Here is a 72,089-nt window from a genome sequence, read left to right as displayed (position 1 = left end):
CAGGAAGATGTAACAATTATAAATATATATACACTCAACATCAGAGAAGCCAACTATATAAAGCAAAAATTTATAGAACTGAAGGAAGAAATAGATAACAAAACAATAATAGTAGGATACTTGAATCCCGCTTTCAAGAATGTATCAGACCTGCAGACAGAAAATCAGTAAGGAAATAACAGATTTTAATAACATTGTAGACCAAATGGACCTAAAAGACATATACAACATTCCACACACCATCAGAATACACATTCTTCTCAAGTACACACAGAGTTTTCTCCAGGATAGATCACATGTTAGGTCACAAAAGAAGTCTGAACAAATTTTAAAAGTTTGAAATTATACCAAGTATCTTTTCTTACTACAATGGAATGAAACTAGAAATCAATAGCAGAAGAAACACTGGAAAATTCACAAATATGTGGAAATTAAACAACACATTCTTGGAACAACCATTGTGTCCAGAAAGAAGTAAAAAAGGAAACTAGAAAATACCTTGAGTCAAATGAAAACAAAAACACAATATACAAAAACTTATGGGATGCAGCAAAAACATGACTAAAAGTGAAGTTCATGGCAATGAACACCTACATTATAAAAGAAGAAAGATCTCTAATAAACAACTAACTTTACAACTCAAGGAACCAGAAAATAAAAGAACAAACTAAGCCCAAAGTTAGCAGAAGGAAAGAAATAACAAAGATTAGAACAAAAATAAATGAAATAGAGAATAGAAAAACAATAGAAAAAAAATCAGTGAAACTGAGTTGGTTTTTTGAAAAGATCAAGAAAATCGACAAAACTTTAGTTAGGCTAATGAGAAAAATAAGAAGGAAGATTCAATTAATAAAATCAGAAAGGAAAGACGAGACATTATAACATGCCACAGAAATAAAAAAGATTACAAGAGACTACCATGAACAAGTATATGCTAACAAATTGGATAACCTAGAACAAATGGATAAATTAGTAGAAACATACACATTACTTAGGTGGAATCATTGCACCTAAAAGAATAAACTACTTAGGAATAATCTTAACTAAGGAGTGAAAGACTTGTATACTGAAGACTACAAAACATTGATGAAAGAAATTAAAGATGACCAAAAAAACGGAAAGACATCTTGTGTTCATGGATTGGAAGACTTAATATTGTTAAAATGTCCATACTATCCAAAGCGATCTACAGATTCAATACAATCCCTATTAAAATCCTAGCGGCATTTTTTACAGAAATAGAAGAAACAACCTTAAAATTTGTGTGAAATCACAAAAGACCCTAAATGGCCAAAGTAATTTGAGCAAGAGGAGCAAAGCTGGAGACATCACACTTCCTGATTTCAAATTATATTGCAAAGCTACAGTAATCAAAACAGTATGGTACTGGTATAAAGACAGACATATAAATCGATGGAACAGAATATAGAATCCATAAATACATCCAGGTTTGTATGGTCAACCAATCTTCAACCAGAGTGCCAAAAATACACAATAGGAAAAGAAGAATCTCTTCAACAAATGGCGTTGGGGAAATTGGAAATCCACATGTAGAAGAATGAATTTGGTCCTTTATCTTACACTGTACACAAAAATCAACCTAAAATGGATTAAAGACTTAAACATAAGACGTGAAACTGTACGTCTTCTAGAAAGAAAATAGAGGAAAAGCTGTATGACATTGGTCTTGGCAATAATTTCACAGATATGACACCAAAAGTACAGGAAACAAAACAAAAATAGACAAGTGGGACTGCATCAAAGTTAAAATAGTCTGTGTAACAAAGGAAACAATCAACAGAGTAAAAGGTAACCTATGGAATAGGGGAAATTATTTTCAAACCATGCATCTGAAAAGGAGATAATCCCCCAACATACAAGGAACTCCTACAACTCAACAGCAAAAACACTAATAACCCAACTAAAAAATGGGCTAAGGACTTGAGTAGACATTTCTCCAAAGAAGACATAAAAATGGCCAACAGATATATGAAAAAATGCTCAACATCATCAGGGAAATGCAAATCAAAACCACAAAGAGATATCACCTCACATCTATTAGGAGGGCTATTACCAAAAAAACCCAAAAGACAAGTATTGACAAAGATGTGGAGAAATGAAAATCCTGGTACACTGTTGGTGGGATTGCAAATTGAGGCAGCTGCTATGGAAAACTGTATGGAAGCTCCTCAAAAACTTATGAAAAGAACTATCATATGATCCAGCAATCCCACTTCTGAATATTTACCCAAAATAATTTTAATCAGGATCGTGAAGTGCTATTGGCACTCCCTTGTTTATTGCAACTTTACTCATAATAACCAAGATGTGGAAACAAATGTCTACGGATAGATGAATGGATAAATAAAATGTAGCATATACATACAATGGAATATTATTCAGCCTTAAAAAAGAGGAAAATTCTGCAATATGAGACTACATGGAGGAACCTTGGGAACATTACGCTAACTGAAATAAGCCAGTCTCTGAAAGACAAGTACTATATCATTCCACTTACATGAGGTATCTACAATAGTCAAATTCATAGATTCAAAGAAGGGAGTGGTGATTGTGAGGAGTTGGGGCTAGGAGGAAATGGGAGTTATTAACCAGTGGGCATAAAGTTTTAGTTAAGGGAGGTGAACCAGTTCTAGAGATCACCTGTGCAACATTGTACCTACAGTCAACAAGGTATTGTCCACTTAATAATTTGTTAAGAGGGTAGATCTCATGTTAAGTGTTCTTACCAAAATAAAATAAAATTTATAAAAGAAAAGAGAATAAAACCCCTTATGAGTATAGATGCAAAATCCTCAACAAAATAATAGCAAACTAAATTCAGCAATATATTCAGAGAATTATTCACCGTGACTAAGTGGGATTTATTCCAGGAAAACAAAGGTGTTTCAACATAGAACATCAATGTAATACATCTTATTACAGAATAAAGGGGAAAACAAACACATGATCATCACAATTAACACAGAAAAATTGTTGACAAAATGCAACAACCTCTCATGAGAAAAGCATTCAACAAACTATGAATAGAAGGAAATTTCCTCAATATGATAAATGTTATCTATGGAAAACCCACAGCTAACATTATACTCAATGGTGAAAAACTGGAAGCTCTCTAGCAGAAATCTCTTATCAGAAATAAGACAAGGACACTTACTCTCACTACTTCTATCCAACATTGTACTGTAAGTTTTGGGCAGAGTAATCAGGTAAGTAAAAGAAATAAAGTCATACAAATTGGAAAAGCAGTATAATCATCTTTACCTGAAGATGATGATATTTTATATAAAAAATCCTAAAGGATACACAAAAAAGACTATTAGAGCTAATAAACACAGCAAAGTTGTAGAACATGAGATAAACACACGAAAAGTCAACTGTATTTTTACAAATAGCAATGAGCAATCTGAGAATAAAATGAGGAAAATCTCATTTGTAACAGCATCAAAAAGAGTAATATGCTTTGGATAAATTTAAGGAAGTGCAAGACTAATACACTGAAAACTACAAGATATTGCTGAAAGAAATTACAGAAAACCAAAAACACATGAAGAAATCCTGTATTCATGAACTGGAAGCCTTAATATTAAGATAACAATATTACACAATTGATCTACAGATTCAATGCAATAACTATAAAAATCCCAATGACCTTTTTTTGTAGAAGTGTAAAAGCATAAAATTCATATTTTTGCAAGGAATTGCAAAGGACCCTGATTATCCCAAACAATCTTGAAAAAGAAAAACAAAATTGGAGGACTCACATTTTTCTACTTTAAAGCTTACTACAAAACTACAGTAATCAAAACAATGTAATACTGGCATAAAAATAGGTATATAAATGTATGGAATAGAATTGAGAGTCCAAAAATGACCCTTTAAATCTAAGATCACCTAATTTTCAACAGTGGTGCCAACACCATTCAATGGGGGAAGAACAATCTCTTTGATAAATGGTGCTCGGATAAGTAGATCCACATTCAAAAGAATGAAGTTGGACCCTTACTTCACACAGTATACAAAACTTAACTCAAAATGGATAATAAACCTACATATAAGGGCTAAATCGTAAAACTCTTAGATGAAAGCCTAGGGATATAACTTGAAGATCTTGGATTGTGCAATGGATTCTTATATGAGACAAAAAGCACAAGCAAAAAAGAAAAAAATAGATAAAGTGAAATTAATCAAAACAATAAAAACTTTTGTGCACCAAAGAATGCTATCAAGAAAACAAAAAGATAACCTACAAAATGGGAGAAAGTATTTTCAAATCATAATATGATAAGGTTTAGTATCTGGAATACATGAACAATTTAAAAATTTAACATCAAAAATACAAACAACTTAATTAAAAAATGGGCAAAGTTTGAATAGCTATTTCTCCAAAAAAGACATACGAATGGTCAACAAACATGTGGAAAGATACCCTTATGTCATTATTCATTAAGGAGATTTAAATCAACATAACAATGAGTTACCCCTTCAGACCCATTAAGAAGGCTATAATCCAAAGATGGACAATAATAAGTGTTAGTGAGGACTCAGAGAAGTTAGCACTCTCATATCTTGTTTATAGGAATGTAAAATGGTACAGTCACTTTAAAAAACAAATTGTCAGTTCCTCAAAATGCTAAACATAGAGTTACCATGTGACCCAGCAATTCTCCTAAATACATAGTCAAAAGGACTGAAAACACATGTGCTCATAAAAATGTGCAAGAATATTCAGAGCATTATTTATAATAGCTAATAAGTGAAAACAATCCAAGTGTCCATCAACTGATGAATAGATAAGCAAAATGTGGTATAGCTGTACAATATAATACTATTTGGCCAAAAAAAAAAGGATCTGATACACGTTACAGCATTCTTGGACCTTGACAACAGTATACTATATGAAAAGCCAGACACAAAATGTCGCTTATTATACGATTCTGTTTATATGAGATGTCTAGAAAAGGAAAATTTATACAGACACAAAGTAAATTAGTTGTTGCCAGGGTTAGGGGCAGGAGATAAAAGAGAGTGACTGTTAATGGGTGAGGTAATGTCTCTTTCTTTGGTTTTGAAAATGTTCTGGAATCAGATGCTGGTAATGGTTGCAAAATTTTGTGAATATACTAAGTTGTACACTTTAACAGGTAGATATTACAGTATGTGAATTATGTCTCAGTATAAAGAAAACATAAATCTTATTTAGAGTAGTTTTTGATTTACAGAACATTAGGTAACAACCAAGGAAATCTGAAGAAGTAATACCACACTAAATTTAGTCATCATGTCTCTTCAGCCTCCTCTTTGCTGTGATAGTTTCTTTGACTTCTGTTGTTTTTGATGACGTTGATAGTTTTGAGGATTGCTATTATGTCCTTTGCAGAATGTCCCTCAACTGGAATTTGTCTGATGTTTTTCTCATGAGTAGACTGGATGTATGGGATTTGGGGAGGAAGACTATAGAGGTAAAGTGCTATTCTCATCACATCATACCAAGGGTATCATACTATCAATGTGATTTTTCTCTGGTTGATGTTATCTTGATTGTCTGACTGAGTTAGTGTTTGATTAGTGCCCTATTTTTCCACTATAAAGTTACTATTTCCCTCCTTTCCATACTGTGCCCTTTGGAAGGAAGTTATGATATGTAGACCATACTTCAGGTTTGAGGATTAAGCTCGACCTCCTCTAGAGTGGAATATCTACATAAATTATTTAGAGTTCTTTTGCAAGGAAGATAATATACAATTCTTTTGTCTATTGTTTCTCATCTGTTTCTTTGTTTAAAACCATTTATTCATATCAGTATGGAGTTGTGGATATTTTATTTTACACTTTTTAGATAATCCAATACTATTTTATTATTTTGTTGCTAAAATTGTTCCAGCTTCTGCCATTGGGAACTCTTTCTGCTGGTGTCTTTGTCCCTTTGACATACTGCCTTTATTGTGTTTTTTCATGTTGGCTTTGTTTTTTGTTTGCTAGCACGTTCTTACTCTCTGGCACTACAAGACACTCCAGGCATCATCTTGTATGCCCCAGTCTTAGAATCAGCCATTTCTCCAAGGATCCAGTGTTAAAATAGTAAATACACAGATATTCACTCGAAAAAAGCTGATTGATCCTTCACCCTCTTTTCACACTGGCCCCTTTCCATGACCTAATGACAAAAAGGTGAATTCCCTGCAGAGTAGGAGGCCCTGGCACCCAGAATCCTGCCCCAGTACAAGAGGCTTCATCCAGCATCTGTTCTGATTGGTCCACACCACTGCCGGACAAACTGTGAAATACTTTGGCTCCTATCCCTGCTTTGGAGCTAGTGATTATTTTAGTCTTTACTTTCTTTAACTTATGCTGTTTAGAAAAAGAAATTAGACTTTAGAAGTTGTGCTTCTAAGAGATGTGCTATTATCTTCCTCAAAAAAATTGTCTTTCTGTAGCCAAGACAGAGAGTAAATTGCATGTCATAGGGTTGCTTCTTCTGGATGGGACTATGTGAAGAAAGTTGATCTAAGTTACCCAAAGAAGAAAAATTCACCTCGTCAGAGGCATCCCTCAACAGAATATAACTTGAGAGGACTTCCTTCGCTTAGGTCTTTTGTCCCATTCTATACAATTGTGGGACAGACTGCAGGTACATTTCTTCGTACTTCAGCTGTGTACAGCCCAACAGAGTCTGTACTGTCATTTAATTACTTCCATTGATTGAAGTTTTGGCATGATGCTGTCAGTTTATCTGGTGTGGAGTAAATCTTGGGCTGCAGGCTGCCATTTTGCTGTCACACGGAGTGTTTAAGGATGCTGTCACTGAGGACGCTGACTGCTATATCACATACGCTGTTTCTGATGATAAGGTGATTTGCTCCTGTGCAGTGTCATAAATGAGTATGCTTCTTCTGAATAACTGGACACTAGGAGTTGTATAATGGATTCCATTTCCCTTTTCTGCTAGGCTTCTAGTAGGCTCTGAGTCAAATTTGTGGTTCTATTGTAGTCAGTGCACAGGGTTTCATAGGAGTAAATACTAGTGGGATCTTGTCTTCCTAGTATTATTTTCTTTCATTAATATCTAATTGTATCTCTCTCAAATAAGACAGAGTATGCTGATTAACATTCTGGCTAAAGTGTGGCCCAATCATCTGTCACATAAATATTACGTAGGTGATTATTAGCTTTATTAAGTAAGTAGATAGACTTCTACATAATTGTCTTTCATGCCTTCCTTTCTGCAGTTTCATTTCTGTTCTTGCACTATTTCTTTGCCATATTTAGCCCTCCGTCTGCTTAGATATCACACTTCCTTGCCAATGAATCAAGAGAGAAACCTGATATCAGGTGATTTATATATTTAAAATTTAATCGCTTTTTCTCTTTGTTTTCATTCAGCAGAGCTCAGCAAGATGGAAATTGCATTCTTTCCGGGAGGAAAACCTTTGTCTCATTATCACCAACTCAGCAGTGCCATCAATTTCCTCCGCTGTTTTGTGCTTGATTAAACTCTAAGAGCTCTCTCTTAGTTTCATTTCAAGCCACTTGAAATCTAGCTTATGTTTCAATGGACATGAATGACTTGAAAGCCTAGAATCTTAAGAGGAGCCCTATAAAATTTTTTCTCCAACTTTAGGCCAAATATTGCAGTGCATAGTAAGTATGTGCTATTTTTGCCTGTCTCGTGATCCCTCTTCCTCTGCTCATACTAACCATATTTCTGCTGAGGGACGCATTCCACGTGGTTTGGTTAGAGCTGTTACTGCTACCTAGACCTGGAAAATCAGCTAGCTCATGACTGTTCACAATAATCTGTTTAAGGATGGGCAAGGGACCCAAGCTGGACCTATCCAAGACTTCCCTGAAGCTTTCATGTTAAAGCTATTGAATGAAAAATTTTGTTCTAACCACTGAGAAAGCAATCTGGCATGAAGTGAATCTTTGGCTGTAGGCAGCTATTTTGCACGCACATGGAGATAGCTGTTCTATGGTAGAAAGAGATTTGCTACCCTGGTGACACTGTTTTGAGCCCTTGCTTTCAGCTATGCCTGAAATCGGTGCCATCCATCAGCTTTCCACTTATGTAAGGCCAACAGAATACCATTTTCGTTTATGTCGGATGGAACAGAGTTTCTGTCTTCTGCAATTGAAAGAGTCCTGACTAATCACAGTATATTTTACTAGGTGAGAATAAAAGTATTAACCAAGAGTCCTCTGAAGGGGCCAAGGAAAGCTGCTCAGAGGATGCAGCAGGTGAACTCAGTTTTTAAAAAATGAGTTTTCAAGAGAAGGAAGTAGGTTGAGCAGATCAAGCAGATCAAACAATGTGCTTAAAACATGGGACTGTGAAAGAGCACAGCACATCAGATTCTGGAATCCAGAAAGTGTGATAGGTAGGTGTAGATGGAATTACTGCAAATTGCATTCTCAGAAAGCAGAAGCTGAGGTGAAATTTTGCATTCAGGATATTATTAGGCATCGATATCTGCAGATAGGAGGAGTAAGAATTGGGACTGAGTAGAGGGGAACCTCAAGGCTTTAGGCAGTCCTATGGAAAGATTTGGGCTGAAAAGTCTAGGCTTTTATACTCCCACTGCAATTAGTCAATGGATGAGAGGCACTGTGGGAAGGGTCCATCTTTGGGCAAGAGTGTTCCTTGCTGCTGAGGCAGATCCTGAGGGAGCTGACAGCATCCCCAGCAACATGGTCCATAAACCCTTTCTTGAATGGGGATCTGGGTAATATATCTCTGTCTTTCAAAGGAACAAAGAGATGAGTTTAAAAAAATAGAGAATATCTTCATAAGCAACCTCAAATATTATGCTATGAATCTTGGCCTTTATCCTGGAGGTATTAGAAATCCATTCAAAGAATTCATCTAGGAAGTGCAAAGATTATATGTTCTTTTCAGAGAAGTGCTTTTGTAAATATGAAGAGAGAAAACCATTAGGGAACTCACAACAGTCTAGGAAGGAAAGGATGCAATGGTGAATTAATAGAATAGCAAAGGGAAGGAGTGGGGAAGAATTATTTCGGGAATAAGAGCAAAACATCCACAGGTTTTTGCAATCAATGCCTTTAGTAAGTAAAATGGATGGACTTGGTAAAATAATTGGATTTGAAGAAATGAAAGAGGCCAAGTGTGCATGAATAGAAAATTATATTGTTAATAGAGAAAGAAGATGTGATGGTTAGTTTTATGTCAACTAGACTAGGCCACAGTACTCAGAAATTTGCTCAGATATGTCTGGATGTTGCTATGGAGATATTTTTTAGATGACATCAACATTTAAATATCTCAGCAAAACAGATTACCCTCCATAACGTGTTTGGGCCTCATCCAATCATCCAGTCACTTAAAAGCCTTAAGAAAAAAACTGAGCTCCCCCAGGAAAAGGGAATTCTGCCAGTGGATGGCCTTCAGACTCGAACTACAACATTAACTTTTCCCTGGGTCTCCAGTCAGCCAGCCTACTCTGCAGAGTTTGGACTTGCCAGCCTCCACAATTGGGGAGCCAAATCCTTAAAATAAATATCAATTTATTTAATTTTTATTTAAATCTTCTTTTAATTGTTCAAAATAAAGTGAATATGTTTATCTATCTTTAAACCTATATAGACACATCCTATTGGTTCTGTTTTTCTGGAAAACCCTGACTAATAGAAAATAGATGCAGGTTTGGGTAGAAATTTATTTATTCAGTCATTTAGAATCTTCTATATGCCAGGCACTGTTCTCTGTACTTGAGATATAGCATTGAAAACAAATAAAAATTCTCATCCTTCTGAAGTTTATATTTTAGAAAAATAAGATGGGCAGTAAATAATAAACATAAATCATTAGTAAATTATAGGCTATGTTAGAGTGATTGGTGCTATGGAAAATATACGGCAAAGCAAGAGGAAAGTTACAACTTGCAATTTTAAATAGAGAGATTTAAACAGAAAGAATGAGCCATGTGGCTATCTATCTGGGGGCAAGAACCCCAGGCAGGAAGGAACAGTCCCTGAAAGAGCCCTAAGGCAGATGCTTGTCTGGAAGGATTGAGGAGAGAGAAGGTTAGAAATCATCTCCAGAAAAGTGTGAAAGTGAATGGACTAGATCAATGTTTCTCAAATGTTTTCTCTCATCTTTCATACTCCTGCACTTCCAAAATCAATTTTTGCTCGCTTGGGGCAATATCATCTCCCATTGAGAATGAATGGACTAGAGAAACATAGCATTATTGCCAGGCAGGCAGAGTTGATGAATGTTCTTGCTGTTATTAGGTTCATGGTCATGAATTTAAAGGATAACCAATCATGGTGGCTGTATATTTTTTCCACCCACATTCAGCTGTGTGGGTCCAGGCATGGAGTAGTCAGGGAATTCTATTTAACCTATGTTGTGGTTTTACTGAACAAGATCAACAAAGCTGAGAGAAGCAAAAGAATTAAAGCTATAGGCAACGACGTGGGATATAAGCTAGACGAGCAAGAAGAAAGAACATCAAGGGGATGAGAGACAATGGAAAGCTGTTTAAATCAGTAGATTGAAGGCATTGGGGAATCAACTGCGGATTTGCTTCTAGAAGGGCTTAGAGGGAAAAGTATAAGGTGGTGGTCTGAGAATAGAACACATGAAGTTGAATATAAAGACAGGTTCCAGAATGGGTAATATGAGTTTTGGGGTATGTGCATAGTGCTAAGTGGCAGAAGCAGGGACAGAGAGAGGTCAAGCCCCTCTACAAGTCCTCCCCCGACGTCAACCCAGGGAGGGGAGTGAGAGGAGACCTCATTACTTTGGGGTGAAGGTGGAAGTCTGGGTTCCCCACGTGGTCTCCTCTGACACCTAGGGGTTGAGACTTGTGAGCGCCCTGTGAGGATGATAGTCCTGCTCCCCACTCAGTCTTCTATGACACCATCCCAGTGGCAGAGGGAGTGTGGTTCGGAGAGCCTCTTTACAGCCTGGTGAGTGTGGAAGCCCACTTGGCCTTTGCTGATCAGCTTGGGGGTAAGACCACAGTTTTTTCAGTAGCGTAGGCTGGAGTAGAGGCATTACTTTCTAGAAGTTTTCTGTCTTACTAGGCTCCCCTTTTTCTGGTCTTTTTGACTAGTGATAGATGGCTTTGTTGGGGAGGGTCTTTGGTTTTTTTTTGGTTTATACCCATTGGCATCTTCTGATTGCCAGTCTGGGATATATGAATCAAAAGGAAAACCCAGGGACCTCATCACTATGTCATTCCTTGGGTCCCAAGTTTCCTTGACAGTCTATCTTCTCTTCACCTGTGTTTATTTCATATATAATGTCCAGGGTTTTTAGTTATACTTAGTGAGAGGATTAAAGTAAAGTATTTCTACTTCATTTTCCCAGAATTAGATGTCTGCTAGATTTTTTAAAACATAAGATGTATTATAAAATACAGGGGGGAAAAAAAGGAAGAAATGCATCCAAGAAATGTAATCATATGTAATGATAGTTTCTCATGACTATTTTAACTTTTTATTATAGGGGATTTCAAACATATATAAAAGTAGACAAAATAGTTTAGTGAATACCCATGTATGCAAAATCCGGCTTCAACAATCATCAACTCACGTCCAATCTTATTTCACCTATACTTCCACACTTTTCCCCACATCAGACTATTTTTGAGCAAATCTCAGACATCCACTCATTTTCATGAGATGTTAGTAATAATATTAAGGTAATCACTTTAATAAAGTTATAACTGCACAATTAAACCCTTAGCATAATGCTTCATTTATTTATTACTTGATATGATTAGAAATACAATCTTTATCACAGTGTATTTTTCAAAGATGCCTGCAGCAAGATCTCCCATCCCACATACTCCTATGATACTGTAACTTTGACACTCCCCTCATGAAGAAATATGCTTTATATTTCCTCCTCTTGAACCTGGGTGACACAGATGTCAAACTTTGAGACTTACAAGGATGGATCATATCAAACGATAGAGCTTAGATATGGTTCTCCTGGAGTCCTTTCTGATGGAATCCAGTCATCATGTTCTGAGAATACCAGGCTCCATGGAAAGGTTACATAGAGCTGTTCCTGTCGACAGCCCCAGCTGAGATCCCAGCAGACAGCCAGCATCAACCATCAGGCATGTGAGTGGATGAGCCTTCAGATGATTCTGGGCCCCAGCCACTCAATCACACCCAGCTTTTGAGTCTTCCCAATTGAGGTCCCAAATATTGTGAAACAGAGACAAGCTATTCCTCACTGAGCTCTGCTCAAATTGCAGTTTCATGTGCTAAATAAATGATTGCTGTTTTAAATTTGGGGATGGTTTGTTACACAGCAATAGATAACTGATACGCTACTCCAGGAATATTGTACATTTATTTTAGAGTTTATCTTTTATTTCTTTTCTTCAGATAATCCTAGAATATCATCTTGTTTGGTCAGTTAGGTATACTTTTATTTCTTCATTTATCACTAAAGAAAAACTAGAAGATATAAGTAAAAAGAGCTGCCTAACAATTTATGGCCCAGTCTACTTAGTCATACTTACTAAACTTCTAAGAGTAGTAGGTAACACTGGTGGAAAAGATCAAGATAAGTAGAACAGAGTTGCTGGGCGAGAAGGTAGCAGCAACAAAGCTGCCTGTGGGTGACCATTTGAGCAAATACCCTGTGGTTCAGAACTGAAGTGAGTAATAGAATCAGAAGGGCGAGCTCATCTCAGGGAGGGGAGAGAGAGAGCAGGTACACAGTTTCAGAAAAGGCAGTGCATAAGTAGCAGTGTATAAGAGCCCTAATCTGTGCTCCTCCTGGGCAATGAGTACCTGGGTTCTTGCCAGATAACAGTTCCAGGAGCTGAGGTATATCTCAGGAGTGCAGTGGAACAGGCTTGAGGTCCCGGTACATGAAGTAAAGGATTTGTAGATAATGAGGGTAGAGAGATAATATAGATAAAAGAGCTAGACAAAGGGGCAAGGACAAGACTGGAAGCAAAGGCGTCAGTAGATAGAACAACAGGGAGAACAGTTTGGGACAGCAGAAACAGGAAAACTCAGAATGATGACCAGGAGTCATGTGAGAAATCTTCTCACAGAGGAGCTATGGTGGTTATGGCCATTGAGAGAGTTCAGAGTTTTTAATGGCCAAGATGGGTAATACCAAGAGTTTCTTTAGAGCCTGAAAAGAGAAAAGTTAGGATAGAAGCAGCCTTCTGAGAATGAGGGGTGATCTGGAATAACGATCAATTCCTAGTGTCAAAATTTGGTTAAAGCTTACCCTCAGACATCAGCACTAGGGTAACGCTGTGTGCTAGAATAACTTGGCTGAAAATGAAACAGATGGCATTTTGGCCTCCTGTAGGGTATTTGGAAAAGACTGCCCATCAGTGTAACTGAAGAAGTACTTCCTACATCTTTTAACAGGTGTAAGTGGGTGCAACCATTTTTGAATTTTCTGGAATTCTGTGAAGCTCATAGGTGTTCAGGTCTATTAACTCGCAGTGGGATGGGGAAGAGGATAGAGCAGATCAACAACTCCAGGGTTCACATTCAGAGCAGTCTGCAACAGAGCTAAAATGGCAGCAAAGCCTACAAGTTAAAGTAGAATGGTTGAATTTAAGCCATAAATCTGTCATGTAGACTAACGATCTAGTTATACTAAAATATTCTTATGGCACAACAGTAATTGTTTTTATTCCAATGAAGAAATAATGTGGAATTAATTATATAGTAATCATTTAAGTGTAACAAATTATTTCCCTCAAAATGGACACTTTACTCACAAACAGACAATTGAGTTTTTCCAGACCCACACCACCGCTTCCCCTTGACACACACCATTCTCTAAGTGGTTGAGCCTTTCTACCCCTTTCTACCATATCTGTTGGTGGGTGTGGGCTGCCCCAAGAAGGATGTGAATCTGGTCATGTGATTCTCTTCAGGCAAGGTACACCCCAAAAGAGCTGACAGCTGGGTCAATAATTCCTTCCTTGAATGGGATTTGAGCAGTGCATCCATCTCCATATTCATCAAAACAGGTTATCAATAAAGGCTGGTTGAATGAGTGAAACTGGTAAAGCATCAAATAACTCTGTGACGATGCAGGCAAAAATATTTGGCTTTCTTCCAGCTTTTGTTAATTTTTCAAGAAAAATCATTGTACATTTGTAAAACATCCATTTTCCTCAGTTCAACTATTTTATCTTCCGTTAGTCAATTAACATCACTTATTTAGCATTTTGTTCATAAGTATGTTGAAAACTATAGAAAATACAAAGAGACATAGAGGTTATGGTTTCCTCATTCAAGCATATTAAAGTCTTATTTGCCGGATTATATCCAACCTACATACACATATCATAGAATGTTAGAGCTTGATGGTCGAAAATCTTAGAACAGAGGCATCACTAACTAGGAGTAGGACACCTTTATCTTACTACAAAGAGAATGGAATGTTCAGAAATATAAAGTCATTACTAAAATGCCAAGGCTAATAGTCATCTTGATTCAAAAATATATCATGATTGATTCATATCTCTTTATGAGTTGGGGATCAAAGAAGAAATTTAGGATTTACAATTTCATAAGGTATAGCAAAGCAGGAAACGGCTAATGAAACACGATGTAATATTCTTATATTAATTGTTAAACTGACTTTAGATGGTAAAACTGAGATTAGAATTCAGGTCTCTTCATTGTCCTCTCTCGTACGTTTCTATTTGTTTATTTCTTTATTCCCCTCCATTATATAGTGACTTTAAACTATTTATGCTGATTCTTTTTGTTCACTTGCTTCTGTGATTTCAATTAATATATGTTGCTGTATAAAAATCTTCAGTCAGTATGAGAACAGGATAACACCCCACTTATCCAGAAATTTCTTGATGAGAGAAGAAAAAGAGCATCAGGAGAACTGGACTCCTGCTTGCAGATCTTTCAGGAGCTGCATCATCCTGAACAGGACCCTTCGTGTTGTCAATATCCTCAACTGCTGGGCTAAGGGAATATTAAAACTTCTATGAAGTCCCACTTGCCTATTTTTGCTTTTGTCACCTGTGTTTTTAGGGTTGTATCCAAGAAATCATTTCTGAGGCCAATATCGAGAAGCTTTTCCCCTGTTTTCTTCTAGGAGTTTTACAGTTCAAGACTTGTTTAAGTCTTTAATCCATTTCGAGTTGTTTTTTTGTGTGTGGTATAAGATAAGGGTCCAATTTCATTCTTTTGCACATGGATATCCAGTTTTCCCAATGCCATTTGTTAAAGAGACTGTCCTTTCCCCATTATGTGTTCTTGTCACCCTTGTCAAAGATCAGTTGGCCATATATGCCTGGATTTATTTGGGGGCTCTCCATTCTATTTGGGCAGGGTTCTGCTCTGCTGTGTGCTGGGTTGCTAGGAGTTGGAATCAAATTTGACTGCACTACAAGAATTCTGTTCCATCAGTCTATATGTCTATCTTTTTGACAGTATCATACTATTTTAATTACTGCAGCTTTGTAACATATTCTGAAATCAGGAAGTGTTTCCAGTTTCTTTTGTATACCAATTACATTTCAATAAAGTTAAAAACAACTCCTATGAAGTATGATTCTTTTAAATTTAAGAAACATTGGAAGGGCTTTCTTTTGCAGAATGGTTTATTCTGTGTCCTTCTAAAGGACAGAGCTAGGATCAAAGTTATAAGAAGGCTGGTTTTATCTCGCTAAAGGAAGAATTTTCTAATCCATGGAATTTTCCAACAATAGGCCTGTCTGCCTTAAATATAATAGCTTCGCTCTCACTTTGAGGTTCAGTGGGCTGAACATTTGTCTGAGAAGTTTTCGAGAGTGTTCCTGTATTTACAGGAATGTTGGAATAGAGAACCTCAAAGTTTATTTATAAATCTAAGTTTGCACAATTCTATGGAAAATAAGTTGACTGTGCTCTGTAGAGTGACTTATACAATCTGCCTCTCAGCTAGTAAATCCTTTTTGACATATTGACTGAATGTTGGAGTTTGTCATCTTCTTCATTAGCTTTAACGGGCTACTCTCTCCTAGTAAGTCAATTTGGAGAATTTCAAAGCCTCTGAGGGACCCCCACAGTATAGGCAAGTGCTAGCAGGGGATAATCAATGATCCACGATCAGTTTTATTTCAACAAAGATGAGGCTCAGGGGGCCTCTATCTTTGCCCTTATTATTTTGTTTTCTCTCTTACCAAATGAAAAGTACTTTCACTACTGATTTCATAGGACTTTTGTCAGAGTGAGATAAATATTTTTATAAGTGAAAAATACTATATAAATATAACAATATTACACAACCTCATTATTAAATTATATCCAAGTGAGTGTCATCTCTGATACCAGAGTTTCAGTTTGACAAACATAAAAAAACGAATTAATGGGGGAGCTCTTTGAAGTCCATTAACAGCAGATTACTGGAGCCATCTATAATCAATAGTCTCCATTTGAGAAAGCCTTAGCAAAAATCATTTTAAAGGACAAGGAATGGAGTGAAATTTCATTAAGCACTCTTTAAAGAAAGTCATGTAATTAAAACTAGGTGTAAATTACTTGAATAAATCCCAGGTAGAATCGTAGAGGCAAAGATTGTGTCTTATTATACACAGCAGTCAGCTTCTTTAAACTCCTTCAGCCCAGTCATCTGTTTTATTTACATGCTAGCAAATTATTAAACTAGGGTTTTCACTTTTTGCCAGTTATTTCATGTAAGACTCTGCTCCAGTTAGCATGACTTGGATGGGGGCACGGGACTTACATTTATTTCTCCATTAAATATTCTGTATCTTATTTCATCTTAAGAAGATAAGGAGGAAAGAGCATAGGTAGCAACAAAGCAATATTTCAATGATTTCCTTTAGGAAAAGAAAAGTGAAAGACACACCAATTATATTTAGTGTTGATGTTGAGCATATTTTGATTTAAAATATACCATAAATCAAAGATAACTTTGTACTAGTTAACCAGATTTCTAAGCATTATTGTCACCCTGAATAAGAGAAAATGCTTGTGACGATAATAATTAGACCCTCACTCAAATAAGAAAATGATGAAATACACTTGGAGGGTTTAGATGGATAAAATAGATTAGGGGAATGAGTAGGGTGCTAAGGGAGGAAGAAAGCAGTACAAGAAGAATGATCTTCAAGCAGGTAAGCAGCGAGTGTTTTGCTTATTAAAATGTTTTGGAAACCCATCTTCATCCTCTTGACTTCTCAAACAAGAACAAGCCAAGCAGCACAATGTGGAAAGCTAGTGATGGTCAGGAGTTGTTCCCAAATGGGTCATGAAGATCATATCTATCATTAGCCATAGCCATCCTACAGGCAAGTACCTAGACAGTGAGGTTCTCTAAGACTAGTAGCAGGAAAGCAGGAGATAGAGGTAACAAGACACTGGTAATTGGTATAATTATGTTTTCTCTTTTTTGTTCATGACATCAAGATTTTTTTCTCTTTCTTTCTCCTCATCTCTTTCTCTCTTATTTCCTTCCTTCCTTCCTTGCAATCTCTCTCCTCCCTCCCTCCCTTCCTTCTTTCCTTTTCTCCTCCTCTTTCTCCTCTTTCCTCTTAACGTGATATTGAATATGCAATGTAGGCAGACTAGAGACAATTTGATGAGCTCATCCTTATTTTTTTTAATTTGCCAATAAGCCATATCTCAATACTTCCAGTATCTACATAGGGGCTGGCCCTGTGGCCGAGTGGTTAAGTTCGCGCGCTCCGCTGCAGGTGGCCCAGTGTTTCGTTGGTTCGAATCCTGGGCGCAGATATGGCACTGCTCATCAAACCACGCTGAGGCAGCGTCCCACATACCACAACTAGAAGGATCCACAACCAAGAATATACAGCTATGTACCGGGGGGCTTTGGGGAGAAAAAGGAAAAAATAAAAAAATCTTTAAAAAAAAAAAAAGTATCTACATAGTTTCCATGACTGTGAAGAGATTATTAACTTTTTTCTTGTGGAAAATCCTTAAATATTATAACTTTGACAACAATGCAACCATTTTTTCCCACTTTATCATGCTAACTCACAATTCCATAGACATGACTTATTTTAAATGAAATAAATTATTATAATAAGCTGAAGTTATTCAGGTGACTCCATATGTTCAAACATTTCCAGAATTGAAATTTATTTTTCAGCTTGAATAATGGTGCCAAGCAAAACAGCAATATACCAAAAACGATTATTTAACAAAAATCGCATTTTGGGTTTGTAACAGTTTTTTTTTTTTTTTGCCTCCAAGTGCTCAATTACCTCAAATAGCTATTTTTGAGAAATGAATCAAAAAATGAGACTACATATACCCACTGAGCTAGTCTGATTATTGTTAGGCTGAATATAATGAGCAGTAAGGTAAAACAATAATTTTAGATTGTCAATGCAGTGCCAAATGTGGAATGACAGAAAAGAAGTCCCTACTTTTTTTATTTCCTTCTTAATTATAAAAGAGACTATTAAAATTAAATAAGTGCAATTAGCTAAGAAAGCCTACTAGAAATACAAAATGGTAAGATCAAATGATACAAACCAAGATAAAAATGCAAAATAAACAATAGGAAACGTAAATATAATCTGAAAAATAAAATAAAAATTGTGATAGCAAAGAACAATAAAGTAAGATAAAAATGTTAATAATAATATAATATCAGGTATTAGTACAAGGATTAAAAAGCAAGGAAATTGCATTGTGAAGAAAAGTGAGCTAAAAGAATGTAGAAAGATAAATAACTAAAATCTAACAATAAATGATCACTAAAATTTAAGGATTAATATAGAACAAGGCAAAAATAAGCTAAAAGATTTTATTTATTTTTGTGAAGAATAATTTAAAGTGACATTCCAAAGGAGAATGAGCAAGAGGGAGGACGTTCAAACCGGTCAAACCCATTCCCTTGACCTGAGGCGGGAGCAGATAAGAGGCAGGTTTTCATTTAATTTCAAAAATGTTATCAGAATTTCTCTCAAATGATTCTGGAGAATGAAAGGCCCCAACAGGTAGCTCCATCACAGAGAAGGTGAATGGTTCATGAATCTGAACTTGAACACATTTTTTTTTTAATTTTTTTCCTTTTTCTCCCCAAAGCCCCACGGTACATAGCTGTATATTCTTGGTTGTGGGTCCTTCTAGTTGTGGCATGTGGGACGCCGCCTCAGCGTGGTTTGATGAGCAGTGCCATGTCCGCGCCTAGGATCCGAACCAACGAAACACTGGGCCGCCTGCAGCGAAGCGCACGAACTTAACCACTCCGCCAGGGGGCCAGCTCCCTGAACACATATTTTTATCTAAAGACAAGACCATCTTCGATTGACATGGATTCTCCAGAATCACGCAAGAGGTACATCCAGAGAGGCAGTTTGGACTATTTCTCTCATCAAATTGGTAGACTACCCTGTTGCCTGCTTCAAAATAAATGCACCAGAACCAATTTTTATAGCACCTTAAACCATCCACATTACACATGCACAACAATACATGATACCTCTAAAACCATGCTTAGCCCAAATCTTTTAGACTTCTGGTTCTTAAAAAATAAAGACGTAGCCCTATTTTTTATCAAGACTAATGGAATTTCCAGTGAACATTTTTAAAACCATAGACTGGAAATGGCTATATCTGTTCTTATTTTGGGATTTCACACTATACAGTTTTCCCAACAGCTGAAGTTAACTTCATTATATGCTTCTCATTATAATTGATTACTAAACATTATAATAACATAACACATACAGTGAAATCAATTATAGTGATTGACTTGATTGCCAATATTCGGTAATTTCCTGTTATCCTGTTAAGCCAATTATTTCCAACTGTGTGATTGCATTGAGAAGTCAATGTTTATACAGAGATCTGTTCTTTTCTTTATTTATTTTTAGTAATAAAGGAATATCTTCTTTTCTTTATTTCCAATAGGACAAGATATTTTCTACTTCTGCTGTACTTTTTTCTCTCCTACACTCATCGGAAAGCAACATCTTGATTAAACACATTAGAAGGACAAATAAAAAGAGTTGTTTAAGAATACAGGAAAGTTTGTCTAAATTCAGTTAAAAATCAGTTAGGCTTCCGGAGTTATTTGGGGATGAGGAGGAGCGAGGAATTGACCCGATGGAGGAGAGGGCTTCACTCTATACTGTTTACATTTTTGGTCTTACCATGAAATGAAGATACATTAATCATTCATTAAATTAATTAAATATTTCAAATGATGTAAATTTAATCAAATAACCTATTTTAAAATATTTGAGATTGTCTGTAAGTTTTCTGAATTGGGGTAGCAAAGATACAGCCAAAATAACAACAGCTAGGACACATCAGCCATCTCTTAAGAGACCTAGGGTCTAGTGTCCCATTGGAAAAGCTATCCAACTGACTCTACTTTCTTGTGAACGGTTGATGTTAGTAAACAGCAATTGACGTAAGTCAAATAAACATCAAGGAATTTATTACTGGACAGAATTCAACCTGCTTAGGAATTTGTTTCTGTTCTTGTTTGTAAATGATTTTATTTGTCAGCATTTCTTTTCGTTAATTGTTGCTAGCACATTTTGTAATTGTCTCCTTGTTTCAACCATATGAAGTGCATCAGTTCCATGTTCCCATTCTATGGAGAAAGATGGTGCTGAAACCTAATTTTGTCTGGCTCTATTTATAGAATAAGCTGAGACTCATTTTAGGAACGTAATGAAGATGTTCATGTTTTGGCTCCCTGATAGTTCATTAGAGCTACCTCAAAGCCCATTGAAAACAAACATCTTTAAAAAGAAACTTTTATTAACATAGGCTTTTTTTAAATCCCATTTCTAAAACATGGAGGCCCCCAGTAAATGTAGAGCTACAACACCTTTTTTCTTTTCCCATTAGTGGTTTGTTTTGGTTCCTTGTGTTATATTTTCCATATCAATTTATTTGCAACGACCACGAAACTAAAAATAAGTAAATAAAGAATGTTTCCTAAATTGCCAGAATTAGTAATGTTATTTTATAATGAAGTCAACTGCTGCTTGAGTAAACTGTTTTACTTAAATAATTGTCGTAGAATAGAAAAATTGTCATTTTTCTTGGTAATAACTAGAAGTCAGTTTTCAGGTTAGGCATATGATTCCAACAGAGGCATTACGAAACAACATTGGCAGCTTATTTTTTTAATTGTGTGGTACTGTTTGAGCCTCCTCTTTGTAACTTTGACTCCATGGAGAGACAGAGAGCACGTTCAACAGAACCCACTTAGAGAAAAGGGCCAGGCCTTTGGGAACCTACGTCTCCTCCTTCCGGATCCTCTGCTCCTTCACGGACCTGTAGGACAACACGGAAAATTGCAAATAGTGCCTTCAGAGCAAATAAGTCTTTTCAATAAGTCTGTTTTCTGGGGGATTTCTTGCTATCTAGGAATAAATAAGGTCATAGCATTTTAGATCTGGAACATCCTTTTAAAACAGTGTCGTCCAAATCTCTCATTTTACAGAGTTCATAATGAGATCCAGAGATGTGAATGGACTTGCCTGGAGGCTCGTTAACAGCCCTATGAGAGGTGGACTGCAGGTGCCTGACCAGCTCAGTGCTTGGTTGCTCCATACGTCTTCTGTCCACTGCTCCCCTGCTTCCCCCAACAAGATGTTCTCTAATGAGGTAAGATGCTGTGACTTGTAATCCTCTGGAGAAGAGAACGATCCCGATTCCTGACAATACAAGAAAGAGCACCCTCTGGTGCACCAAGCAAGCACCTAAGAGAGTTGGAGCCATTGCCTTGCAGAGACCTCACATCTGAGGAACAATGACTCTTGCCCATTCAGATTGAAAGCAGAGCGGACTAGATCAGTAAGTTTTTCAATTACAAGGGGTGACTTCTTGGTGGAGGAGCAAATGAGGTCATTGGGGAGGCAGGAGAGGAAAGGAAAGGTTCTGATGACAGACGGCCCCTAAACAATATTCAGAATAATTTCCTCCTAAATAAGAGGACCATACTCCACAGAAGCAGGTGAAAAGGCAATTTTGGAGCAGTTGATAATAGTTCTCTCTCTGACATGTGTTCATTCAAAAGAACAGGGGCATCGGTTCGCTTGTTTTGCAGACAGTGTGTGATTGCAGTGAGGGGACGCAGGGCTGGCAGAGCCCTGATAATGTGGGTGCAGTTCCTCCTCAAGGCAGCTATAAAGGAAAACCATTATGGGGCTTTGAAAAGGGCAAGAAAATCAAAACTGATTGCAAGAGGTGGCTGTGAAATGAGGTCATTGTAAGTGCTACATAAAAGTCAGGAATGATATGAGAATGCCGTGCACAAGAAATGAGGGAGCTCTTCCTGGCTTAGAACATTTCTTATATTTTTCCAAATGATGAATCAATGTCTGAAATTTACCTCCAGGTTTGTATCCTTCATTAATCTAATTCAAGAGAAATGTCTTTGCAGTTACAATGTCTATTCAATCTGATCTCTTACAGTTCTCCAGCATGTTCTGTTCCAGCGTCATGCCTCTGCTGGTCATCTGCGTGCAATGTGCCTCCGTGCCTTTGCAAATGAAATGCCTCTACCTAGCCAAATAATGTCCCTCTTCTTCCCTAATTCATGCCCCTGACCTCTTCAAAGTAAAAGCCACAGAATATCTCTACCAACAAGTCTTTTCTTCACTAAATCTTTCCTATTCCAAATAGATTATTTACTTACTATGAAGCTTCTTGATATGCATGCACTTGGATTATATTGCATTATTTTTTATCTGTAAATACTTTGTTGTATCAAGTGTTTAACTTTTGTTATGAATTTTAGATATACTGCCTTGGGAAATCCAAAAACTCCTCGAAGATTTTCCTTATTTGCTTTCCACTTTTTACCAAGGAACTTAGCATATTGCTTTGCATGCAATGGATACCCAATACTAGTTTTTATTGACTGCTTCCGAAGGAAATCAGCCAAGTTTTCTAACGTCACTCCTTTTCCACCATTTCACCACCAGGTAGGTTGATGAACCATATTGAGAAAGAAGACATATTGAGGACAAAAACAGCTAATATACTTTATTTGATTAATTTTTCAAAAGTACAATAATAACTTCTCATAAACATACTGACAGTGAGAGAAGATTAAATATCACCTACCTCCACCAAATTTAGAGAGAAAACTGACACTATATACCATGCTATATCGTACTATACTTTACTATCCATCAGAAAAAGTTACCCTAGAGGGCATGCAAACCTTTGTCTGGTGTCGTCTGAATTGACCTGGACCTCCCCAACCTGAAGATGTGGAAGGTAGAAATGGAGATTGAGCTCTTTTTCCATCCCAGGGCTTCTGCAGGGGGTCCTCTGGCCTTGCTTTCCTATTGAAGCTCTAGTTTTTTATAAAGCATCTCCAAATTTCTAACTTGTAGGTGATGGGCAGGTAGAGCCAATATGGTCACTTTTTCAATACCCTGCTGCTCTTCAGGTGCCATTAATATGACAGAGTCGCTATTTGTGCAGTGTTCTTTCAGGGTTTGTTTTTCAGCCTGGTGACTGCCAACCAGTATTTTGACTAAATGCTTCCATGGGTCTTTCTGGATTCGCATCATTAATCTCACTATAATAATACACTATAGGACTATTTATTTGAAATCTGAGTAACAAAGGATTTGTTTGCGAAAAATCAATCACATCATGGGTAAATTAAACATAAAACTTTACCAAAAAGAAAAAAATAAACTCAGAGTCATCATTCTAGTTTTAGTCAATTATTCATTATTTCCTAATTCGTTTAACAAAACATACGTTAAGTATCTGTTATGTGCCCAAAACTGCTCTAAATATTTGGAGGGGGACAAGAATAAATAAGATGTGGACTCCAACTCAAGGGGCCTAGAATCTTTTTTGAAAGATAGACAAACAGATGGTGTATTCAGAGTTCTCTGGAACTCATAGAGGATAACCTTTGACAGGAGAACTCTAACCATGGAGATTAAGTGACTGTCTCATCTTTTCACTGGAGGTGAGCTACATCATAAATGGAGGGTTTAGGATGGGAAGTAAGACAGAAATATACACTATTCAAAATTACGCTCAAGGGTCATTGGGATGGTGCTATGTTGGAGACCATCCTATCATTCTCTTCACAGGTCCAACATACTTGTTTTGCTCAAGCTTTGAGCACCAGATGAAGTAGGGACCATGTTGTATTAAAAAAACATTGTATCTTTAAACTGTACAATCGCCCCTAGCTTAGCAAAATGCTCTCACTAAAGAGGCAGTTACTGAGAACAAAAAATAGATCTGAAGAGAAATCATGCTTCGTGTCTCAGGCCCACTTCAGGACTTTTGCTCTTTGAGCCAAATGGAGGACTGAAATTTCCACACTATTCATTTTTTTTAAGTGAATGTATGAAGTGAATTGAAGGGAGGAATTGAATTCTCAGTTAAATATAACATGGTGCAACTCCACCACCCCTTGTCACGTTTTTACTCTCTTCTGTCCTCTGACTGTATCCACATGTCAGTCTCCTCCCTCCCCTCCAACCCCTCTGTGTCCCTCTCTTCGACATGTTGCACGGACTTGCCATTCACTCTAGTATCCAAATACCAAGCTGCATAAATACAATGCCCTCTTAAGAGTCCAGCTTGCATCAGCTCTTGCAGCTTTTGCTATAGCTGTAGCTGTTGCTCTTCATCTTGTCTTTAATTCTCCAAATATTAACTGAACACCTTTGCTTCATCACTCTGCAAGAACACAAAGATAAATAAAACAAGACTCCTGAGCTCAAGGCATTTACAGTCCAGAAGCACTATTTTCACTGTAATCATGTTTTCTTGCTTTCTTTTATCTCTTTAGACTTTTCACAATTTGCATCTCACTATATTACTCTGAGCTCAGCTCTCCTTCAAGCCACAAAGCTGCCATATTCACCACACTGAACTTACGCTTTTTCTCTAATACAAGTCCCAGGTCACCCAAACTTCTGACAGACATCTTCCCCCTCCCCTGTCATAAGGATCCACCATGTGGCTGCAGGATCAGTGAAATCCTTGGTTTCTTTCTTTCTTGTCATGTTATCATCCTTGCTAGCTTAACTGCTGGTGTCAAGTTGCTCAATTTAATTTGCCTTTACAATGGGTTTGCCCTGCGGCCTGTCTCGCCTTCTGCATAATGGAAGTGACTGTTTATCTATTTCCATGGATTTGAATGGAGCAGGACTAGCTTTCGAGCTGAGAACCAGTAAAAAGACCACACTCATGGGACATTTTAAAACTCTGAATCACAAATGCTTAATTTTCCCCATGTCTACCTCAAAGCTTTTCCCCTCCTGTAGCTAGAACACCACATGACTCTTCTTCAAAAGATGCCTGTTCACATTTAACTACAATCCTTCCAGAAATTAAAAAAAAAATTTCAGCTATTTAACATTTTCTTGTCTACTGCATGTAAGTATAATTTACAGTGATGCCATTTCCAGGAAAATCTCTTTCTGTCTGAGTATTTGGAATTACACAAGTCAGCCTGAGCAGACGTCACTTGATCTTCCCTGCCTGTAGACTCATTGGCTCTGGTGGGTGAGAAGTGACCCGAGAGGGATTCTTGCCCAGGCCTCACCAAGGGAACCCCGTCTTTTTTTAATCAGTGAACAAAACTAAGAGTTTTCTGATTTTTTAAAAAATGCATAAAATAATCAGGACTAACCACTCATGGCTTTTTCTTGAGGCAGCTGCAAAATGTGCAAACCATTTAAAAGTGTTACATACGTCAATCAAGTAATGAAAATAATAAATAGAATGATAAGCACTCACTATAGTACCTTTTTTTCTACTTTTATCACCACTATATCTTCAACATCCAGAACAGTGCCTGGATCACAGTAAACACTCATTCAACATTTGATAAATGAATGAAATTTTTGTTTTCAGCAAAGCTAATGCCAATACATGCCCAAATAAAGCAAAAATGATCTATGAATGAGGTTTTAGACGGAATACTGGAGGAATGTATTGGTTGCTCCTTGTGTGAAAATCCTTTAACTGTGTTAAGGATGTCAAAGGGGAAAAATGCCCAGAAGGCAGAGAAGAGCTACAATATTGTGAATAAAAGAGGAGGTGGCTTTGGGGCGGACTTCTCCTCAAAGTGGTAAAGAATGAAGCATCCACTAGTAACCCCACAGAGCCTGTTCAGATGCTCAAAACCTTCCAGTTTTGCTGCTTGGTGAGGAAAAATAACAGATTCTGTAAAATCAAGAGAGGAATTCAGTTCTTGTGTAGAGATTGAGATGGGCCCATTTTTTCCTTCAGTTTGAGGAATGAGTTGCTCTTCTTTTATTCCAAGCCCTCATATTTTTATGTTTCTTTTATTGCCCCACTCCGGTGGCTCTCAGCCCTGGCGGCACATCAGAATCATCTGTGGAACTTTTGAAAAATGCCGACGTCCAGATGCCCGTCTTACTCCCACTCCATTTTGATTTATTTGGGGTGGGGTGGGGCCCAGGCATTGGTATTTTTTAAAAGTTCCCCAGATGATTCCAGTGTGTGCCTAGGGCTGGGAAATTTTGTCCTGCCCATGTTTTGACTGAGATGTATTTTTCTACTTTATCATAAAGAACATACAGTAATTTTTCTTACTTCGACAATTTTACGTATCTATTGCTTTCCCTTTACCTCATGTTTATTTCCTAGTGGCTTTCCTTTATGACCATTCTGACTTGTTGCAAAACATTTAAAAACAGCCTTTCCCAAAAGACTGCCAAATGTTACTTACACACATAAGTACATGCAATGTAGATATCCAATTTTATTCTATTTTGGTTCAGAAAATGACTATCCCAACAAAGAAAAAATGTCAACAACAAGTGGTCCTTTAGACAATAAACACCGCTGAGATCACTCAATTGGAATGTTAGCAAATCTGGAAGAAGAGAGAAATCATAGCTTTATCATCAAACATCTTTTTTTTTTAATTCCTGTTTTAGAAATTATCTCTATAGACTCAAAAAAGGTTCTAAAGCTAAAGCAAGGTAGTGGCCTAATTCATTGACTATTAGGAGGAGAGATCATTCTGTTAAAAAAACTGTTCTCTTTTATACAAATAATTTAACTTATTTGTGAGTTGCCTTTCACATCTGTGAAATTAGGAGTATAGAATATTTTAGCCCTAATGTTCCAGAAAGTGTGATTGATAATCAACATACTGATAGAATTCCTTATTTCCCAAAGAAGATGAATAGGAATTTTCAAAGCCAAAAGTAGCTTCTAGAGCAGCTACTCTGATTAAAATGAACCCTCCTCCTGCATTCTCCTTGGAACTCTGCAGCTGGCTCCAGGGTGACATTTATCTTTGGAAGGAACATTTTGATCTTAGGTTCTTTAGTCTACAATTGTCACTCAAAGTATCAGTTTATTAGGTGCACATTTATGAGATATGAAGTGCTTCTTCATTCGTATTTTGGAGCAATGTGTGCTCTGAAATAGTTATGGCAAATTTGGGGTTATATCTGCATATGGATCTTTTCAGGAAAATCATTTTCTGTCAATCATTTATTAAAGTACAACTAAAAGTCTAAGGAACCAAAACAGCAGTTGCAAAAATCCTGAGAATTAACTTGAGATGGAATTATCAATAGGCCTCATCAAGAAAGAGAACCATCCAGAAGTACACTAGAAATTCAATAATAGAAAAATCCACAGTCTGGGAGCAGAATGCCCATCATTTTCAAGAGCCAATAAATGCTTGTGTGATATGACTTAGTTCCGTAGCCCAGGACTAAGGAATTAAACTGTTCTTTAACTTATTTTTTGGTAAACATTACCCATATACATAAGAGAAAAATGTAAAGAAGAGAAACCCCAAGAATCCAGTCCCTTGGCTGAGAAGGGTGGTGGGGATGGCAGTGGGGAGTTGCCGAATCCCACACGAGGACTAATTTGGTAAACTGAGTGCAGTGCAATGAACATGGAATACTTTCCACTAAGACGCTTGGCGAGTGTACAGGAGCCATAGAAACGTACCACAATTGAGCAAATGCACCTATGACTGTGAATTCAGTTGTACATAAAAAGCCTTCCACGAGTAGTAAATTGTGTTTTGAATGTGTTTTCCTATAAATTACTGAAGAACAAAGGAGGTAGAATAAAAAGTTAGCAAGCTTAAATGAATATGCACCATCGACAATACTTCATTTATTAAGGATCACTCATAAACTCAATCTCATATGTTCAACTTTCTATTCCACATTTCCACTTGGATGCCCAATAAGCATCTCAAAATTGACATATCCTAGAACTCAACATCTGATCATCTCTCATAATATTTTATATTGCAGCCCTCTCAATTTCACTTAGTGGTAATTACATCTTTCCAATTGCCCAGGACGAAACCTTGGACTCATTCTTTTTCTCACCCTGCATCCAATTAGATGGTAAATCCTTTGAAACTACCCTTAAATGTATCAGAATTTCCCTCTTCTCACCACCTCCGCTAACACCAGAATCCAAGCTATTCTAACCTCTTGCTGAATCACTGCAATAGTCTAACTGTTCTTTCTGCTCTTGCTCCTGCCCTTCTTATTATAACATATTCTCAACACACCAGCTGGAGCGATCCTATTTAACTGTAGGTTAGATACTGTCTCTCTGCCACTCAACACCTTTAAGGGCCTTCCATTGTACAAGTTGCTCTGGGTGTCTTGAGTGAGTGGTGAGTGAATTTGAAGGTTAGGACATTACTGTGCACTGCTATGGACTTTATAAACACTGTACACTTAGGCTACACTATATGAAAAAATATTTTTTATTCAATAATAAATTAACCTTACCTTGCCGTAACTTTTTTACTTTCAACTTTAAAATTTTTGACTGTTTTGTAATAACTTAGCTTAAAACACAAAAATATTGTACAGCTGTGCAAAAATATTTTCTTTCTTTATACCCTTATTCTATAAGCTTTTCTCTATTTTTAAAATTTTCTATTTTTTTTTTTTACTTTTTAAACTTTTTTGTTGAAAACTAAGACACAGACACACATGCTAGCTTAGGCCTACACAGGGTCAGGATCATCAATCTCAGTCTTGTACCTCCACATTTGTCCTACTGGAAGGTCTTCAGGGACAAAAACACCCATGGAGCTGTCCTCTCCTATGATAACAATGCCTTCTTCTGGCGTTCATCATAGGTTTCTTTCTTTCATCATAAGTTTGCTTGTGAGCAGGTAATGCACCATGAACATCCCTCTCTATTAATGAAAACATTTTGGTCTTGGGGTCTATTTTTTCAAACTTTTTAAGGAGCTTGTTGAGATCTTCAAAAGCTTCTCCTAAACCCTACACTGTGAATTTTCTTGGAGGTTCTTCTTTTTCTTCCCCTGCAGTTTCCTTTTATGTTGCCTCTTCTTTAGCTATGCATTCCTCTTCCAATTAAAACAACGCCTCATCAGTCAATTCCTCAGGAACCACCTCCAGAAGCTCCTAAATGTCATCCTCATCCACACTCAGGTTAAAGTTGTTTGCCATCTCAACCACAGACTTGTTGATTTTTGTCATCTCCTCATCCTTGAAAATCCTTTGAAGTCATGGACAAACCTCCTGTGTGTCTTCTTCCAGATGCCATTCATACACCCCTTGGTGACATCACCCCAAGTCCAAGCCAGGTTCTTGATGCAGTCAGAGACGTTGTAATCCTTCCAGCATTGCATCCGTGTCTTCTCAGTGTCTTCCTCAGTTGCAGCAATAGCCTGGGCAGAAGTCCTTCTCAGGTAGTAGGCCTTAAAAGCTGCTATAACTCCTTGATCCATTGGTTGCATCAAAGAACTGGCATTTAGAGGGAGAAGGACCACTGTGATATTGGGATGAAGATCACCAACAAAGGGAGGATGTTTGAGAGCATTATCAACAATAAGAAAAATCTTGAAAGGTATATTATTCTCCAAAGAGTACTTCTTTGTTTCACTGGCATAGCTATTCAGGAGGTCTTCTTGGAAGAAGAGCTGAACCAGCCACGACTTTTTATTACTCCTCTGGTACACTGGCGGTGTGTGTTTATTGATATGCCTGAAGGCCCTGGGATTCTCACTGTGCCAGACCACAAAGGGTTTCAATTTGTATCCTGCAACATTGCCCCCAAGCAAGACTGTTATCCCATCCTTAAAAGCCTTGAAACTTGGCATTGACTTGGTATCCTTAAAGATGAAAGTCCTTTCAGTCATCTGTTTCCAGACTAGGGAGGTTTCATCTATATTGAATATTTGCCCTGGCAAGTAATTTTCCTCCACAATCAGCTTATCTAGAGTTTCCAAAAATTCTTCAGCTGCCTTCACATCAGCACTCACAGATTGACCACTCACTTTCACATTATGTAAGAATAATGATTCCTGAATTGTTTAAACCACCCAGAACTAGCAATAAATTCAATGTCGTAGTTGGGTCTAGTCATCTCTTTCACCATCACAAACAAACTTTCTGCTTTGGCTGTGATGGTCATGGTGCTGAGAGGGGTACGCTTCTTTGTCTGGTCTTCAATCCAAGTCATTAGATGTTTCTCCATATCTAAAGAAAGCCATTCTCAAATGTTTGACTAGTCTAATTGCCTTAAATGAAGCAGATCTTTTAACGGCTTCCATCACTTTGTTTTTGTTCTTCAAGCTTGTAGCTATGATGGAATGGGACATGCCTGACTGAGAGCAATAACCATCACTGATTTTCCACCTTAGTAGTCCTTCATCACTTTTAATTTTCCAGGTCAATCACTCAAAGTGGCCTCTTGCTGGAAACATTAGCAGTGGATTTTGAATGCTTATGGGCCAAGATGAATAAAACAACACAAGATTAAATCAAGCACAAGAGAAAAATGATACAATCAAGAGACACCGTAAAATTGAGATATAGGAGACTGCTGCTACTGTAACATGGCATATTGTTTTACAGTAAATATTTTTATATAAGTAGAAAGAGTACACTCTAAAAAAATAGCAAAAAGTATAGTAAATACATATATCGGTAACATAATCATTTATTGTCAAGTGTTATGTACTGTACGTGGTTGTACGTGCTAAACTTTTATATAACTGGCAGCACATTAGGTTTATTTACACCAGCATCACCACAAATATGTGAGTAACACGTTCTATAATGACATTATGATGGCTACAATGTCACTAGCTAATAGGAATTTTTCAGCTCCCTTATAATCTTATGGGACCACTGTCATATATGCACTCCATTGTTGACTGAAACATCGTTATGCAGTGCATGACTGTAGATGAAATTATCCCATGGGTACAAGGAATTAGGAGCATAGTCCTACAGATTGTTGACCCTCCAACTGAAAGGCCAGCTAGTGGCCTAAAGTCACACAGCATGCCACTATAAGGCACTCTGTCAAGTTTGACTAGATGGTCAGTTTCCCATTGATCCTACAAATAACCCTACTAATAATTTGGAGACAGCACAGCATAAACTATTTTGATTTATTCCCACTTAAGAGCACCCGCTTCTCAAGGGAACCAGTCATCAGCTGTAGCCTGAGAATCAGGGACAATCAGTAGAATCAGGGAAGAGTCTGACTAACAAACAATACAGACATAATTTTTTCCTTATCTCTGCTTTTCCCCCGTCGCTTAACTCTTCCTTTGATACCCTTTGATCTTTGTCTTGTCCAATCTCAGTTTACTACTTACCCTAGCATAATTCATTAGGATCTAAGCATAAGGGGCAAGATCACCCAGAACCATCATCTCCCTAAAGATGGAGGATACACAGTTAGATTCTCTGTTGAAACTTCAATCATCTTACAGTATAATTATTCATCTGGCTATTGAGGGTGACCACCAATGCAGATCGTTTCCTCTGTCATAATACAGGTCCAAAATATCTGACTTACTTTGAATTCCATATAATTTACACATACATCTATTAGCAGAAATAGGATATATGTTGACTCAAATCACTGAACATCAATGTCACAATACGATTGTATCTATACTTAAAATTAATTGAAAGGACACAATAAGATAAAATAATTCATTACAGAAACAATGAATTCAATTTGAAAAATATATTATGTGCTAAATTAAATATTAATTCAACCTGGTTTTCATGTATCAACAGCACTGCTTATTTACAAGTCCTTCTTTTCTGGACTATGTCTACTCGATGTCACAAAACTCACTGTTTCTATCATTTCAGTTTAAAAATTCAATAATATTTAAGAAAATCTGTTAAATGTGTTATATACTGTGACATATGCAATCAGAAAATAGATTGAATGTTGATTTTACTTTGCTTTTAGGTGTTACATTCCCTTTGTCTTCTTTCTTTTCTCTTTAATGCCTTCTTTGAAATGTTGGGAGACTGAAAGTTTTCAACCATCATCCTCTCATATTCTCGTATTTAAAATATTTATTTCCACAGTGCTTAGCTCTTACCAGACAGTCTGCTGAGCTATAATTTTTTTCTATTTTTTTATGTCTTTTTTGTCCACTAGACCATGGACTCTCTGAAGGCAAGAAGAATGCCCTCCTCGTGTTTATATCTCCACTTTCTATCACAATATGTAGAATTTATCAGGGACTCATAATTTTTTCTAAGTACAGATTTTCTTTTTATGTAAGTGTTTCAATTAATATGACAAGTACGAATATAGTTTCAATTTAGCGACTGTATTTTCTTGCCTGATCTGGTGCATTGAACACTCAATGTCTGAAGAAGAGCTCCTGATTTCTCATATTTTGGTTTATATTTCCCCAGAAAAGCCCTTCAAAATAATACATGAGTCTTTTTAAACACTACCAGTAACATATGTTTGTTATAAAGAAAGCCTACATGTTTCTAATATTAAAATTGCCAAGCGTGTTCTGTAAAGGACTGAAATGATATAGTAAAAAAAAAAAAAAGCTGTGAACATTAGCCCAAAAGATTAGCAGAGATGGTTGTGAATAGTAATTGGCTAAATATAACAACGCTGTTCCACTAAGCAAGTCAATGCAATGAAAATCCCTTATGAAGTATCTAATGTTATTAGCTTCAATTCCAATGCTGGCATTTGGTTATATATAGTATATAATTTCCCTCTCTCTTACTCTAATAACATTGCTTCTGCTGCCTTTTATAAATTATATTAAATGTGAATGTATTATTGATGAATATAATAAACCTCAACCCATTTCAACATATTAGTATTAGGCTTATAGTATTGTACCACAGATGTAACAAGTTAATTTTTAGATCTCGTTCTTACTCATGTTTATAATCAGTAGAAGCTTCCACTTATTCGAAGTCATACATTATCATTTATAATTTCATACATCATTTTTTTATTTTAATTTTTATTTTTATGGCAGTAACATTGGATTATAACTTTCAGATGTACATCATAATATATTTTGAATTCTGTGTAGAGTACATCATGTTCACCACCCAAAGACTGATTATAATCCATCACCACACATGTGTGCTTACTTACCCCTTTTGCTCTCCTCCCTCCCTCTCCCCTCTGGTAACTACCAATCCAGTCTCTGTTGCTATGTGTTTGTCGTTGTTTTTATCTTCTACTTATGAGGGAGATCATGTGGTATTTGACTTTCTCCCTCTGATTTATTTCACTCAGCATAATACCCTCAAGGTCCATCCATCTTGTTTCAAATGGCCAGATTTCATCATTTCTTATGGCCGAGTAGTATTCCTTTGTATATATAGACCACATCTTGTTTATCCATTCATCCCTTCACGGGCACCTAGGTTACTTCCAAGCCTTGGCTATTGTGAATAACACTGCAATGAACATAAGGGTGATGTATCTTTATGCACTTGTGTTTTCAAGTTCTTTGGATAAATACCCAGCAGTGGAATAACTGGATCATATGGTAGATCTATTCTTAATTTTCTGAGGATAGACCATACTGTTTTCCATAGTGGCTGCACCCGTTTACACTCCCAGCAGTAGTATACAAGGATTCCCTTCTCCCGCATCCTCTCCAACACTTGTTGTTTCCTGTCTTGTTAATTACAGCCATTGTGACTGGAGTGAGGTGATACCTCATTGTAGTTTTGATTTGCATTTCCCTGATAGTTAATGATGTTGGATATGTTTTCATGTACCTGTTGGCCATCCATATATCTTCTTTGGGGAAATCTCTGTTCAGATCTTTTGCCAATTTTTTAACTGAGTTGTTGGTTTTATTGTTGTTGAAACATATGAGTTCTTTGTATATTCTGGATATTAACCCCTTATTCAATATATAGTTTGCAAATATCTTCTCCCAGTTGTTAGGTTGACGTTTTGTTTTGTTGATGGTTTCCTTTGTTGTGCAGAAGCTTTTTAGTTTGATGTTGTCTGATTTGTTAATTTTTTCTTTTGTTTTCCTTGCCCAGTCAGACATGATACTTGAAAATATGCTGCTCAGACTGATGTCAAAGAGTATACTGACTATGTTTTCTTCTAGAAGTTTCATGGTTTCGGGTCTTACATTCAAGTCTTTAATCCATTTTAAGTTGATTTTTGTGCATGGTGTAAGATAATGGCCTTCTTTCATTCTTTTGCATGTGGCTGTCGTTTTCCCAACACCATTTATTGTAGAGACTTCTCTTTCTCCATTGTATGCTCTTGGCTCCCTTGTCGAAAATTAGCTGTCCACATATGTGTGAGTTTATTTCTGGGCTCTTGATTCTGTTGCATTGATCTGTGTGTCTATTTCTGTGCCAGTATCATGCTTTTTTGGTTACTATGGCTTTGTAATATATTTTGAAATCAGGGAGTGTGATACCTCCAGCTTTGTTCTTTTTCCTCAGGATTCTTTTGGCTATTCAGGGTCTTCTGTTGTTCTATATAAATTTTAGGATTCTTTGTTCTATTTCTGTGAAAAATGTTATTGGAACTTTGATAGGGATTGCACTGAATCTGTAGATTGCTTTAGGAAGTATGGATATTTTAACTATGCTAATTCTTTCAATCCAAGAACACAGAACATCCGTCCATTTCTTTGTGTCTTCTTCAATTTCTTTCAACAATGTTTTATAGTTTTCAGTGTACAGATCTTTCACCTCTTTGGTTAAATTTATTTCTAGGTATTTTATTCTTTTTGCTGCAATTTTAAATAGGATTGTATTCTTAATTTCTCTTTCTGCTACTTCGTTGTTAGTGTATAGAAATGCAACTGATTTTTGCATGCTGATTTTGTATCCTGTGACTTGAATGTATTCATTTATTATTTCTAAAAGTTTTTTAGTGGATTCTTTAGGGTTTTCTATATATAAAATCATGTCGTCCTCAAATAGTGACAGTTTCGCTTCTTCTTTTCCAATGTGGATCCCTTTTATTTCTTTTTCTTGCCTGATGTCTCTGGCCAGGACTTCCAATACTATGTTAAATAAGAGTGGTGAAAGTGGGCATCCTTTTCTTTTTCCTGTTCTTAGAGGGATAGCTTTCAGTTCTTCTCCATTGAGAATGATATTTGCTGTGGATTTGCTGTATATGGCCTTTATTATGTTGAGATATTTTCCTTCCATACTCATTTTATTTAGAGTTTTTGTCATAAATGAATGCTGTATCTTGTCAAATACTTTCTCCACATCTGTTGAGATGATCATGTAATTTTTATTCTTCATTTTGTTAATGTGGTGTATCACATTCATTGATTTGCAGATGTTGAACCATCCCTGCATCCCTGGAATTAAACTCACTTGATCATGATGTATGATGTTTTTAATGTATTGTTGGATTCGATTTGCTAGTATTTTGTTGAGGATTTTTGCATCGATGTCCATCAGTGATATTGGCCTGTAAGTTTCTATTTTTGTGTTGTCCTTGTCTGGTTTTGGTATCAAGATAATGTTGGCTTTGTAGAATGAGTTAGGAAGCCTCCCCTCCTCTTCAATTTTTTGCAAGAGTTTGAGAAGGATAGGTATTAAGTCTTCTTTGAACGTTTGGTAGAATTCACCATGGAAACCACCTGGTCCTGGACTTTTATTTTTTGGCCGGTTTTTGATTACTGTTTCGATTTCCTTACTGGTGGCTTGTCTATTCAAATTCTCTATTTCTTCTTGATCCAGTTTTGGAAGGTTGTATGATTCCAAGAATTTATCCATTTCTTCTAGATTATCCAATTTGTTGGCATATAGCTTTTCATAGTATTTTCTTACAATCTTTTGTATTTCTGAGGTGCCTCTTGTAATTTCTCCTCTTTCATTTCTGATTTTACTTTTTATTTGAGACTTCTCTCTTTTTTTCTTGGTGAGTCTAGCTAAAGGTTTGTCAATTTTGTTTATCTATTCAGAGAACCAGCTCTTGGTTTCATTGATTTCGTCTATTGCATGCTTAGTCTCTATTTCATTTATTTCTGCTCTGATTTTTATCATTTCCTTCCTTCTGTTGATTTCAGATTTTATTCTTCTTTTTCCAGTTCCTTTAGCTGTGCTGTTAGATTGTTTATTTGGGATTTTTTTTTGTTTGTTGAGATAGGCTGGAAGGGCTATAAACTTTCCTCTTAGAACCACTTTTGCTGTATCCCATAGATTTTGGCATGTCGTATTTTCATTTTCATTTGTCTCCAGGAAATTTTTTATTTCTCCTTTGATTTCTTCATTGATCCAATCATTGTTCAGTAACATTTTGTTTAATCTCCACCTACTGTGAGTCTTTTGTTTTTCTTCCTGTAGCTGATTTCTTGTTTCATACCTTTGTGGTCAGAAAAGATGCTTGATATTGTATCAATCTTCTTAAATTTCTTGAGACTTGTTTTGCAGCCTAATAAGTCATCAATCCTGGAAAATGTTCTATGTGCATTTGAAAAGAATGTGTATTCTGCAGTTTTTGGATGGAATGTTCTATGTGTCTCTACTAAGTCAATCTGATCTAATGTGTTGTTTAAGGCCAATGTTTCCTTATTGAACTTCTGTTTGGATGATCTATCCATTGGTGTGAATGGAGTGTTAAAGTCCCCTACTATATTGTATTACTGTCTATTTCTCCTTTTATGTCTGTTAATAGTTGCTTTATATATTTAGGTGCTCCTATGTTGGATGCGTAGATATTTACAAGTGTTGTATACTCTTGTTGGATTGTTCCCTTTATCATTATGTAGTGCCCTTCTTTGTCTCTTGCTACAATTGTTGTTTTAAGGTCTATTTTGTCTGATCTAAGTATTGCTATCTGCTTTCTTTTCTTTGCTATTTGCATGGAGTATCTTTTTCCATCCTTTCACTTTCAGTTTGTGAGCATCTTTAGGTCTGAAGTGTGTCTCTTGTATGCAGCAGATATATGGGTCTTTCTTTTTTATCCAATTGGCCACTTTATGTCTTTTGATTGGAGCATTTAATCCATTGATGTTTAAAGTAGCTATTGATAAAAATGTATCTATTGCCATTTTGTTACTTTTTTCCCGGGTGTTTTAGTAGGTCTTCTCTGTTCCATTCTTCTTCTCTTGCTCTCTTCCCTCGTGTCTTGATGACTTTCCTTAGTAATATGCTTGATTTCTTTCCTCTTACTTATTTGTTTACTTATGATATATTTCCAGTTTGTGATTACCATGAGGTTTCTATATAATACGCTACGTATATAGCAATCTATATTGAGTTGATATTCTCTTTAACTTGATATCTTTATAAAAGCTCTACTCTTTTACTCCCTTCCTCCCACATTTTATGTTTTTTGAAATCTAATCTCCATTATCCTCTTATCATTGCAATAGGTAAATTTTAGTACTTTTGTCTTTTAACCTATATATCATCTTCATAGGTGGTTGATCTGCTACTTTACTGTATTTTTGCCATTACCAGTGATTCTATTGCCAGGTTTTGTTTTGTTTTGTTTTTTTGATAATTTTCTAATTCCTATTTGTGGTCTTCTCGTTCCCACTTAAATAAGTCCCTTCAGCATTTCTTGTAGAACTGGTTTCTTGGTGATAAACTCCTTTAATTTTTGCTTGTCTGGGACACTCTTTATCTCTCCTTCAATTCTGAATGATAATCTTGATGGATAGAGAATTCTTGGCTGCAGGTTTTTTCTTTTCAGCACTTTAAATATGTCTTGCCACTGTCTTCTAGCCTGTAGGGTTTCAGTTGAGAAGTCCATTGATAGCCTTATGGGCTTTCCTTTGTATGTCACTTGCTGCTTTTAGGATTCTCTCTTTATCTTTAATTTTGGACATTTTAATTATAATATGTCTTGGTGTGGGCCTCTTGGTGTTGATCTTGTTTGGTGCTGTCTGTGCTTCCTGTACTTGGATGCCTATTTCCTTCCTTAGCTTAGGAAAGTTTTCAGCTATTATTTCTTCAAATAGATTCTCTGCCCCTTTGTCTTTCTCTTCTCCTTCTGGGACACCTATAACATGAAAGTTAGTGTGCTTGATATTGCCCCAGAGTTCCCTTAGACTATTCTCATTCTGTCTAATTCTTCTCTCTTTTATCTGTTCAGCTTGGGTGATTTCCTCTAGTCTTTCTTCCAGTTCACTGATTTGTTCTTGTGTATCATCTACTCTGCTATTGAGTCCCTCTAGTGAGTTTTTCATTTCCAGTATTGTATTCTTCTTTCTGATTGGATCTTTTTTTTTTTTTTAAAGATTGGCACCTGGGCTAACAACTGTTGCCAATCTTTCTTTTTTTTTTCTGTTTTATCTCCCCAACTGCCCCGCCCCTGGTACATTGTTGTATATCTTAGTTGCAGGTCCTTCTAGTTGTGGGATGTGGAACGCCGCCTCAACGTGGCCTGACAAGCGGTGCCATGTCTGCGCCCAGGATCCAAACCCTGGGCTGCCACAGCGGAGCGTGCAAACTTAACCACTCGGCCACAGAGCCGGCCCCTGATTGGTTCTTTTTTATATTTACCAGTTCTTTGTTGACATTCTCACTGTGTTTAACCAATCTTCTCCTAATATCAGTGAGCATCCTTATGAAGTTTTTGTTTGAACTCCTTGTCAGGTAAATTACTTATTTCTGTTTCATTTAGCTCTTTTTCTGGGGTTTTGTCCTGTTCCCTTGCTTGCAATGTATTCCTTTGCCTCCTCATTATGCCTCTTTCTCTGTGCTTGTATCTACATATTAGGTGAGTCAGCTATGTCTCCTGAGCTTGGAGAAGTGGCTTTACCTATGAGATGCCATTTGAGGCCCAGCAGTGTGCTTTCCCCTTATCACCAGTCCAAATGATCCAGGAGTAACCCCTGTTTAGGCTACTTGTTTCCTTCTGCTGTGACAGAGTTTCTCTCACTGCAGGTACCCAGGGAGTCTAGTCTTTCCCTCCCTGGCCGGCTGTTTATAAATTGGATTTGGGGAGCCCCAGCACCATTGGCTGCAAGATCTAATAGCACACTCCTGTTGCAGTTTTCCTGTTAACTGAATATGTACACAGTTTAGTTGGTTGCTAGTCTCAGGGGCTTACAGTTGCTGTAGGCCTCAGGCCTGCAAGGCTGTTTTCAGCTCTCTTAGCATTGCAGCTGAGTAGGGCTGGCCCTAAGGATGGGAGCACCCAATTGTTTCAGGCTTTGGAAGGTGGAGCCAATCCTCTTTGTGGCTGATTGTGAAGCACAGGTCTTCTGCCACTGATAAGCCCCACCCACCCCACAGCTCAACACACTGTCAACATAGCCCTGGTCCATGCATACTTCCTGACCCCATGGAGACTACCCAGTTGCCCCACTGCAGAGGCCCCCACCTCTCCACCAATGACCCCCACAGTTCACCTGGTCCTCACACAGACCCTGCCCCACAGAGGTGGACAGATTTGCCTGACTGTAGAGGATCAAGGCACCCAGTCTATGCAGGCCAGCAAGTAGCCTGAGGCCTTGCTATTGGTGGGTGGGGGGGGCTGGTCTCTAGGGTGGGATGCCTGCCCTGGCTGAACTGGATTAAATCTGTGCTCTAGTGGGTGTGGCAGACCCTGGGCTATTAGGCCAGGGGAATAACTTCAATGGCATCTGCCAGTGCCTGTGTCAGCACATCTGTACTAGGTCACAACAATGGCTACCATCAAAGTCTCAGTCTCTGGAGAGGTCTCACCTCTCACCAAGATGCACCCAGAGCCTACCAGATGAATCTCTTTTCACCAAAGGACTGTGCAGCTGTCTTTTTGGTGATTTTAGGTTGCTCTCTGAGATCGGCGAATTTGTGCATGGGCCCTTTAAGAGCTGAGTTTTTTGGCTTTCATCTGATAGCTTTTCTGACAGTACTCCCCATTGCAGTTAATAGCCAGTGAAACCAGATAGTAGGACACTCACCTCAGTTGTGCTGTGTCTGAAGGATGCCTGTAGTAATGTACCCTAACTAAGGTCCTCATTTCTCCAGGGAGGGCTGCGTACCTTAGGCTGGCTCCCACCCAGCCAGCTGTGAATCTCTGCTGCTCACAAAGGTGGCTTTTTTCCTCTCCAGAAGGAATTTCTGCCTCTTCCGCCTCAGTCAGGACTGTCCCTTGTTGTGGAGATTCTTTTTATCCAGTTTTCACTTTTCTTTCCAAGGTAATTTTTCTAAGAATAGTTGTAACCTAGTTGTGTTTGTGGGAGGAGGTGAGTTCAGTCTGCGTATGCCGCCATCTTGATGAGATACTTAACTCTCATATATCATTATCTAATTTTTATTGCTTTCCTTTTATTTTAATAAATTAATACACCACATGATTTTCAATATAGGGTAATTAAGAAAAGTAATTTCATTGATTAGAAGAACTCAATATTCAAGGTAAAGCATATGTGATTTTTCATTTATTCAATAGCATCTCTCAAAAATGATGTTGAAGTTTAAAACTGTAATACCAAGTCAATTTAATTTTCAAAGAATATTAAATCAGACATACTTTTTATTTATTTTATTTTATTGGTGAGGAAGATTGGCCCTGAGCTAACATCTGTGCCAATCTTCCTCCACTTTGTATGTGGGATGCTACTACAGCATGGCTTCATGAGTGGAGTGTATGTCCCCACCTTGGATCTGAACCCACAAACACTGGGTCACTGAAGAGGAGCACGTGAACTTAATCACTATGCCACCAGGCCAGACCCGAGGCATATTTTTTAAATGCCTAGTGTTTAAACTATTTTAATGATGAAATGATGTAGGTACGTACCTTTAATGAACATTACATTTGTGCTCAGAGTTCTCTCTTATAGAACTCTAGAAGTTTGAAGAATTCTTGACTAATTAGGAATAGATGAGCTCTCTTAGAGTGGAATATTTCTCCTTAGACATCCTGCAAACTCCAGAACCTTTGCATAGAGGGAAATCTTATAGGTTAGTATCTCCTAGACATTCCTATATTTATACCCTGGTTGAGTTGCTTAAGAATCAGAATAGAGCCCCAACTTTTCAGTATCAGATGCCTCAATCTCAGAGATCGAGCTATCTTCTGGGGCCAGTCGTGAAAAAGACCAATTTAAAGCATTTTTATTTATTCCTTTATTAAAAACCTCCAAGTTTTTAATAAAATTCTTTCATTGTTATTTCTTCCTTATTTAATTTCAGATTATCTTTCAACTCTCTACTTTAAAAGATAAGATGTAGACTACTTAAAATCTCCCCATAAGTATATCAGAATTATACATTTTTACCCTTTAACTTAAGTATTTCTTGTTCCATTAAACAGAAAGTCACACCCCTTACAGAATCATAGAATTTTCCACAAGAAATTATTTTAGCTATTATCTTATACGAGCCTTTAATTCAGTAGACAGAGACTCAGAGTGATTCAAATAACAGTAGGGAAGAAGTTTGAAACTTAGGGTTTATGTCAAGGTCTGTGTAATTTTAAAGAGCAAGTTGTGAAGAGTGAGTCCTACCTCTTCCATCACCTGACTGAGAAGACGTTAGTATGGAGATATGCATGAGTTTTCTTCTCTCCATACCCTCTGCTTACATCATAGTCTATCCCACTAGTACCTTTTATTTAGACAACTGCACACAGTTGCTAATGTTAATTGTCTCACAACACAAATCTGACTATGCCATTTTCCTGCTTAAAACCTTTCATTAAAACTTAGCATGGCTTACAAGCTATTGTATTCTTCAGTTTACTGATAAGGAAACTAAGAATGAGAGGTTAAATAACTTTTCTAAGAGCAAATGACTAATAAAAGACCAGAGCCAGGATTCAAACTCAACTCTGTTAGTGTTGACATGCTGAGGGCTGGTGAAGTGATCTGAGACAACTGACAGAAAGTAATTGGAACTTTCTAGTTTTGTTTGATACCTGCCACACAACAGGCATTTTGTTAATTTCTGGTGCCATAAAAATAAGCAAAATAGTAGTCCCAGTGCAATGTAAGGAAGGAAGGTATTAGTCTTAGGTAATTTAATTTTCTTTCCTGTTAATCCAGGAGACTATACCATGAGTAACTTTTGAATTTTCCTATGATATGATTATGGTTCCTCTTAATTCTTTCAACACAGCAGCATAGGAGCATAGCCTAACAATGTGGGCTCCAGACTCCAAAGACTTGGACTCTACCCTGGTGTCCTCTAGTTGGGTTGTGATTAAAAGTGATAATTCATGCAAAACGCTTAGTCGAGTCCAGGCAAATAGTACGTTCTCAGTCCATAGTAGCTATTGTTAAATGAGTTTTTACTTGTCTGTCTTCCTACTGGTCTGTAGGGTTCTGAAGGTGAGGGGACTAAATCTTTAATATCAGGACTCAGTGTCTAGCAATGTCTAGACTATATAGGATCAATTTTATAAATATTACTTGGACAAATGGAGGGAATTACAGCACATAATTCTGTGCATGAACAAAGACAAAGACTCATGAGAGGATAAAATCATTTTGAGTAGCTAAGCATGAATGGAGACAGTGGAAGAAGCCTAGGCTATACAGACAAGCAGATCTATCTTGAACAGTTTTCTAAGCCATGTAAAGAAGATTGAACTGCATTCTGAAGAGGGGAAAGCATAACACATTTTATGCTTAAATAGCACAATCAAATTTTCAAACTGTAAAAACAAACACTCTGACTAAAATATGGAGGCGATATTGGAGAATGGCCTGATGGGCACACAGAGAGCAGTTAAGAGGCTATTGATGTAATCCAGGTTAGAAAATAAGGGAAGCCTCATGCAAGGCACTGACAATACAGACATATTGGAGAGCTATTTGAAGGAAAAACACTCAGAACTCTTTTTGTGAATTAATGGGGTACTAAAAAAATAGGAAGACGTCTACATAGGGAAATTGGTCTACTTGCAAAATCAAAATCACCTTCGGGAGTGTTTTAAAAATATACTTTTCTAGGCTCATTCTCAGAGGTTCTTATTCAGTCGTTCAAAGGTAGGGCCCAGAATCCTGTCTTATTTTAGTCCCCAACCACAGCTTTTATGCATCATTTAAGCTTGAACTGCACAATTTAAGCTTGAACGGTGACTAATATAGAAAGGATAAATGTTTTTTGCCATAATCAATGAATAAGCAAATCATCACCTTCATGTAATCACTGGCTAGCACTGTTCTAGGTAAAGTGGTGCATATGAGAGAAATGAAACACATTTCTGAATTCAGCTACCTTACAATTTGATTGAGAGGATAAATACATGTTGAACAACTGGAGAACAACTAACTGCTAAACCATGAGCTACGGGTGATAGATAGCATAAATGCTCCAGAGATACGAGATCATCATGAGAATTAGCATAGATATAATTTGAATGGTCCCATAATAGAAAGAGTATTAGAAAATTAAAGGAGGAAATATGACAGTCCAACTATGATATGACCAGCACAAAATGAGCCAGTCATGTGGAGAAGAGTGAGATGATACCATGAATGGAGTGAAGGGAGAGTCAGAGAGTCACTGGAAATCAGTGTAGCAGCCTGGATAAGATAATGGAGAACTTCAAGGAAAAAAATACTCTAGGAATATGGTAATAGCATAAGGAAGGTGAACTGAAGAATGGAGAGACTGGAAGGAGGAAGACTAGCCTGGGGTGCATGTGGTTCTGTTGCCATCATTTCAAGGATGAAGTAATAAGAGCATAGGTTTAAGGTAGATATATAAATGAAAAGGAAAGTGTGATGGTCAATTTTATGTGTTAACTTGGCAAGGCTACGGTATCCAATTGTTTGGTCAAACACCAGTCTAGATAATATAGTTAAGGTATTTTTAGATGTGATTAACAATTGAAACATCAACATCAGTAGGCTTTGAGTAAAGCCAATTACCCCCCATAATGTGGGTGAGCCTCATCCAATCAGTTGAAGGCCTTAAGAGCCAAGACTGAGATTTCCAAAAGAAGAAGTAATTCTCCTTGAGAATGCAACATAGAACCCCTGCCTGAGTTTCCTGCCTTGTGTCACGTGGAATTCAGATGCAAGGCTGCAACATCAATTCTGTCCTGAATTTCCAGCCTGCTGGCCTGCCTTACAGATCTTGGACTTGCCGGTTCCCACCATCCCACATGAGTCAATTTCTTAAAATCTCTCACTCTGCTTGTATATCCTATTAATTCCAGTCTCTGGAGAACATTGACTAATACAGAAAGGATGAATACCAGAGATATTATGAAGAGGAAATAAAACACAACAGAATAAAAGGAAGATTTAAAAAAAAAAATCAAAGGTAACTTCAAAGCTTCTAGAAGACTGCAAGCAGCTACAGCTTCAGGAGCTGGCTATGATCTATTGTCTTCATGTGCTCCCCTCAAAGGAGTTTTGCTCCCCTGAGTATTTGATGGTGCTGGTAGACGGGCTGTATTATATCATTGTGCTGTCAGCAAGCCCATTGACCTTTTAAAGATCTGGTTTCTTTTATTGTGAGTACTACAGAATTTAGACTTTTCCTCTAATTATTTGATATTTTCTAAATTTATCATATTTTAAATATCCCATTCAATTTAAATAGATGCTTATTTGCCTTGATTTAAGTTTTGGGGTCTCTTTTTTAATATCCAAAAGAACTAGCAGAAGTGATTTCCCTTGGATTACAGAACAGGGCAGTAGACCCAGAAGGCAATATAATTTTTCTGCTTTGATTTCAATGAGAGGGGGGACACAAATGTAACCCTGAAGTAACCAATTATTCATCATACTTGAAACTATGATTCAATTCTTCTGTAGCACCATTCTGCCTTAGATCTATTAAGGATATTTTTCCATTCTTTCCTGCTCAGATTGACCTCTGATGAATAAGTTTTCTATGATGGAAAGTCAAGCGAAAAAAAAACTCAGAAAGCTTGTGTGGTGCTGTAATTTTCCTTACATATGGTGCTCTATGCCAGCGAAGTATTCTGTGGAGTTCTTGTTTCACGTCATTCACCACCCCTGCCAATTTCAGTGCATTGCAGCTAACCACCCAGAGTCATTATCCACCTTATTATTTTCAGTTCTCTTTAGAGAATTCAACAAAATTTCTTGAATTAATCAGTTACATTAAATCTTTGGCATAATAACATCAACACGATTCTAACTTAGGCACCTGCAATAGATGTAATAACTGTGATCTTTTTCAGCTTAATAGATGAGCACAGCAGAGGACCATCTTGGTCAAGCTACATGCAAACATTTGTATTTTGCAAATTTCTTACATGTAAGCACATGTAGCAGACACTATTTTTCTTGAAAACCAGGCATCTATTCACCCCTTTATTCAGAACCTCAATTTTACTTAGGTATCCAATCTCATCTATATGTTTCAGGGAAGTCTGGTTTGTCTAAACCCCTTCGGTCTAATAGCACATTCTGTAATTATGGAAATGTTTTATGTCTGAGCTGTCCAATATGGTAGCCTCATGCCACATGCGACGACTGAGCATTTGAAATGTGGCTAATGCAACTGAGGAACTAAATAGCCACGTGTGGAGGGTGATTACCATATTGGTCAGTATAGAAAAGCAATGATGGTATTCTTTTATTATTCTTGCAAGTGATGGGTTTAAATATACATGGTTATAAGACAGTGCTGACCAATGATATGAAATGCAAAGTCTAAAGGAGGATTTATGAGAAAGTTTTAACATGCCTACTAGAAATTCAAACCAACAATGCCAAACGTGAGCAAGAATATGGAACACCTAGAATTCTCATGCACTGCTGATAAGAAATTAAATAGGTACAACTGCTTTGGGGGGAAAAAGTTAATTTTATCTTGCAAAGTTGCATTTGTTCACACCTAATGATCAAACAACATTTTAGGTTTGTACTTTAGAGAAATGTCTGCATACTGAGACATATCAAAGAAGAATATTTAAAGCAGCATTGTTCACAATTGCAAAAATTTAGAAACAACACTATGAATTGAGAGAGAATGAAAGAAGGGCATTGTGGAGTACAACATATCAGATAAAATGAGTAAAGAACAATCAACTATATCAACAGAGATAAACTTTAGAATCACAATTTTAACTGAGAAAAAAGGTAGTTGCACCTGACTATATATGTCATGACAGCATTTTTACAGAGAAAAAATGAAAAAGTATATATTTTATGGATGGCTACATATATGGTAAAACTGAAGAAAATCAAGGAAATATTTTATTTAACTGAAGATACATGAGGGGTTAAGGATGCACAGGGCGGGAGTCTGGGTATACATTGCAGGAATGGAAACATTCTGTTTAAGTTGTTACTATGGTCCATAATTCCATATCTATTACACATGTTGTTTTGACTATATGAAATCTTTCATAATAAAAGAAAAAGAAAAACATGCAAGAGAGAATTATTTTACTGCATCAAAAATCAACAGGGAAAAACCCCCGCAATCCAGATAGTACAATACATTGCCTAAAATTTTCAGATTTTAACAAAAAGTTATGAGAGAAGCAAAGAAATAGGAAAGTGTGGCCAATACTGAGGTGAAAAAGCAGTGAACAGAAATTAACTCCAAGTTGGAGTCAATCTTGGATGTAGCAGACAAAGACATCACAGCAGCTATTATAAATATATTCAAAAAATTAAAGAAAACTATGTTTAAAAAATTCAAGGAAAATATAATGATAATAACTCATCTCATCAAAGTAATCTCAAAAAAGAAATACAAATTATGAACAAAGAACCAAGTGGAAATTCAAAAGTTGAAAATTACAATAACTTGACAGTAGATCTGAACTGGAAAATGAGTCAGTGAACTTGAAGATAGGTCATAGAAATGGTCAGTCAGAAGAACGGAGAGAAAAAGATTGAAAAACAAAATGAACTTGGTTTCAGAGACTAATGGGATAATAAGAAGTATATCAACATACATGTAATGGGAGTTCCAGAGTATAGGATATAGAGAAAAGGCACAAAAAAAATTGAAGAAATAATGGCTGAAAACTTCCCAAATAATATTTTAAAACATTACATGTTGGATGTACAGGTTCAAGAAAGTCAATAAAACCCAAGTAGGAGGAACACTAAGAGAGTCACTCCTAGAAATCTCATAGTCAAATTTTTGAAAGTCAAAAAACAAAGAGAAAATCTTGAAAACAGCAAAAGAAAAGCAACTGAAATTTGACTTCTTATTGGAAATAATTGAGGCCAAAGGCAGTGGAATGATAAAAGTGCTGAGAGGGGTGCACACTTCTGGAATGTAGTTTGTAGTTCCTCAAAAAGCTAAGAATATAGTTACCATATGACCCAGAAATTCCACTCCCAGGTATATACACAGGAAAAATGAAAACATATGTTCACACAAAAACTTTTACATAAGTATTCATAGCAGTATTACTCATACTATTGAAAAGCTAGAAACAATCAAAATTTCCATCAATCGATAAATGGATAAACAAAATGTGTTATACTCAAACAGTGGGATATTATTCCACTATAAAAAAGAATGAGATTCTTATATATGCCACAAGATGGATAAAACTTGAAAACATTGTGGTAAGTGAAAGAACTCAGTCACAAAAGGCTATATGTTGTATTATCGCATTTACATGAACCATCCAGAAAAGGCAAACACATAGAGACAGAAAGTAGATTAGTGGTTGCCAGGGGTTGGGGAGAGGGGGTAATAGAGAATGACTGCTAATGGGCAAGGGATTTCTTTTCAGATGTTGAAAACTTTCTGGAATTAGTGGTGATCAAGTCACAGATTTATAAATAAACTAAAAAACAATGAATATTACTTTGAAAATGATGTGCTTCATGGTATGTGTATTACATATCAATAAAATTGCTCTTTAAAAAATACTGAAAGGGGAAAAACTATCGAATAAGAATTTTTATATAGCAAAACTACTCTTCAAAAGTGAAAGCAAAATAAAAATATTCCAAAATAAACAAACTAAGAGAATTTGTTGCTAGCAGACCAGGTTTATACGAAATACTAAAGAAAAATCTGTAAGGCTGAAAGGAAGTGACACCAGAAGGTAACTTATACAGGAAGAAATAAAGGTACTAGAAATTATAAAAGTGTAGGTTGTAATAAAGGACTCCACAAATACATTTTTCTTACTTCTCTTAATTTCTTTATAAGATAAGAGATCTAAATCAATAATTGTGATGCTGTGTTATTGGGTTTTTAACATACATAGATACATTTTGCCATAATAGCTGAAATTTGGGAGGAGAGAGATATCTTGGAACAAAGTGTCCATTTTTTATCAGAATTAAGTTAATATTATTCTGAATTAGATTTTGATAAGTTATTATGTATACTGTAATCCCTAAAGCAATTAGTACGCAAATAAGTCAAATAATAAAAAATCAACAGAGTAATTAAACAATGAAAACACTAAAAAATATTTGCTTAACACAAAGAATGCAGAAAAGGAAGAACAGAGCAATAACAACAAAAAAGAAATATAAACAAATACGTAAATCCAAACAATTCACTAATTATGTTGTTTGAATAGATTAACCACCCTACTCAAAAGGCAGAGATTGTAAAACTAAATAAAGAGCAAGGTCCAACTATACACTACCTATTAGAGGCACACATTCAATTCAGAGACATGAAAAATAACCTGAAAGCATAAGGCTGAAAAACTATACATCATGCAAGCAGTGACTATAAGAGATTTGGAGTAGCCATATTAACATCAAAAAAAAATTATTTTAAGATAAGATATATAGCTGAAGGTAAAGAGGGGCATTTCATGACAATAAAAGGGTCAACACGACAGTAAGATATAAATATATATACAACTAACAACAGAACCTCTAACTACACAAGGTAGATACTGACAGAATTGAATGGAGAAATAGACATTCCAAAAGTAATGGCTGAAGACACCAATATCTCACTCTCAATAATTAATAGAATGACTTGAAAAAAATTCAGCAAGTGTATAGAAGACCTGAACAACAGCTTCAGCCAATGAAAACAGAATTAAAACATACATCCACATGAAGACTTGCATGTGCATGCTCACAGCACTATTATTCACATTAGCTAATACATAGTGAATCCAAATATCCGTCAACTGGGGAATGGATAAATAAAATGTGGTAGATCTATACAATGAATACTATTCAGCAGTATAAAGGAATGAAATACTGATATATGCTCCACACGGATGAATCTCAAAACATTATACTAAGTGTGGGAAGCAAATACAAATGGGCACATACTGTATGATTTCATTTACATTAAATGTCCAGAATAGACAAATTTAGAAACACAGAAAACAGATCGATAGTTGCCTGGGATTGAGAGTAGGCATAAATGAAAAACAAATTTAAAGATTTTTTTTGGTATGATACAAATGCTATAAAGTTGGATTGTAGTGATGATTGTACAACTCTGTAAATTTACTAAATGTCATTGAATTGTTAACTTACAATGAGAAATTTTTATGGTTTGTAAATTATATTCTAATAAAACTGTTAAAACATACATGCAAAAATATTCATCCAGGGGAGTGGGTGGAGCAAAATGGCAGGGTGAGCTGACCTGGGATTCTCTCCCCTCCAAAATACAACAAAAGATTGGAAGAACTGAATTTCAGAGAATAAACATAATGCCAGCTCGTTAGAGACCTACAATACCAAGAAGGCGGAGATCATAACCTTGCTTACACCTTCGGAGGCGCTGGAACGGTAGGAGAGAACATCGCTCCCTCCCCTAGAGTCTGCGATCGCTGCGGCGCGGGTCGGGAAGGAGCGGGGGAGGGGCCGTGCGACCAGGGGATCATCCAGGACTCCTGCCGCTGATTCAGTGGAGACCCGCTGACGGGGGGAAAGCTTCCGTCGGCGGGAACCCTATAAATCAAGGGCCTTGGGAGACCAGAGAACAGAACTGATCTGAACCCAGACCAGCGCGTGTGAGTAACAGCCCCTCCCCCCCAGCAAAGCCAGTGGGCGCAGCCATCTTGCCCCAAGGCAGAGAGCTAACATGCCGCTCTCGACCCCCATCTAGTGGCGACAGGCTGTAACTGCAACTGAATTCTACCACCATGCGAAAAAACCGCTCCTCTACCATCCAGCAATTTATAAAAGCCCCAGACCAGAAGGAAAACAATAAAAACACAGAATTAAGTCCTGAGGACTTGGAATTAGGTAAACTAAGTGATAATGAATTCAGAGCAGCTATAATCAAAAAACTCAATGAGGTAGAGAGAAAGATAGAGAAACAAGCTGAGTTCTGGACTTACTTCACAAAAGAGATTGAAATCATAAAGAAGAATCAAACAGAATTACTTGAGACGAAAAACACAATGGACCAGATAAAACAGAATACGGATTCCCTGAATGCCCGTGTAGACAACATAGAGGAGCAAATCAGCATAATCGAGGACAGACAGGCTGAATGGCGCCAGACAGAGGAAGAAAGAGAACTAAGAATTAAAAAAAATGAGGAAAATCTCCGAGAGATAATGGATTCAATGAGGAGTAAGAACATAAGGATCATAGGAATTCCCGAGAATACGGAAAAGGAAAATGGAGCAGAAAGTGTGCTTAACGAAATTATTGAAGAGAACTTCCCAAATCTAGGGATCAACGGAGAAATGTGTGTAGAGGAGGGTTTTAGATCTCCTAGATTTGTCAATGTAAAAAGACCCACCACAAGGCACATAATAGTAAAGTTGGCAAATAGGAATGATAAGGAAAGAATACTCAGGGAAGTAAGAAAAAAAAAAGAGAATAACCTATAAAGGAGCCCCTATCAGACTGTCAGCGGATTTCTCTACAGAAACCCTACAAGCCAGAAGAGAATGGAGTGATATATTCAAAGCTTTAAAGGATAAAAACCTTCAGCCAAGAATACTCTATCCAGCAAGAATTTCCTTCAGATATAAGGGAGAAATTAAATCTTTTCCAGACAAACAAAAGTTAAGGGAATTTGTAACTAAAAGCCCTCCATTACAAGAAATCCTCAAGAAGGCTCTCATACTTGAAAAAAGAAAAAAGGGAGAAAGGGGACACAATCCACAGACTAGGGAGACCGATGGATAGAACCAGAACAGGATAGCAAATATTCAACTATAGCATTAGGGTAAAAATAAGGAAACTACCAAAACAAGGACGATCTTAGCACTCTAACTACAAATTAATAAGATGAGTTGGAATAAAAAATGAAATTATTATTTAGGAGGGGGAGAGCAAAGGGTCTAAATCAGTATTGGTCGAGTAAGTAAGAGACCACCAGAGAATAGACTATATTATACACGAGATTCTAAATACAAACTTCAAGGTAGACACTAAAATAAAGTACAGAACAGAGTCACAAATCATAGATAAGGAAAAATCTAAGAAACCCAGCATAAGAAATTGTAGTATTAAATGGGTAGTCTAAAGCACACAGGAAAAGAAACACAGGAAAACAAGATAATGAGCGACAGATTGACAACATTAAGTCCACATGCATCAATAATCACTCTCAATGTGAACAGATTGAACTCTCCAATAAAAAGACACAGAGTGGCAAAATGGATTAAAGAACAAGATCCAACAATTTGTTGCCTCCAGGAAACACACCTCAGCCCCAAGGACAAACACAGACTCAGGGTGAAGGGGTGGAGGACAATACTTCAAGCAAATAGCAAGGAAAAAAAGGCAGGTGTTGCAATTCTCATATCAGACCAAGTGGATTTCAAAATAAGACAGGTAAAGAGAGACACAGAGGGACAATATATAATGATCAAAGGGACACTTCATCAAGAAGAAATAACGCTTATAAATATCTATGCACCCAACACAGGAGCACCAAGATTCACAAAGCAACTATTAACAGACCTAAAGGAAGATGCTAAAAACAACACAATAATAGTAGGGGACCTCAACACCCCACTCACATCAATGGACAGATCATCCAGACAGAAAATCAACAAGGAAATAGTGGAGCTGAATGAAAAACTAAAACAATTGGACTTAATAGACATATATAGATCACTCCACCCTGAAGGAGCTGAATACACGTTCTTCTCAAGTGCACATGGAACATTCTCTAGGATAGACCATATGTTGGGAAACAAGGCAAGCCTCTACAAATTTAAAAAAATTGAAATAATAACAAGCATCTTCTCAGATCATAGTGCTATAAGGCTAGAAATTAATTACAAGAAAAAAGCTGAGAAAGGCACAAAGATGTGGAGACTAAACAACACACTACTGAACAAGCAATGGATCATTGAAGAAATTAAAGAAGAAATCAAAAAATACCTGGAAACAAATGAAAATGATAGCATGCCATACCAACTCATATGGGATACAGCAAAAGCTGTATTAAGAGGAAAATTCATTGCAATACAGGCACATCTTAACAAACAAGAAAAATCCCAAATAAGTAATCTTAAAGCACACCTAACTGAACTAGAGAAAAAAGAACAAATGAAGCCCAAAGTCAGCAGAAGGAGAGAAATAATAAAAATCAGAGCAGAAATAAATACTATTGAAACGAAAAAGGCAGTAGAAAGGATCAATGAGACAAAGAGCTGGTTTTTTGAGAAGATAAATAAAATTGACAAACCACTAGCCAGACTTACAAAGAAAAAAAGGGAGAAAGCTCAAATAAACAAAATCAGAAATGAGCGAGGAGAAATAACAACAGACTCCACAGAAATACAACAGATTATAAGAGAATACTACAAAAAACTATATGCCAACAGAATGGATAAACTAGAGGAAATGGATAAATTCTTGGACTCCTACAATCTCCCAAAGCTCACTCAAGAAGAGGCAGACAATTTGAACAGACCAATCACAAGGAAAGAGATTGAAACAGCAATCAAAAACATCCCAAAGAATAAAACCCCAGGACCAGATGGTTTTCCTGGGGAATTCTACCAAACTTTCAGAGAGGATTTAATACCTATACTTTTCAAGCTATTCCAAAAATTTAGGGACGATGGAACACTTCCTAACACATTCTATGAGGCCAACATCACGCTGATACCAAAACCTGACAAGGGCACCACGAAAAAAAGAGAACTACAGGCCAATATCACTGATGAACATAGATGCAAAAATTCTAAACAAAATTTTGGCAACCAGAATTCAGCAATTCATCAAAAGAATCATACATCAGGATCAGGTGGGATTCATACCAGGGACACAGGGATGGTTCAACATCCGCAAATCAATCAACGTGATACACCACATCAACAAACTGAGGAATAAAAACCACATGATCATCTCAATAGATGCAGAGAAAGCATTTGACAAGATCCAACAGCCATTTATGATAAAAACTCTGAACAAAATGGGCATAGAAGGAAACTACCTCAACATAATAAAGGCCATATACGACAAACCCATAGCCAACATCATACTCAATGGGCAAAAACTGAGCCCCATCCCCCTGAAAACAGGAACGAGACAAGGATGCCCTCTATCACCACTCTTATTTAACATAGTACTGGAGGTCCTGGCCTGAGCAATCAGGCAAGAAAAAGGAATAAAAGGAATCCAAATAGGGAGGGAAGAAGTGAAACTCTCGCTGTTTGCAGACGACATGATCTTATATATAGAAAACTCCAAAGAATCCACTGGAAAACTGTTAGAAGTAATCAACAACTGCAGCAAAGTTGCAGGGTATAAAATCAATTTGCATAAATCAGTCGCATTTCTATACTCCAGTAATGAACCAACAGAAAAAGAACTCAAGAATACAATACCACTCACAATTGCAAAAAAAAGAATAAAATACCTTGGGGTAAATTTAACTAAAGAAGTGAAGGACCTAATATAATGAAAATTACAAGGCCTTTCTGAGAGAATTGGATGACGACATAAGGAGATGGAAAGACATTCCATGTACATGGATTGGAAGAATAAACATAGTTAAAATGTCCATTCTACCTAAAGCAATCTACAGATTCAACGCCATCCCAATCAGAATCCCAATGACATTCTTTACAGAATTAGAACAAAGAATCCTAAAATTCATATGGGGCAACAAAAGACCCCGAATTTCTAAAGCAATCCTGAGAAAAAAGAACAAAACGGGAGGCATCACAATCCCTGACTTCAAAACATACTACAAAGCTACAGTAATCAAAACAGCATAGTACTGGTACAAAAACAGGTGCACAGATCAATGGAACAGAATTGAAAGCCCAGAAATAAAACCACACATCTATGGACAGCTTATCTTTGACAAAGGAGCTGAGGGCATACAATGGAGAAAAGAAAGTCTTTTCAACAAATGGTGCTGGGAAAACTGGAAAGCCACATGTAAAAGAATGAAAATTGACCATTCTTTTTCACCATTCACCAAAATAAACTCAAAATGGATTAAAGACCTAAAGGTGAGACCTGAAACCATAAGCCTTCTGGAAGAAAACGTAGGCAGTACACTCTTTGACATCAGTATTAAAAGGATCTTTTCGGACACTATGCCTTCTCAGAGAAGGGAAACAATAGAAAGAATAAACAAATGGGACTTCATCAGATTAAAGAGCTTCTTCAAGGCAAATGAAAACAGGATTGAAACAAAAAAACAACCCACTAACTGGGAAAAAATATTTGCAAGTCATATATCTGACAAAGGCTTATCCTTGATATATAAAGAACTCTCGCAACTCAACCACAAAACATCAAACAACCCAATCAAAAAATGGGCTGGAGACATGAACAGACATTTCTCCAAAGAAGATATACTGATGGCCAATAGGCACATGAAAAGATGCTCATCATCGCTGATCATCTGGGAAATGCAAATCAAAACTACACTAAGATATCACCTTACACCCGTTAGAATGACAAAAATATCTAAAACTAATAGCAACAAATGTTGGAGAGGTTGTGGAGACAATGGAACCCTCATACACTGCTGGTGGGAATGCAAACTGGTGCAGCCACTATGGAAAACAGTATGGAGATCCCTCAAAAAACTAAAAATAGAACTACCATACGATCCAGCCATCCCACTACTGGGTATTTATCCAAAGAGCCTGAAGTCAGCAATCCCAAAAGTCCTGTGCACCCCAATGTTTATTGCAGCACTGTTTACAATAGCCAAGACGTGGAAGCAACCTAAGTGCCCATCAACAGACGAATGGATAAAGAAGATGTGGTACATATATACAATGGAATACTACTCAGCTGCAAAACAGAACAAAATCATTCCATTTGCAATAACATGGATGGACCTTGAGAGAATTATGTTAAGTGAAATAAGCCAGCGAGAGAAAGATAATCTGTGTATGACTCCACTCATGTGAGGAATTTAAAACTATGGACCAAGAACAGTTTAGTGGATACCAGGGGAAAGGTGGGGTGGGGGGTGGGCACAAAGGGTGAAGTGGTGCACCTACAACATGACTGACAAACATTAATGTACAATTGAAATTTCACAAGAGTGTAACCTATCAATAACTCAATAAAAAAAACTTCATCCAAATTCAGTATTTCTTCCATTTTAGTTTAACTGTAAATTGTCAATTGAAAAATTACCTAAATTTCAGCAAACTGTCAAGGGATTTCAATCACAAAAAATGAATAGGCTGCCTGAAAAACATAAGGTTAATTAACTAATTATTCATTTTTGACTCAGGTTTTGTATTGACAGAAACATTCTTTGAAAGATCCATCATCACTGACAAATTGATTTAACATGAAATTGCCTAATTATGATTCCTTTCTGCATTGAACATATAAGATGTATTGTTTTCCTAGGTATGTATTCAAAATCCATGCAAGGATCATAACAAGAAGCCATGTTGTGATTTCCAAAATAAAATACGGCTTTAAAAAAAATAGATATTACCTAGCTATCATTTGGAATGGCGTCAATTAACTCCATGTTTTCATGCAGCCTGTCTCTACTACCTGTGGGAAATTTAACCTTAATTGCTTCTCTAAAATGAACTTTTCATCTTAGTAAATTCTACTTGTTAATTGCTCCAACATCAGATGAACATTACTGACTTCAAAAGACAATAAGATGTCCATATAATCAGAAATTTACCACTTAAATGCCTTGAGTCTATCTAGAATGTGGAGCTGGAAAAGAGCAGTTCAGTATACGCATTATGCAATGGTTTGCTGGTAAATATTTAACAATTGACTCTTCAGAGAAAAAAAGTTCTGATTTATAGTATTTCCCAATTGCCATAAATACTATCATCAACACCAATTGCAAGCTGGTGATGTCAACCAGCTTGCAAAATTGCTGAACATTTAATAATTGGTTCTTTTAAGCTGGTACAAAGGAACTCTTTCACATCGCTTCCAGAATGTCATTTTTGCTTTACTAAAATGTGAACTGTCTTGATTTGTATTTGTTTTCGGAGTCTTTGATTCAATATGCTGTATTATGTTTCCCCATTAGAGGGGTAAGTTCATTTGCGCAGGAATTCACAGACAGCACATTTTTTCTCTGACCACTTAGATCCCTGAAGGGTATATTCAAGGATTTAGAGATGATTGATATGATCAGCAAAGCCTGGTCTAGTTTCCACTGTCCGAATTCTTGTACCAACTCCCCGGTAAGGTTGGATTCTGAAGTTGAAAGGTTTCTGTGAATAAACAACGACTAAAGATCTTGGTACTTAGCCAAAGGAAAAGTTGAACCTCTTATAAGGTCATAAAAAGGGACTGTTATCAGTGGCACCTTCACTTCCAGCTAAATCTTGTACCTAGGTTTCCCAGAATCACCTTCCTTGAATGATGTTTAAAGTTTACTAATTTACTAGTTTAAATTTTACTAATGTGAGAAATTTGTGTAAGATTAAAATGCAGAAGGGTTATGAAAGGCATCATTCTCAGGAGTCTGTGGTGCTTTCTCATGATGGCATCAGACAGGGAAGCACAGGCTGATGTGGCAGCTTCACAGACTCTCTACTCCCACCTCTCTAACTCCTACTTCCTGGTCCTATTTTGGTGACCAAATACTCATGACTTTTTAGACTTCACATAGTCTGGCTTTCCCACCTGCTCCACTACTTCAGGATGCAGCAATTGATGACTTTCTCTCATCCTCTCACTCCCCCTTCCACATCTAATTCCACAATTCCTCCTACATTTGTTTAAGTCTTAATTCTCAATTAAACACCTCATTCTTGTAATACTTGTATCATTGTCATTAATTATTGCTATTATTACTGTTTACTCGCCGAATCTAGACTGCTACTATCTTTAGTACCAATAGCAGTTCCAGGAAAACAAAATCTGGAGGATGGGAATTAGTTCTCTGCTATGAATGGATTTAAAGGCATTATCATTGGTAATGATAAATGGGACAGTGAGTGTCCACCAATTGCAAGGGCAAACCAGTTACTTAAATTATAACCTGTAATCACTCATGGTTATATGTGTTGGTGGTGTGAAGGTTGAGTGACCAAATTCCTGGTATAATAGAACATTGGAGTGGAAAAAAAGAATATGACTGTGGGTATAGTAGCTGTTATTAACTGTGATAGAGAGTTTACAGAAAGAAAAAGATGAGCTCATGTCTTTAAGGACGTCTATGTATGCCCAGTAACGATTCTTTATATTTTGTATCAGCAGGGTAAGATTTCTGAAAACTGAACTCAAAAACTAATACTGCAATTGGTTGAATTATAATACAAATTAAATTCAAATTCTTGAAGACTCCCTTATGTTAAAGTTTTGGTATTGATTGAGAGTGAGTGCAACCTTGAAAATTGAAATGGAGACATTTGAGTAGATTCCAGTTGTGCTGAAGACTTTTAACCTCAAAATTCTACTGATCCTCCCCTACTGATAGAAATAGCCTTATATCTTCTAAGGATTTCCCATTTTCCTGAAGGAAAAAAAAACCTATAATGACTTATCCTGAGAGAAATGCCTTGTGGTGAGTCTACTTACACTATCTGTGATTACTTCTCGACCTCTAACTAGGTTCAGATCCCAGCAGTTCCAGAAGAAGAGTTTCAAAGTCTGATCTGGGAAGAAATGCAAAATTGCAAGATTTTGCCAGTTTCTATCAACCAAAACAGAGAAAAATTGTATAGCATTCAGTCAAGGTAGAATGGATGATGGATGTAACGTTGGATTAGGCCAACTCTATTGAAATGCGTACACTAGCAAAAGATTCTGGATTTAAATGTATTGGCTCAAGCAGCTGGGAGTGGAGTCTAGAAGTTAGCTTGGTTGGTTGATTTAAACCTGCATTTAGTGATGGCCTCCATTAAATCAAGTTGATATATCAGAACTTCTTACTTGTATGGTAAAAGAGCAGTAATTAGAATAATTTGACATTTGGCAGTAGCTACTTGACAATGGTGTGCCTGTGACTGAAATAAATGGGTGGCCTATTCAAGTCTCATATACTTGATGCATATAAGCAAACCAACCAACCAACCAAACTCTAAGTATGAAGAATTGAACCACAAATATAGAGAGGCATACCTTTCACCCAGGGCCAAGGTGTGAGGTAGTTCACAGACCAGAGCACCTTGAATAAAGAGAAGGATAGATCCTATTGAGGAAGTACCCTACTACATTGCCAAACATTTATAGTATAAATATTCCACTCTACCTTCTCCAAAGGAACTTGCTACCACTTACCAGGGTGACTGTGCTTTTGGAAAAAAAGGGATATAGCCAGAATTTCCAGGGATTCTTGGGCACTGGTTCTCACTGACTTAATCCCTGGGGACCACAAAGCACTGTGGTACCCAATCACAAGTGAGGTCATTAATGGAATTTAGGCTCATATCCGTCTCTCTGTGAGCCCAGTGTGTCCTCAACCAAACTTCCGGTTATTTCCTTAGTTCTAGAATGCATAGTTGGAACAGACCCATTCAACAATTGGCAGGATCTCCATCTTGGTTCCCTTAGCTGTGAAAAGAGAGTTTTTATGTAGAAAAGGTCACAGAGAAAACCTTAGAACTACTTCTTTCTGTCAGAAGAATACACAAAATCAATTTTGTGTCCTTCAAGAGATTTCAGATATTAGTGCCACCAGCCAAAACTTGAAGAATGCAGAAAGGATAGCCCCTATCATATTCCCATTCAACTAAATAGCTTATCTTGCCGGTGTAAAACAAAGATTTACTGTCACTGGAGAATGAAAACAAATTATCGTAATCTTAATTAGTTGTAATTCTAATTACAGCTGCTATTCCAAACGTGATTTCTGTACTGGAGAATGTCAACACAGGCCGTGGTGCCTGGTATGCAGCTACTGATCTAACAGATGACTTTTCCCTCTTTCTTCGTTAGAAAGGCTACTAGAAACAGTTTTCATTTACTTAGAGGGACAGCAATATGCTTTTATTATCAGGCCTAAGGGCTAAATCAATTCTCTAATCCTCTGCAATCTAACATGCATGACCTTTGTTAGTATTGCTATTGTTTTATTTATCTGTTGCTGCATCACAAACCACCCAAAACTTTGTGGCAACTTCTTATTGTCTCTCATTATTCTGTGTGTTGAGTGGGCTTAACTGAGAAGTTTTCAATTGTTGCCTTTTATAAGAAAGCATGCTATGAAAAGCAAGGGGAATTTGGAAAGTGCCCACTACTTAGCCTCAAAAGTCCCAAAATGTCACTTCTGCCAATCAATCAAGAAAGTCACTAATACCAGTCCAAATTCAATAGACATAGAGTTGGTCTTTACTTCTTGATGTGAAAAGCAGCAAGTGCATACAAAAAAAAAAAGAAGAAGAAGAAGAATTGATGGTTCTGTCTTCAATGTCATTGTTCCATAGGACATTGTGCTGATTCAATAAATTGATAAGATTATGCTAATAAAGCCTGGTTATCAGAACCCAGCTAGCGTCTTATTTAAATGTTTGGTAGAATTCACCTTTGAAGCCACCTGGGCTTTTGTTTGCTGGGAGATTTTTGATTAGTGATTCAATGTCCTTTCTCATTATGGGTGTGTGCAGATTTTCTTGTAAGTAAGATTCAGTCTTGGTAAGTGTGTATTTCTAGGAATTTATCCATTTCTTCTAAAGTATTTAATTTGTGAGCATATAATTGTTCCTAGTAGTTTCTTATGATCCTTTGTATTTCTGTGGTATCAGTTGTAATGTCTCCCCTTTCACTTATAATTTTGTTAATTTAAGTCATCTCTCTTTTTTTCTTAGTCCATCTAAAGGTTTTTCAACTTTTATCTTCTCATAAAGCCCATCTTAGTTTCCTTGATCTTGTCTATTGTCTTTCTAGTCCCTACTTCATTTATTTCTGCTCTAATCTTCATTTTCTTCCTTCCACTAACTTTGGATTTAGTTTGTTCTTCCTTTTTCAGTTCCTTGAGGTGTAAAGTTAGGTCATTTATTTGTGATCTCTCTTTTTTTCTGAATATAGTCTTTTATTCTTAAACTTTCCAGTTATAACTGCTTTTGCTGATTTCCATAAGGTTTGCTATATTGTGTCTCCATTTTTATTTGTGTCAGGATAATTTTTGATTTCCTGATTTCTTCTTTGACCCGTGGATTGGGTTCAGAAATGTGGTGTTTAATTTCCACATATTTGTGAATTTTCTGGCTTTCCTGCTGTTGCTGATTTCTAGTTTCATACCATTGTATTTGGGGAAGATGCTAGATATGATTTCAATCTCCTGACATTTATTAAGACTTGTTTTGTGACCTAAAATATGATCTATCCTGGAGAATGTTCTGTGAGGACTTGAGAAGAAAGTGTATTCTGCTGCTGTTGGATGAAATTTTCTATATATGTCTGTTAGGTCCATTTGGTCTAAAGTATGGTTTGAGTTCATTTTCTGTTGATTCCTTGTTGATTCTCTGTCCAAATGATTTGTGTATTATTACAAGTGGGCTATTGAAGTTTCCTACTACTGTTGCTTTGTTGTGTATTTTTGCCTTCAGATCTGCTGATCTTTGTTTAATATATTTAGGTGCTCCAATATTGGGTGGGTATATGTTTACAATTGTTATATCCTCTTGATGAATTGACCCTTTTATCATTATACAATGACCTTCTTTGTCTCTTGTTACTGTTTTTGATTTAAAGTCAATTTTGTCTGATATAAATATAGTTACCTCTGTTCTCTTTTGGTTTCCACTTGCATGAAATATCTTTTTCCCGTCACTGAACTTTCAACTTATGAGTATCCTTAAAGCTAAAGTGAGTCTCTTGTCGGCAACATATAATTGGGTTTTGCTTTTTACACTTTCAGCCACTATATGTCCTTTAATTGTAAAATTTAAACCATTTACATTTAAATTAGTTATTGATAGGTAAGGACTTACCATCACCATTTTCTTAATTGCTTTCTGATTGTTTTGTAGTTTCTTTGTTTCTTTCTTCCCCTTTTGCTCTCTTTGTGAGTCAATGATTTTTTTGTAGTAGTAGTATATTTTAATTCTTTTCTCTTTTTCATTTTTGTATCTACTGTAGGTTTTTGCTTAGTGGTTACCATGAGGCTTTCATAATAAACTTATAGTTATAACCTTTTATTTTAAGCTGATAACAACTTAACTTCAATTGCATAAAACATTTTTACATATTTGTTTGCCCCTACACACAATTTATGTTGTTGATGCCCCAATTTACATATTTTTATAATATGTATCCATTAACAAAATATTGTATCTATAGTTATTTTTAACACTTTTGTCTCTTAACCTATATGCTAGAGTTAAAGTGATTTACACACCACCATTGAAGTATTAGAGTATTTTGAATTTGACTATATATTTATCTTTACCAGTGAATTTTATACTTTCTTAAGTTTTCATGTTACTAAGTAGTGTTCTTTTGTTTCAGCTTGAAGAACTCACTTTAGCATTTCTTATAAGGCAAGTCCAGTGGTGATAAATTCCCTCAGCTCTTGTTGTCTGGGAAAGTCTTTCTCCATTTCTGAAGCACAATTTTGCTAGATAATATATTCTTGGTTGACAGTTTTTTCCTTTGAGCACTTTGAATATATCATCTCACTCTCTCCTGGCCTACAAGGTTTCTACTTAGAAATCTGCTCATAGCCTTATCAGGAATCCCTTGTAGGTACTGCATCTTTTTTCTCTTACTAATTTCAAACTTTTCTTCTTCTCTTTGGTTTTTGAGAGCTAATTTAATGTCTTGGTGAGGATCTCTTTGGGTTCTATCTGTTCAGGAATCTTTGAACTTCATGTACATAGATGGCCATATCTCTTCCCAGATTTGGCAAGTTTTCTGCCATTATTTCTTTTAAAAAACTTTCTGTCCCTTTCTCTCTCTCTTCTCCTTCTGGGATTCCCATAATGAGAATATTGAGGTCTTTTGTTTTGTTTTTAAATATTGTCCCATAATTCACATAGGCTTTCTTCACTCTTTTTTATCCTAATTTCTTTTTTCTCCTCTGACTGAATAATATCAAGAGATCTGTCTTTAAGTTCATAGATTCTTTCTGCTACTTGATCAAGCCTGCTGTTGAAGCTCTTTGTTGCATTTTTTATTTCATTCATTGTAGTCTTCAGCTCCAGAACTTTTTTCTTTCTTTTTCATTATTTTTTAACTTCTTTGTTCAAAAAATCTCTTTGTTGAACTTCTTATTTTGTTCATGTATTATTTTTCTGAGTTCATTGAGTTGTCTATTGGTGTTTTCTTGAATCTCATTGAACTTCCTTAAAATAATTATTATAAATTATTTTTCAAGTAACTCACAGATCTCCATTTCTTTGGGCTCAATTCCTGGAAAATTATTTTGTAGTGTCATGTTTCCTTGCTTTTTCATGTTTCTGATGGGTTAGTATTGATGTTTTCACATTTGTGGCTGCACCCTCTTCCTGGGAAGGCACAGCAGCATAGTCTCCATCAGCTCCATCAGCTGAGATCGATGTCAGCACAGACTGTGGGGGATCTTCTGTGCCAAGAATATGGTGGTCCCATGGTAGCAATGGTGGCTAAGGCTATTGGAATCCCTAGAGTCAAAGGTAGCTGGGGTCTTCCTGCTCTCCTTTCTTTGCCTGTGGGAGGAAGTTCTAGCTAAAGAATTTCTCTTGGCACCTAGTCTGGTATGCTAGCACTCAGATCAGTAGTGGAGCTGGAGTCCTAGGATCAGATTCATATGAAACTACCACAGTGCCTACAGCCAGGAGCACAGGTATACCTGCTGCAGCAGTGGCATTGATATCTAATGTGCAGATATGTGCAGACATGTGCAGATCTCCCATGGAACTGAGGTCTGAGGCTCTAAGACTCACTGCAGTGACTCCAGTTGGGGGAGATGCAGTAGCAGCATGGGCTCTGGAAGACAAAGTGCAGTGCTGGTTTGGGCCCAGGGGTACCGTGCAGTAGTAGCACAGCCTGGAGATGGTGAGTTGAAGTCCCAACTCTAACCCCAGGTGGCAGTTGCAGGCCAGCAGCAGAATTTCCCCAGTGGTGGCCCATTAAAGCCTTGTGTCAGGATCCAGGGTGCAGAGCTCAGAATAGCAGCAGCACAACTGGGTAATGATGATCAGAGCCATGACCTGGAACCCAGGGAGATAGAGTTCAGGACAGCAGCAGCATAGCCTTAGCAAGGACAGTTCAGAGCTGCAATCTGGGACCAGAGGGCTGAAGCTCAGGGCAGCAGTAACTCTGGTCTCCTACTTGTTGAGGTTCTGTGGCTACTCGATCATGGAGTGGGGCACAGCAGTGACTTTGACATCTCTAGCCCCAGGGAGTAGATACAGTTGGGGGACTCCGGGCAGCTCCATCAGCCGGGATCAGCATTGGTGTAGTCTGTGGAAGTCCTTTGTAGCCAAGGCTGCAAATGTCCACAGTGGTGAGGCTTGCTGGGGTTCTTCTGCTCTCCTTTTCTCCATAGGGTAAAATTCTTCTGAGGGGACCTCTCCTGGAGTCAAGCTGCTCTGGTCTGGGGGATGAGGTGCTTTTTATGTGACCATCTTCAGTTTTTGAACTCTGAAGGAATTTTGCTGTTATTTTTGGTAGTCCAGAGCTTTCCCTGTGCTATTTTCATTGGTATTTAGCTGTTTATTTGTTTTTATTGTTTTTGTGGGGAGAGACAAGCATTGGGACCTCCTAGCCCTCCATTTTACTGCTATCACCTCTTAATCATATTTTTGGTGAGGAAGATTGGCCCTGAGATAACATCTGTTGACAATCTTCCTTTTTTTTTTTTTCTCCCCAAAGTCCCAGTGCATAGTTGTATATCCTAGTTGTAAGTCATTCTAGTTCTATGTGGGATGTCACCAGAGCATGGCTTGATGAGTGGTGCACAGGTCTATGCCCGGGATCCGAGCTTGCAAACTCCAGCCACCAAAGTGGAGTATGTGAACTTAACTACTCAGCCATAGGGCTGGTCTGCTCTTAATCATATTTTTAAATCTTTTCTGTGACTTGTATGGCCATTATCTTTACACATTTTTCAATTATTTGACGAAATTTTTATTTATTTATAAGAACTCTATGTATTGAAGATATTAACAATTATATTTGTTGCAAGCAATTTTTTCCTCATCACACTGAACATTAGCTGTTGGTAATATTGCACAAACCTCACCTTTTTCTTTTGATGCAAATGGTTGACAGCATAGAAAAAGTATTTACCTTGGGGTTAACCAGTTATCTGAATCCTGGCATAGTTTTCACCATTTACTTGCTGAGTACAACATTAAGCAAGTAAATTAACTTCTCTAATCTCACTTTCTTCATTTGTAAAATTAAATGTTTCAGATAATCTAAGATACCTTCCAACTCTAAAATCCTGAGGCCTTTTATGAAATATAGAGGACATTTACCATGTGTTCAGTTTCCCAGACACTTTAAAACACCCTTCTCATAACCTTGATATAATTAATAATACATTTTCTTCTCTCTAAAGCTCTGATATGTTTATAGTATTCTAATAGTTACAATTGCATTATACAACTCTCTATGCTTTTCTAAAGCACTTTAAATCCTCACAGCTTTTCAAAACTGTAAGAATCTTAGAGCTCATAACCCCCAACCACCTCGTTTGACAAATAAGAGAATGTGGCTCAGAAAGATTAAGTGACTTGCTCAGTGTTACCCAGCTGTGATATCAGATTAGAAGCTGCAACCTATGATTCTTAATCCAGTGTTTTCACTATACTATATTGCCTCTGCTTTGGAGTGTCACCGTTCTCTTGATTAGTATATTTGTTTTTAATATTGTAATATATGTATTATTATATACAAAAATATTATTAATAGTGTTTCGTGTCTATTTCCACATAAGAGTTTCCAAAATATCAGGCAGTGTCCATTTTACAGATCTGATATGTATCTTTAAGGAACTTATATTTTGAAAGAAACTAATCCATTTTTTGAGTTTTTATTCATATGTAAGCCTATCTTTCACGATTCCAACTTAATCCTGTGAGAAATCGCAAGTCAAACTTTTTCATTCTGTTAGACAGACATCTAGACACCTGAGCATGTAACGCCAGAATCTAGGAGCTCTAGAACAATGGTGGCCACTTACAGGTGTGGATGTTCACCGTGAGCCAAAGGGTCCCTATGCTGCTATATCAGGCCCTATTTAAACTGTAATCACCTAAGCAGCTTGTCAGAGTGAAACCAAAGAGGGACAAAAATATATGACCCAAGGACAAACAGTACAAGGGGGCAATTGTGATAGGATTGTTTACCATGAGTCAGAGCACTGCGCTAGGAGTTAGGCATATGGAGATGAAAGATACATATCCTGTTCACAAAGAGATCAGTCTGGTGGAAAGAACCCACAAATCAAACTACAATTAAATAATAATATAATTATTCTATGATAGAATAACAGCAATGCCATGTGCTAATCTGCTAAAAAGTTTGAATAAAATTCACAGAAATAAGATGAACACTGAATTACAAATATTATTAAATCATTAGAAAGCAGAAGCATGCATATGGTTAGGTGGAGTTAATCTTTTCAGAGCTTCCCAGATGAAGTAAGGCTTTTGCTTTTTGGGTTTTGTTTTTTTGGAGGTTTTGTTTGTTTATTTTTTTTGGCAGAGCTGGGGGAAGGAAGATTGTCACTGAGCTCACATTTATGCCAGTCTTCCTCTATTTTGTATGTGGGACCCCACCACAGCATGGCTTGATGAGAGGTGTGTAGGTCCATGCCAGGGATCTGAACCAATGAAACCGGGGCCGCTAAAGCCAAGTGCACGAACTTAACCACCATACCACCAGGCCAGCCCCAAAGTAAGGCTTTTGAAGAAGGAAATAGACATGAAATGGTGGAGAAGATTGGATAAGAAGGACAGCATGTTCAAAATAGACTTAGTTGACTGGAATCAATTTTGGCAAGTTAAAGTTCAAGCTGGGAAGAAGATGTAGGAATCTGAAATCATGGGAAATGAAAGGGATAACTTCTCTTTCTCCAATAGCTTTATCCCAAGAAATAAGAGCATCTATCTGGATGAATTCAAATTAGTCCAACATCATTAATAGGAGGTTCAAATATCATTAAGGAGCATCTATTTAATTGGTGCATCATACAGGTGTTTGAACTGATTCTGTCATCTGCGGATTTCTCTCACTTATTTGGTGAAAAAATTTGTTTTCAGACTTGCTGTTGTTTACAGCATGTGAAGTGAAGCCGAACTGTACAGTTTGGGCTTCACTAGATTTATCTAGACAAGAAAATATTTCCTTTGGGAGATCTCTTGATCACCCAAAAAACTAACTTAGCATAACAAACAGGACAGTAAAAACTCTTCAAAATATTCAAAGTAATAAATATTGCAAAATCACATTTTTGAAGCCTCACTATCTAATTTGAAACCGTTTTTCAAAACTGCTAACTTTAATCTTCTTTCCAGCACCAGGGTGACACTATGGCCTGGTTTGTGGCCAGGAGGCAAGTGCAATGGCTAATAGTAAAGCTAGGAAACTGGAAGCATTATCTAATCTTTAAGAGTCAGGAGAGAGCATGTATTTTGGCATCCTATCACTGATATACAATACTCCACTCATAAAAGTAAAATAATTATGAAATCTTCAACACAAATACATAAATCTATATGCAAGTCATCATAAATGAACATGTATCTAAATAAAGTGGAAAGTAGAATATAGTGAAATAATTTCATGTGCATCATCAATGAAATAAGTTTGCTATCCAGAAATCCTCAGAAGCTTTTCCATATATACCCATATATATGCATATTTTTCTCATTCTGTATTGCCCTTTTCAGAACATTATTCTTCCATCTGATGGCTTCCTTGAAGTTCATGTCAGTTGTCTATCCTCAGTCTCTGATTTTTGTGTTATCTATCAGGTCCCTTTTCTCCACCAAGGCTACAACACTAGGCTCAATGTTTTCTTCTCTGTCCTCAAGTCCTGCCTCATTTCCAATGGTTTTAACTTCCTCTTGACCTATCCAACACTCTGGCCTCCTAGTTCATTCATGTTTACATTTCCAGGGACCCTCATCTCTACTTTCAACTCCACTTCACCTTAAACATCCACAGAAATGTGTCGGCCACACCCTGGACTTGGCCACTAACTGGAACGCTCCACTTCTACAATCTTCATTACGTACTTCTCATTTTCTAATCACACTTCTGAGCTTCTTTCCTCTCACTTATATATTTTCAAGTTTTTGCACAGGGACCTGCAGTCATTTGACCCTTCTACTTTCTCCTCTTGTCTTTATTTTATTTCCTATTTAGTTTACACATATTGGTTCATCATTATACTAGTCTCTTGTTAGTATTTAAAATCTCTTGTTAAACTCTTCTTCTGTAGAGCAAACTCTAAAGTCTAAATGAACCAAATTATCTGTCTTTTCTACACCAATGTGGCTGAATGCTGCTACTTTTTAAATAAAAAACCGTAAAATCAAAAACACACAAACTAGTGCTACTATAGGGTGATGATATACAGCATAAACTGGGCCCTCAAGTGTTCCTGGAAATTCTTTTGTATGTATCTTTCAGCTCTCAATTCTCTCATTCTCTACTATTTTCAATTTTCTTTATTTAACTCAAGCCCCAGATCCAACAATTTGTCTCCTCATTCACATCCAATCACTTTAATTCCCACTTTCCAGAGAAAATATAAGCCTATAGATGGGAACTCAGTCAACTTTGAGTTACCTTCAAATTTACTTCAATCCATACCCATTCTATCTATATTACATTAGAATAATTGTCTGTCACTCTATCTAATTTTCCTAGTCTCTGAATCCTAGCCTTGCCTGCCTATTCAGGCACAGAGCACCATCATCATTTCTTTGCATTCCTTGAATTCTCTCACATTTCAGTCTTTAGCTCTCCCTCTCTATCAAAAAAATCTCTGAAACCCACACTCTCCTTTGGGTTCCCAGACTATATCTTTCTCCCCTAAACTTTCGAAAGGGTTTTCTACATTTTCTGACTTCACTTCCTTATTTTTAACTCAGCCATTACAATCTGACTTGTCTTTATAGCATTTCACAGAATCCAGTCTCAACAGGGTCTCCTAGGACATCTTTATCACTAAATTCAGTGGACACGTTTTATTAATTATTCACTATCTCAGCATCTTTTGTTGCTGTTCACTTCTTCTTTGAAACGCCTTTTCACCCTTACCTGCAGGATGTCACAACTACATGGTTTTCTTTCTATTTTATGAAAGCTTCCCGTGAGTTCCTTATTTGAGTCTCTCTACCTTTGCTTGCTTGCAAGCGCTGTTACCTCAATCCATTCCTCTTTCATGCTGTGGCTCTCCTTGAGTGACTCATCTACTCCCATGATTTCTGATAACTTACACATGATGCTCTCCCAAATCCTTGACCTCTCCCCTCAGCTAGAAACCACACGTCCAACTTTCCATTGAGTATCTCTACTTGGAAGTCTCACAGATGCTTCAAATTTCAACATATTATACATGAACACGTCATCATTCTATCAGAAACTTCTGTTTCTCTGGTATCCTCTATCCCCATAAATAGTACCACTATTAGTTGTATTAGTTGCCTATACAGGAAATCTGAACAGTATCCTTACTGGGTTTTATGCCTAACTGCCTACATCCATCCCATTATCACATCCAGTTAATTCTATATCCTAAATATCTCTCAAATCTATTAACTGCCTCTACAACCATTGCCACTACCCTAATTCAAGTCATATTCTTACCTCTCCTGTATTACTCCATCAGGCTGATATCTTAACTTCTCATTCTAGTCTTGGACCCTTTCTATCCATTTTCTGTATAGCAACAAAACTAAATTTTCTAAAATTCAAAACTGATCATATCACTTACCTGCTTAAAACTATTCAATGAATCCTGATTACCCTTGGGCTAAAATTCCAACTCCTTACTATAATGTTTAAGATTTTTCATATTATTTAACTACTAATAATCTTTATATGACCATTCAAGTCACTCCTTATGATCTATACTCCAGCCAATAATAACTCTTTTTATTTCCTCAAATTCACCAATCTCTCTCTCATCTCCAAGTCACTGTACGTGTTATTTTCTCCATCAGGAAAACTCTCCCTCTTGCTTCTTTATCTGACCATGTGCAAATCATTCTTTAGGTGTCTACTTAATGACACTTCTATACAAAACCTTTACTGATCCTATCAAATATAGCTTAGATACTCCTCCTGTCAGCTTCAGAACACCTCACAAGTACATTTATCATATTTTTCTCACAAATGCGTTTATCACATTTTAATTGTTTTTTTAAAACACATCCAGCTTATTGAAACCAAGGAGATTGTGAATCTTGTTCATCATTATTCCAACAGCTAGCATAGTAGTTTGTACATAGTATGAGTGAATGGATGACCAAATACATAAATAAATTTTTTAAAACTGTACTATTTGCGGCTGGCCCAGTGGCACAGAGGTTAAGTTCACATGTTCCACTTTGGTGGCCTGGGGTTCGCCAGTTCGGATCCCAGGTGCAGACATGGCACTGATTGTCAAGCCATGCTGTGGCAGGAGTCCCACATATAAAGTAGAGGAAGATGGGCACAGATGCTAGCTCAGGGCCAGTCTTCCTCAGCAAAAAGAGGAGGATAGGCAGCAGTTAGCTCAGGGCTAACATTCCTCAAAAAAACTCTACCATTTCATTCCAGAATTGCTAGAGGCCCATTGGGTGACAGTTGCTAGGTCATACCTATATTAGTGCCCTTTTTAAGTTGTAACTGATGTTGTAGAAGAGAAGTAGAGAAGTCATAAACATAAATGCCAGCAAGGACCAGGTAGAAAGCATGGATGAATATAACCAGCTGAGCGGGAATATTGTAAGCAAAAGAGTGGATTCTCTGGCTAAAGGGAGTAGTCACTTATTAGCCACAGGTTATTGCTATGTGGGAACTAGAGCCCAGTGTTGCTAGATCTTGTGATTTTTAAAAATAATCAAAAAATAAGATCTTTATGTTAAATCTCCATTTTGAGGGCAATGATTGAAAAACATGCAGGCCAAATGAAACACATTTGTAGCACAGATTCAAGTCTTGGGGCTCAGTTTATGACTCTTCTAAAATAGTGTCATAAAAATAAGAAGGAGGTACTACAAACTAAAAAGCTTCTGCACAGCAAAAGAAACCCATCAACAAAATGAAAGAGCAGCCTACCAAATGGGGGGAAATATTTGCAAATCATATATCTGATAAGGGGTTAATATACAAAATATATAAAGAACTCACAACTCAATAGTAAAAAAAAAAAAAAAACCCAAACAATCTGATTAAAAATGGGAAGATCTGAATAGATATTTTTCCAAAGAAGACATACAGATGAACAACAGGTACATGAAAAGGTGTTCAACATCACTAATCATCAGGGAAATGCAAATCAAAACCACAATGAGATATCACCTCGCATCTGTTAGAATTGCTATTATCAAAAAGATAATATTTCTCACAACAAGTGTTGGAGAAATAAGTGTTGGAGAGGATGTGGAGAAAAGGGAATCCTCGTACGCTATTAGTGGGAATGTAAATTTGTGCAACCACTATGGAAAACTGTATGGAAGTTCCTCAAAAAATTAAGAATAAAACTACCATATGACCCAGCACTTCCACTTCTGGATATTTATCTGAAGGAAATGAAATCACTATCTCGAAAAGATATACTCACTTCCATGTTCACTGCAGCATAATTTACAATAGCCAAGAAATGGAAACAACTTAATTGTCCATGAATGAATGAATGAATACAGAAAATGTAGTATACACACACACACACACACACACACACACACACACACAGGAATATTATTCAGGTAAAAAAGAAGGAAACCTTGCCATTTGCAACAAAATAGATGGAACTTGAGGGCATTACGTTAAGTGAAATATGTGAGACAGAGAATGACAAATGTATACTGTATGACTTCATTTATATGTGAAATCTATAAGAAATAAATGAGCTGATAAATACAGAGAACAGATTGACAGTTGCCAGAGGCAGGGTGTTGGGGGTGGATGAAATGGATGAAGTTAGTCAAAAGCTGCAAGCTTCCAGTTATAAATCAGTTCTGGGATGTAGCATACAGCATGGTGACTATAGTTAACAGCACTGTATTGTATATTTGAAAGTTGCTAAGAGAGTCAATCTTAAAAGTTCTCATCATAAGAAAAAAAATTCTGTGTGTGTGGTGATGGATGTTAACTAAACATTGCGGTAATCATTTTGCAATATTTACACATAAAAATCATTATGCTGCTCACCTAAAACAATGTTATATGTCAATTACATCTCAATTGAAAAGAAGAGAGCCAGCCCGGATGGCCTAGTGGTTAAAGTTTAGCGCACTCTGCTTCAGCAGCCCAGGTTTGGGTCCCGAGGGCCTTACTACACCACTCGTCTGTCAGTAGCCATGCTGTGGCAGTGGGCCACATAGAAGAGCTAGAAGGACTTACAATACGACTATGTACTGGGGCTTTGGTGAGGAAAAAAAGAAAAAGAGAGGAAGATTGGTAACATATGTTAGCTCAGGGAGAATCTTTCCCAGCAAAAAGAACAAAACAAAACAAAGAGAGGGGCAGCATCCACACACACCTGCAGATGTCTGATTAAAGA

Source organism: Equus quagga, chromosome 13 (assembly GCF_021613505.1).
Source record: "Equus quagga isolate Etosha38 chromosome 13, UCLA_HA_Equagga_1.0, whole genome shotgun sequence".
NCBI classification, from domain to species: Eukaryota; Metazoa; Chordata; class Mammalia; order Perissodactyla; family Equidae; genus Equus; species Equus quagga.
This window is presented reverse-complemented; position numbering follows the sequence as displayed.